Source organism: Pseudophryne corroboree, chromosome 8 (assembly GCF_028390025.1).
Source record: "Pseudophryne corroboree isolate aPseCor3 chromosome 8, aPseCor3.hap2, whole genome shotgun sequence".
NCBI lineage: Eukaryota > Metazoa > Chordata > Amphibia > Anura > Myobatrachidae > Pseudophryne > Pseudophryne corroboree.
The window spans coordinates 32328988-32401076 of NC_086451.1; the positions used below are offsets into that span (position 1 = coordinate 32328988).

The 72089-nt window shown below is 46.7% G+C and overlaps 2 protein-coding genes across 4 annotated transcripts; one reads left to right on the forward strand and one right to left on the reverse strand.

Moving 5' to 3' along the window:
* Positions 1 to 14823: 14823 nt before the first annotated feature.
* On the forward strand, positions 14824 to 17288 carry MRPL41 (mitochondrial ribosomal protein L41). Its single transcript, XM_063936183.1, has 2 exons — positions 14824 to 14989; positions 16782 to 17288. The coding sequence occupies exon 2, from the start codon at positions 16794 to 16796 to the stop codon at positions 17199 to 17201; it is 408 nt and encodes a 135-aa protein (XP_063792253.1). The 5' UTR covers positions 14824 to 14989; positions 16782 to 16793; the 3' UTR covers positions 17202 to 17288.
* An 11114-nt stretch (positions 17289 to 28402) lies between these two features.
* On the reverse strand, positions 28403 to 50928 carry DPH7 (diphthamide biosynthesis 7). 3 transcript variants are annotated; one of them, XM_063936184.1, is made up of 10 exons: positions 50822 to 50928; positions 36985 to 37146; positions 35531 to 35667; positions 33960 to 34047; positions 33430 to 33524; positions 33170 to 33336; positions 32965 to 33037; positions 32147 to 32212; positions 30224 to 30390; positions 28403 to 30088 (listed from the first exon to the last, which is right to left on the reverse strand). In XM_063936184.1, the coding sequence occupies exons 2-10, from the start codon at positions 37123 to 37125 to the stop codon at positions 29667 to 29669; spliced, it is 1356 nt and encodes a 451-aa protein (XP_063792254.1). In that variant the 5' UTR covers positions 37126 to 37146; positions 50822 to 50928; the 3' UTR covers positions 28403 to 29666. The 3 variants fall into 3 exon arrangements, with proteins under 3 accessions (XP_063792254.1, XP_063792256.1, XP_063792255.1); XM_063936186.1 differs by lacking the exon at positions 50822 to 50928 and adding an exon at positions 50760 to 50799; XM_063936185.1 differs by lacking the exon at positions 50822 to 50928 and adding an exon at positions 48659 to 48715.
* Positions 50929 to 72089: the final 21161 nt, after the last annotated feature.

Sequence of the window (72089 nt, forward strand, 5' to 3'; positions counted from 1 at the left end):
ACACACACTGCACACCTGGTGACCTACCTCCCTATATACACACACACTGCACCTCCGGTGACCTACCTACAGTACCTCCCTGTATACACACCACACACACTGCACCCCTGGGTGACTTACCTCCCTATATATACTGTACACACACGGTAACTCCGGTCTCCGCTGTTCTCCTTTCCCCACCTGACAGACCAGTCACGTGATTCTAACCCTGCTCCGGCTGCGGATTGCCTGTCCGCGTTACATCCCCAGCCAATCATAGCGCTCCTTCTATCCGCTCGCGCTTCCGCTACCGCCCCCTGCACTGACTGTATGATACACAGACAGATATACAGCGGCGCGCAGTACTGCATAGTGTATCCGCAGCTGTCAGTGTAATGGTGCTGGAGTGTGGGGCAGATAATGGTGACACTGGGGTGTGGGGCAGATAATAGTGACACTGGGGTGAAGGGCAGATAATGGTGACGCTGGGGTGTGGGGCAGATGATGGTGACACATGAGTGTGGGGAAAGATAATAGTGACACGGGTGAGGGGCAGATGATGGTGACGCTGGGGTGTGGGGCAGATGGTGATACTGGGGTGTGGGGCAGATAATAGTGACACTGGGGTGAGGGGCAGATAATAGTGACACTGGGATGTGGGGCAGATAATGGTGACACTGGGGTGTGGGGCAGATGATAGTGACACGGGTGAGGGGCAGATAATGGTGATGCTGGAGTGTGGGGCAGATGATGGTGATACTGGGGTGTGGGGCAGATAATAGTGACACGGGTGAAGGGCAGATAATGGTGACGCTGGAGTGTGGGGCAGATAATAGTGACACGAGTGTGGGGCAGATAATGGTGACGGGTGAGGGGCAGATAATAGTGACACTGGGATGTGGAGCAGATGATGGTGACACTGGGGTGTGGGGCAGATAATAGTGACACTGGGGTGAGGGGCAGATAATAGTGACACTGGGATGTGGGGCAGATAATGGTGACACTGGGGTGTGGGGCAGATGATGGTGACACTGGGTTGAGGGGCAGATAATGTTGACGCTGGAGTGTGGGGCAGATGATGGTGACGCTGGAGTGTGGGGCAGATAATAGTGACACTGGAGTGGGGCAGATAATGGTGACACGGGTGAGGGGCAGATAATAGTGACACTGGGATGTGGAGCAGATGATGGTGACGCTGGGGTGTGGGGCAGATGATGGTGATACTAGGGTGTGGGGCAGATAATAGTGACACTGGGATGTGGAGCAGATGATGGTGACGCTGGGGTGTGGAGCAGATGATGGTGACACTGGGGCAGGGGCGGATTGGGATTGAACACCAGCCCGGGAAAATTTATGAAAGCAGCCCTAATGGGGGCGGAGTCTGTTGAGTGGGAGGGGCGGGGTCACTCCTCAGAGGTCCTGATTCTGAGATTGATACAATTGGGGCCTCCTTTGCTTTACGTTATGCTAATGTTTACCTGCGACTTTATGCATATGCTGCTACAATGCCCTTCCCTGATGCACATCTGTACGTCTGAACATACAAGGACTGATATCCCACTTTCAGTATCTACTGACACTGCAGTCATGCCTTTACTCTACTTCTGATTTTATTGATTTCTCTAACGTCCTAAGTGGATGCTGGGGACTCCGTAAGGACCATGGGGATTAGCGGCTCCGCAGGAGACTGGGCACAACTATAAAGAAAGCTTTTAGACTACTGGTGTGCACTGGCTCCTCCCACTAAGACCCTCCTCCAGACTTCAGTTAGATTCTTGTGCCCGGCTGAGCTGGATGCACACTAGGGGCTCTCCTGAGCACCTAGAAAGAAAGTATATTTAGGTTTTTTATTTTCAGTGAGATCTGCTGGCAACAGACTCACTGCAGCGAGGGACTAAGGGGAGAAGAAGCGAACCTACCTAACAGGTGGTAGTTTGGGCTTCTTAGGCTACTGGACACCATTAGCTCCAGAGGGATCGACCGCAGGACCCGACCTTGGTGTTCGTTCCCGGAGCCGCGCCAGCGTCCCCCTTACAGAGCCAGAAGCACGAAGAGGTCCGGAAAATCGGCGGCAGAAGACTTCGGTCTTCACCAAGGTAGCGCACAGCACTGCAGCTGTGCGCCATTGCTCCTCATGTACACCTCACACTTCGGTCACTGATGGGTGCAGGGCGCTGGGGGGGGCGCCCCGAGGGCAATAAATAACACCTTGGCTGGCAAATATACATCATATATAGTCCTAGAGGCTATATAGATGTAAAATTACCCCTGCCAGTATTACAGAAAAAGCGGGACAAAGTCTGCCGAAAAGGGGCGGGGCTTCTCCCTCAGCACACTGGCGCCATTTTCCCTCACAGTTCCGCTGGAAGGAAGCTCCCTGGCTCTCCCCTGCAGTCTGAATACTACAGAAGGGTAAAAAAGAGAGGGGGGGCACTAAATTTAGGCGCAGTATAGATATTATATATATTTCTCTATCGTCCTAGTGGATGCTGGGGTTCCTGAAAGGACCATGGGGAATAGCGGCTCCGCAGGAGACAGGGCACAAAAAGTAAAGCTTTTCCGATCAGGTGGTGTGCACTGGCTCCTCCCCCTATGACCCTCCTCCAGACTCCAGTTAGATTTTTGTGCCCGGCCGAGAAGGGTGCAATCTAGGTGGCTCTCCTAAAGAGCTGCTTAGAGAAAGTTTAGCTAGGTTTTTTATGTTACAGTGATTCCTGCTGGCAACAGGATCACTGCAGCGAGGGACTGAGGGGAGAAGGAGTCAACTCACCTGCGTGCAGGATGGATTGGCTTCTTGGCTACTGGACATCAAGCTCCAGAGGGACGATCACAGGTACAGCCTGGATGGTCACCGGAGCCGCGCCGCCGGCCCCCTTGCAGATGCTGAAGACAGAAGAGGTCCAGAATCGGCGGCTGAAGACTCCTGCAGTCTTCTAAAGGTAGCGCACAGCACTGCAGCTGTGCGCCATTTTCCTCTCAGCACACTTCACACGGCAGTCACTGAGGGTGCAGGGCGCTGGGAGGGGGGCGCCCTGGGAGGCAAAATGAGTACCTATAAAGGCTAACAAATACCTCACATATAGCCCTAGAGGCTATATGGAGATATTTAACCCCTGCCTGATTTCTCAAAATAGCGGGAGACGAGCCCGCCGGAAAAGGGGCGGGGCCTATCTCCTCAGCACACGGCGCCATTTCCTCTCACAGCTCCGCTGGTCAGGACGGCTCCCAGGTCTCTCCCCTGCACTGCACTACAGAAACAGGGTAAAACAGAGAGGGGGGGCAAATTTATGGCGATATTTTTATATAACAAAGCAGCTATAGGGGAGCACTTATTATAAGGCTATCCCTGATATATATATAGCGCTTTTGGTGTGTGCTGGCAAACTCTCCCTCTGTCTCCCCAAAGGGCTAGTGGGTCCTGTCTTCATTAGGAGCATTCCCTGTGTGTCTGCTGTGTGTCGGTACGTGTGTGTCGACATGTATGAGGACGATATTGGTGTGGAGGCGGAGCAATTGCCAAATATGGGGATGTCACCTCCTAGGGGGTCGACACCAGAATGGATGCCTTTATTTATGGAACTACGGGATAGTGTCAACACGCTAAAGCAGTCGTTTGACGACATGAGACGGCCGGACAATCAATTAGTGCCTGTCCAGGCGACTCAAACACCGTCAAGGGCTGTGAAACGCCCTTTGCCTCAGTCGGTCGACACAGACCCAGACACAGGCGATGACTCCAGTGGTGACGGTGACGAATCAACCGTATTTTCCAGTAGGGCCACACGTTATATGATTTTGGCAATGAAGGAGGCGTTACATTTAGCTGATACTACAGGTACCACTAAACAGGGTATTATGTGGGGTATGAAAAAACTACCTATAGTTTTTCCTGAATCAGAAGAACTAAATGACGTGTGTAATGAAGCGTGGGTTGCCCCTGATAAAAAGCTGATAATTTCAAAGAAATTATTGGCATTATACCCTTTCCCGCCAGAGGTTAGGGAGCGCTGGGAAACACCTCCTAGGGTGGACAAGGCGCTAACACGCTTATCTAAACAAGTGGCGTTACCCTCTCCTGAGACGGCCGCACTTAAAGATCCATCAGATAGGAGGATGGAAAATATCCAAAAAAGTATATACACACATGCAGGTGTTATACTACGACCAGCTGTAGCAACTGCCTGGATGGGCAGTGCGGGGGTAGTTTGGTCAGAATCCCTGATTGAAAATATTGATACCCTGGACAGGGACAATATTCTACTGTCGTTAGAACAAATAAAGGATGCATTTCTTTATATGCGTGATGCACAGAGGGATATATGCACACTGGCATCACGGGTAAGTGCTATGTCCATTTCGGCCAGAAGAGCTTTATGGACGCGACAGTGGACAGGCGATGCGGATTCAAAACGGCATATGGAAGTTTTGCCGTATAAGGGGGAGGAGTTATTTGGAGTCGGTCTATCAGATTTGGTGGCCACGGCTACAGCCGGGAAATCCACCTTTCTACCTCAAGTCACTCCCCAACAGAAAAAGGCACCGACTTTTCAACCGCAGCCCTTTCGTTCCTTTAAAAATAAGAGAGCAAAGGGCTATTCATATTTGCCACGAGGCAAAGGTCGAGGGAAGAGACAGCAACACGCAGCTCCTTCCCAGGATCAGAAGCCCTCCCCGGCTTCTACAAAAGCCTCAGCATGACGCTGGGGCTTCTCAAGCGGACTCGGGGACGGTGGGCGGTCGTCTCAAAAATTACAGCGCGCAGTGGGCTCAATCGCAAGTAGATCCCTGGATCCTGCAGATAATATCTCAGGGATACAGGTTGGAATTAGAGACAGATCCACCTCGCCGTTTCCTGAGGTCTGCTTTACCAACGTCCCCCTCCGAAAGGGAGACGGTGTTGGAAGCCATTCACAAGCTGTACTCTCAGCAGGTGATAGTCAAGGTACCTCTTCTGCAACAAGGGAAGGGGTATTATTCCACTCTTTTTGTGGTACCGAAGCCGGATGGCTCGGTAAGGCCTATTCTAAATCTGAAGTCCTTGAACCTGTACATAAAGAAGTTCAAGTTCAAAATGGAGTCACTCAGAGCAGTGATAGCGAACCTGGAAGAGGGGAACTTTATGGTATCCTTGGACATCAAGGATGCGTATCTCCACGTTCCAATTTACCCCTCACACCAGGGGTACCTCAGGTTCGTTGTACAAAACTGTCACTATCAGTTTCAGACGCTGCCGTTCGGATTGTCCACGGCACCTCGGATCTTTACAAAGGTAATGGCCGAGATGATGATTCTTCTTCGAAGAAAAGGCGTATTAATTATCCCATACTTGGACGATCTCCTAATAAGGGCGAGGTCCAGAGAACAGCTAGAGATGGGATTAGCACTGTCTCAAGAAGTGCTAAAACAGCACGGGTGGATTCTGAATATTCCAAAATCCCAGTTAATGCCGACAACTCGTCTGCTGTTCCTAGGGATGATTCTGGACACGGTTCAGAAAAAGGTTTTTCTCCCGGAGGAAAAAGCCAAGGAGTTATCCGAGCTTGTCAGGAACCTCCTAAAACCAGGAAAGGTGTCTGTACATCAATGCACAAGAGTCCTGGGAAAAATGGTGGCTTCTTACGAAGCGATTCCATTCGGCAGATTCCACGCAAGAATTTTCCAAAGGGATCTGTTGGACAAATGGTCAGGGTCGCATCTTCAGATGCACCTACGGATAACCCTGTCTCCAAGGACAAGGGTGTCTCTTCTGTGGTGGTTGCAGAGTGCTCATCTATTGGAGGGCCGCAGATTCGGCATACAGGATTGGATCCTGGTGACCACGGACGCCAGCCTGAGAGGCTGGGGAGCAGTCACACAAGGAAGAAACTTCCAGGGAGTATGGACGAGCCTGGAAACGTCTCTTCACATAAACATTCTGGAACTAAGAGCAATATACAATGCTCTAAACCAGGCAGAACCTCTGCTTCAGGGAAAACCGGTATTGATCCAGTCGGACAACATCACGGCAGTCGCCCATGTGAACAGACAGGGCGGCACAAGAAGCAGGAGGGCAATGGCAGAAGCTGCAAGGATTCTTCGCTGGGCAGAGAATCATGTGATAGCACTGTCAGCAGTGTTCATCCCGGGAGTGGACAACTGGGAAGCAGACTTCCTCAGCAGACACGATCTTCACCCGGGAGAGTGGGGACTTCATCCAGAAGTCTTCCACATGCTGGTAACCCGTTGGGAAAGACCAATGGTGGACATGATGGCGTCTCGCCTCAACAAAAAACTGGACAGGTATTGCGCCAGGTCAAGAGATCCGCAGGCAATAGCTGTGGACGCGCTGGTAACGCCTTGGGTGTACCAGTCGGTGTATGTGTTTCCTCCTCTGCCTCTCATACCAAAAGTATTGAGAATTATACGGCAAAGAGGCGTAAGAACGATACTAGTGGTTCCGGATTGGCCAAGGAGGACTTGGTACCCGGAACTTCAAGAGATGATCACGGAAGATCCGTGGCCTCTACCTCTAAGGAGGGACTTGCTTCAGCAGGGTCCCTGTCTGTTTCAAGACTTACCGCGGCTGCGTTTGACGGCATGGCGGTTGAACGCCGGATCCTAAAGGAAAGAGGCATGCCGGAAGAAGTCATTCCTACTTTGATTAAAGCAAGGAAGGAAGTAACCGTGCAACATTATCACCGAATTTGGCGAAAATATGTTGCGTGGTGCGAAGATCGGAGTGCTCCGACGGAGGAATTTCAACTGGGTCGATTCCTACATTTCCTGCAATCAGGATTGTCAATGGGTCTCAAATTGGGATCTATTAAGGTTCAAATTTCGGCCCTGTCGATTTTCTTTCAAAAAGAATTGGCTTCAGTCCCTGAAGTCCAGACCTTTGTTAAGGGAGTGCTGCATATACAGCCTCCTGTGGTGCCTCCAGTGGCACCGTGGGATCTAAATGTGGTTTTGGACTTCCTAAAATCTCATTGGTTTGAACCACTAAAAAAGGTGGATTTGAAATATCTCACATGGAAAGTGACCATGCTTCTAGCCCTGGCTTCTGCCAGGAGAGTGTCAGAATTGGCAGCTTTATCTTACAAAAGCCCATATCTGATTTTCCATTCGGACAGGGCAGAACTGCGAACTCGTCCGCATTTTCTCCCTAAGGTGGTGTCAGCATTTCATCTGAACCAGCCTATTGTAGTGCCTGCGGCTACAAGTGACTTGGAGGACTCCAAGTTACTGGACGTTGTCAGAGCATTAAAAATATATATTGCAAGGACAGCTGGAGTCAGAAAATCTGACTCGTTGTTTATATTGTATGCACCCAACAAGATGGGTGCTCCTGCGTCTAAGCAGACGATTGCTCGTTGGATCTGTAGCACAATCCAACTTGCACATTCTGTGGCAGGCTTGCCACAGCCTAAATCTGTAAAGGCCCACTCCACAAGGAAGGTGGGCTCATCTTGGGCGGCTGCCCGAGGGGTCTCGGCATTACAACTTTGCCGAGCAGCTACGTGGTCAGGGGAGAACACGTTTGTAAAATTTTACAAATTTGATACTCTGGCTAAGGAGGACCTGGAGTTCTCTCATTCGGTGCTGCAGAGTCATCCGCACTCTCCCGCCCGTTTGGGAGCTTTGGTATAATCCCCATGGTCCTTTCAGGAACCCCAGCATCCACTAGGACGATAGAGAAAATAAGATTTTACTTACCGATAAATCTATTTCTCGGAGTCCGTAGTGGATGCTGGGCGCCCATCCCAAGTGCGGATTATCTGCATAAGTTGTACATAGTTATTGTTAACTAATTCGGGTTATTGTTAAAGGAAGCCATCTTTCAGAGGCTCCGCTGTTATCATACTGTTAACTGGGTTTAGATCACAAGTTGTACGGTGTGATTGGTGTGGCTGGTATGAGTCTTACCCGGGATTCAAAATCCTCCCTTATTGTGTACGCTCGTCCGGGCACAGTACCTAACTGGAGTCTGGAGGAGGGTCATAGGGGGAGGAGCCAGTGCACACCACCTGATCGGAAAAGCTTTACTTTTTGTGCCCTGTCTCCTGCGGAGCCGCTATTCCCCATGGTCCTTTCAGGAACCCCAGCATCCACTACGGACTCCGAGAAATAGATTTATCGGTAAGTAAAATCTTATTATATAATATATATAAAAAAGCAGCTATAAGGAAAACACTCATTGATAGTGGGATCCCAGTGTTATATAGCGCTCTGGTGTGTGCTGGCATACTCTCTCTCTGTCTCCCCAAAGGGCTTTGTGGGGTCCTGTCCTCTGTCAGAGCATTCCCTGTGTGTTTGCGGTGTGTCGGTACGGCTGTGTCGACATGTTTGATGAGGAGGCTTATGTGGAGGCGGAGCAGATGCCTGTAAATGTGGTGTCGCCCCCTGCGGGGTCGACACCTGAGTGGATGGTGCTGTGGAAGGAATTACGTGATAGTGTCGACTCCTTACATAAAAGGTTTGACGACATACCAAATGTGGGACAGCCGGCTTCTCAGCCTGTGCCTGCCCAGGCGTCTCAAAAACCATCAGGGGCTCTAAAACGCCTGCTACCTCAGATGGTTGACACAGATGTCGACACGGATACTGACTCCAGTGTCGACGACGAGGAGACTAATGTAACTTCCAGTAGGGCCACACGTTACATGATTGAGGCAATGAAAAATGTGTTGCACATTTCTGATGTTACCCCCGGTACCACAAAAAAGGGTATAATGTTTGGAGAGAAAAAACTCCATCTGAAGAGTTACCCCCGGTACCACAAAAAAGGGTATAATGTTTGGAGAGAAAAAACTCCATCTGAAGAGTTACCCCCGGTACCACAAAAAAGGGTATAATGTTTGGAGAGAAAAAACTCCATCTGAAGAGTTAAATGAAGTGTGTGAAGAAGCGTGGGCTTCCCCCGATAAAAAGATGGTAATTTCTAAGAGGTTACTAATGGCGTACCCTTTCCCGCCAGAGGATAGGTCACGCTGGGAAACATCCCCTAGGGTGGATAAAGCGCTCACACGCTTGTCAAAGAAGGTGGCACTACCGTCTCCGGATACGGCCGCCCTGAAGGAATCTGCTGATAGAAAGCAGGAGGCTATCCTGAAATCTATATATACACACACAGGTGTTATACTGAGACCGGCTATAGCTTCAGCCTGGATGTGCAGTGCTGCAGCTGCGTGGTCAGATTCCCTGTCAGAAAATATAGATACCCTAGACAGGGACACTATTTTGCTAAACGTAGAGCATATAAAAGACGCACTTTTATACATGAGGGATGCACAGAGGGATATTTGCCGGCTGGCATCCAAAATTAGTGCAATGTCCATTTCTGCCAGGAGAGGGTTATGGACTCGGCAGTGGACAGATGATGCAGATTCCAAACGACATATGGAAGTTCTGCCTTATAAGGGTGAGGAATTGTTCGGGGATGGTCTCTCGGACCTCGTTTCCACAGCAACAGCTGGGAAGTCTACATTTTTACCCCATGTTCCCTCACAACCAAAGAAAGCACCGTATTATCAGGTACAGTCCTTTCGGCCCAATAGGGGCAAGCGGGTTAAAGGCGCGTCCTTTCTGCCCAGAGGCAGAGGTAGAGGAAAAAAGCTGCAGCATACAGCCAGTTCCCAGGAGCAAAAGTCCTCCCCCGCTTCCTCTAAGGCCACAGCATGACGCTGGGGCTCCACAGGCGGAGCCAGGTACGGTGGGGGCCCGTCTCAAACATTTCAGCAATCAGTGGGCTCGCTCACGGGTGGATCCCTGGATCCTTCAAGTAGTATCTCAGGGGTACAAACTGGAATTCGAGACGTCTCCCCCCCCGCCGTTTCCTCAAATCTGCCTTGCCAACCACTCCCTCAGGCAGGGAGGCAGTGTTACAGGCAATTCAAAAGCTGTATTCACAACAAGTGATAGTAAAGGTGCCCCTACTTCAACAAGGAAGGGGTTACTATTCCACAATGTTTGTGGTACCGAAACCGGACGGTTCGGTGAGACCCATTTTAAATCTGAAATCCTTGAACACATATATAAAAAAATTCAAGTTCAAGATGGAATCGCTCAGGGCGGTTATTGCAAGCCTGGACGAGGGAGATTACATGGTATCGCTGGACATCAAGGATGCTTACCTACATGTCCCCATTTACCATCCTCACCAGGAGTACCTCAGGTTTGTGGTACAAGATTGTCATTACCAATTCCAGACGTTGCCGTTCGGTCTATCCACGGCTCCGAGGGTCTTTACCAAGGTAATGGCGGAAATGATGATACTCCTTCGAAGGAAGGGAGTTTTAATTATCCCGTACTTGGACGATCTCCTGATAAAGGCGAGGTCCAGAGAGCAGTTGTTGGTAGGGGTAGCACTATCTCGGGAAGTGCTACAACAGCACGGCTGGATTCTAAACATTCCAAAGTCACAGCTGGTCCCTACGACACGCCTGCTGTTCCTAGGGATGGTTCTGGACACAGAACAGAGAAAAGTGTTTCTCCCGGAGGAAAAGGCCAAGGAGCTGTCATCTCTAGTCAGAGACCTCCTAAAACCAAAACAGGTGTCGGTGCATCACTGCACGCGGATCCTGGGAAAAATGGTAGTTTCCTACGAAGCGATTCCATTCGGCAGGTTTCATGCAAGAACCTTTCAGTGGGACCTGTTGGACAAGTGGTCCGGATCGCATCTTCAGATGCATCGTCTGATAACCCTGTCTCCGAGGACAAGGGTGTCTCTGCTGTGGTGGCTGCAGAGTACTCATCTTCAAGAGGGCCGCAGATTCGGCATACAGGACTGGGTCCTGGTGACCACGGATGACAGCCTTCGAGGCTTGGGAGCAGTCACACAGGGAAGAAACTTCCAAGGACTATGGTCAAGTCAGGAGACTTCCCTGCACATAAATTCTGGAACTAAGGGCCATTTACAATGCCCTAAGTCAGGCAAAACCCCTGCTTCAAAACCAGCCGGTACTGATCCAGTCAGACAACATCACGGCGGTCGCCCATGTAAATCGACAGGGCGGCACGAGAAGCAGGACGGCGATGGCAGAAGCCACAAGGATTCTCCGATGGGCGGAAAATCACGTGTTAGCACTGTCAGCAGTGTTCATTCCGGGAGTGGACAACTGGGAAGCAGACTTCCTCAGCAGGCACGACCTCCACCCGGGAGAGTGGGGACTTCATCCAGAAGTCTTTCAAATGATTGTAAACCAGTGGAAAAAACCACAGGTGGACATGATGGCATCCCGCCTAAACAAAAAGCTAGAAAAATATTGCGCCAGGTCGAGAGACCCGCAGGCGATAGCTGTGGACGCTCTGGTAACACCGTGGGTGTACCGATCGGTTTATGTGTTTCCTCCTCTTCCTCTCATACCAAAGGTACTGAGGATAATAAGGAGAAGAGGAGTAAGAACTATACTCATTGTTCCGGATTGGCCAAGAAGAGCGTGGTATCCGGAACTTCAAGAAATGATGTCAGAGGACCCATGGCCTCTACCGCTCAGACAAGACCTGCTGCAGCAGGGGCCCTGTCTGTTCCAAGACTTACCGCGGCTGCGTTTGACGGCATGGTGGTTGAACACCGGATCCTGAAGGAAAAGGGCATTCCGGAGGAAGTCATTCCTACGCTGATAAAAGCTAGGAAAGAAGTAACCGCAAACCATTATCACCGCATATGGCGAAAATATGTTGCGTGGTGTGAGGCCAGGAAGGCTCCAACGGAAGAATTTCAGCTGGGCCGGTTCCTGCACTTTCTACAGTCAGGGGTGACTATGGGCCTTAAATTGGGTTCCATTAAGGTCCAGATTTCGGCTCTATCGATTTTCTTCCAGAGAGAATTGGCTTCACTACCTGAAGTTCAGACTTTTGTTAAGGGAGTGCTGCATATTCAGCCCCCTTTTGTGCCTCCAGTGGCACCTTGGGATCTCAACGTGGTGTTGGATTTCCTAAAGTCACATTGGTTTGAGCCACTGAAAACCGTGGATTTGAAATATCTCACGTGGAAAGTGGTCATGTTGTTGGCCTTGGCTTCGGCCAGGCGTGTTTCAGAATTGGCGGCTTTGCCATGTAAAAACCCTTATCTGATTTTCCATATGGATAGGGCAGAATTGAGGACTCGTCCCCAGTTTCTCCCCAAAGTGGTATCAGCTTTTCATCTGAACCAACCTATCGTGGTGCCTGCGGCTACAAATGACTTGGAGGCTTCCAAGTTGTTGGATGTAGTCAGGGCCCTAAAAATTTATGTTTCCAGGACAGCTGGAGTCAGGAAGACTGACTCGCTCTTTATCCTGTATGCGCCCAACAAGTTGGGTGCACCTGCTTCTAAGCAGACTATTGCTCGCTGGATCTGTAGTACGATTCAGCTTGCACATTCTGCGGCTGGACTGCCGCATCCTAAATCAGTGAAAGCCCATTCCACGAGGAAAGTGGGCTCTTCTTGGGCGGCTGCCCGAGGGGTCTCGGCTCTTCAACTTTGCCGAGCTGCAACTTGGTCAGGGGCAAACACGTTTGCAAAATTCTACAAATTTGATACCCTGGCTGAGGAGGACCTTGAGTTCTCTCATTCGGTGCTGCAGAGTCATCCGCACTCTCCAGCCCGTTTGGGAGCTTTGGTATAATCCCCATGGTCCTTACGGAGTCCCCAGCATCCACTTAGGACGTTAGAGAAAATAAGAATTTACTCACCGGTAATTCTATTTCTCATAGTCCGTAGTGGATGCTGGGCGCCCATCCCAAGTGCGGATTGTCTGCAATACTTATATATAGTTATTGCTTAACTAAAGGGTTATTGTTGAGCTATCTGTTGAGAGGCTCAGTTGTTATCATGCTGTTAACTGGGTATTGTATCACGAGTTATACGGTGTGATTGGTGTGGCTGGTATGAGTCTTACCCGGGATTCAAAATCCTTCCTAATTGTGTCAGCTCTTCCGGGCACAGTGTCCTAACTGAAGTCTAGAGGAGGGTCTTAGTGGGAGGAGCCAGTGCACACCAGTAGTCTAAAAGCTTTCTTTATAGTTGTGCCCAGTCTCCTGCAGAGCCGCTAATCCCCATGGTCCTTACGGAGTCCCCAGCATCCACTACGGACTATGAGAAATAGAATTACCGGTGAGTAAATTCTTATTTTTTCATTCTACAAACCCCATTTTTATTTTTTTTAACCTTATATGTTTCAAAGTACAGGAAGGGGGAGGGACCTTTGGCCGGGGATAGGGAGTTGATGCTGCTGTGCTGGTGAACTTTCTCCAGGTCCTCCGTTGCTAGAACAGCTTCAACACTCTTCGCAGCTAGCGGCACCTGGAAGTCTTTTCTAGCCTAACTTCCGGATTGCATTCCAATGAACCACAAGTACTGGAAGCAGTGTGAGCCAGCCCAGCCTGAGTGTGACTCAGCCTAGCTGGAGGGGGTATGAGACCGGCCCATCGGAATCTGTCATGGTGTCCTGGTGGGCCAATCCGCCCCTGCACTGGGGTGTGGGGCAGATGATGGTGACACTGGAATGTGGGGCAGATAATGGTGACACTGGGATGTGGGGCAGATAATGGTGACACTGGAGTGTGGAGCAGATAATGGTGACACTGGGGTGTGGGGCAGATGATGGTGACACTGGGGTGTGGAGCACATGATGGTGACACTGGGGTGTGGAGCAGATAGTGACACTGGGGTGTGGGGCAGATATTGGTGACACTGGGGTGTGGGGCAAATATTGGTGACACTGGGGTGTGGGGCAGATAATGTTGACACTGGGGTGTGGGGCAAATATTGGTGACACTGGGGTGTGGGGCAGATATTGGTGACACTGGGGTGTGGGGTAGATAATAGTGACACTGGGGTGCGGGGCAGATAATGGTGACACTGGGGTGCGGGGCAGATAATGGTGACACTGGGGTGCGGGACAGATATTGGTGACACTGGGGTGTGGGACAGATATTGGTGACACTGGGGTGTGGGGCAGATAATGGTGACACTGGGGTGTGGGGTAGATAATAGTGACACTGGGGTGTGGGGCAGATAATGGTGACACTGGGGTGCGGGACAGATATTGGTGACACTGGGGTGTGGGGCAGATAATGGTGACACTGGGGTGTGGGGCAGATAATAGTGACACTGGGGCTCCTCTGCATGCCTTCAGCCTGCGCGCACCGCTGTGTGTGTACAGGCGACCAGCTGGCTGCCCGTACACATGCTGCGGCAGACAGCGGTGCTTGACATCTGAACTGGGCGGGTGCGTGTACACGCCCGCCCAGTTCTTGACGTCAGTTCCCGACGGATCGGGCAGTGTGTATGCTCAACACACTGCCCGATCCGTCCATAGATATATCTGCAGATCAATTGATCGGCAGATATATCTATCAGTGTGTACCCACCTTAAGCGCGGTAGGTAGCTATGTGCATTAACTCACAGGGAGATTTTGCTTGCAGCCTGAGGAGATGCGAGCACAATCAGCCTACCATACTGGGCTGATAAATGCTCATTTTCTGAATCTTACAGAGGCACGGTGATGTCACAGCAGCTCAAATAACTGCATTCCCAGCTTTGTATTACAGATTATTAATGTGGCAGCAACTGTTGCTAGGGGTAGTGCCAGAGTAATAGAACACAATGTGCATCATCTCTGTGGTTCATTCTTAGTACTTTTACTTTGTGACTCTTAGTAATAGGGAAATGTTGTGTTACTGTAGTTACCACATGGGCTGTCAGAGCAGCAATTCATTCCTATAGACAAGAGACTACTAGGCCGAAGCCACGCCCCCTTGTCACTGGCGAGCTGACTGGGGCTGGCCACGTGACTAGACAGAGGCGGCAAAGTTCTGCCTGGGAGCTGGAGTCTGACGTCTCCCCTGTCAGGGGCGTTACAAATAAGATCAGCCAATCAGCGCAGGTATGAGACTGGCCAATCACCATCCAGGAGCAGCCCGGCGCTGTAATGTGATTGCACAGGGAGCAGAGCGAGGCTTGCAACGCAGAGCGAGGCGCCGTCTCATCACTTACGGCAGCTTTACGACACTGACTTTTTCTGCAAGCACGGACAGCGGGGTGTGAAGGTGAGAGAGTAATCCTCAGTCTCCCGGTCAGTGTGACCCGCCGGCCTGCCCTCCCTTCCGTGACCCTTTACTGTCACTGTGGGACCGGTGACAGCCCCCAGACAACCCCGCTCCCTCGGTGACAGCCCCCAGACACCCCGCTCCCTGTCCTGTCACTGTGTGCCGGTTGACAGCCCCCAGACACCCCGCTCCCTGTCCTGTCACTGTGTGACGGGTGACAGCCCCCAGACACCCCGCTCCCTGTCCTGTCACTGTGTGACGGGTGACAGCCCCCAGACACCCCGCTCCCTTTCCTGTCACTGTGTGACGGGTGACAGCCCCCAGACACCCCGCGCCCTCTCCTGTCACCGTGTGACGGGTGACAGCCACCAGACACCCCGCGCCCTCTCCTGTCACCAGCCCCCAGACACCCCGCTCCCTGTCCTGTCACCGTGTGACGGGTGATAGCCCCCAGACACCCCGCGCCCTGTCCTGTCACCGTGTGACGGGTGATAGCCCCCAGACACCCCGCGCCCTGTCCTGTCACCAGCCCCCAGACACCCCGCTCCCTGTCCTGTCACCGTGTGACGGGTGACAGTCCCCAGACACCCCGCGCCCTGTTCTGTCACCGTGTGACGGATGATAGCCCCCAGACACCCCGCGCCCTCTCCTGTCACCAGCCCCCAGACACCCCGCTCCCTGTCCTGTCACCGTGTGACGGGTGATAGCCCCCAGACACCCCGCGCCCTGTCCTGTCACCGTGTGACGGGTGATAGCCCCCAGACACCCCGCGCCCTCTCCTGTCACCGTGTGACCGGTGACAGCCCCCAGACACCCCGCGCCCTCTCCTGTCACCGTATGACGGGTGATAGCCCCCAGACACTCCGCGCCCTGTCCTGTCACCGTGTGACGGGTGATAGCCCCCAGACACCCCGCGCCCTGTCCTGTCACCGTGTGACGGGTGATAGCCCCCAGACACCCCGCGCCCTGTCCTGTCACCGTGTGACGGGTGATAGACCCCAGACACCCCACACCCTCTCCTGTCATTGTGCAATCGGTGACAGCCCCCAGACACCCCGGTCTCTGTCCTGTGACCAGTGATGGTGTATGATTGAAATTCTGCATAATGGTCCTTATTCAGAGTTGATCGTAGTAGCAAATTTTTAAGCAGTTGGGCAAAACCATGTGCACTGCAGGTGGGGCAGATGTAACATGTGCAGAGAGAGTTAGATTTGGGTGTGGTGTGTTCAAACTGAAATCTAAATTGCAGTGTAAAAATAAAGCAGCCAGTATTTACCCTGCACAGAAACAATATATACCACCCAAATCTAAAGGCCCATACACATTAGACGATGTCGCTCTGTGAGTGACATCGTCTAACGTTTCCCCCTCCCGGGCCGGCCGGTCGGCGGCCGCCTGTACGCACTGAGCGATATGACCGCTCATATTGCTCAGTGACGTCACGCCCCCGCCAGCCCTGCATGAAGGTCGTGGACGACAGTCCACATCCTTCATGCATGCCCTACCGACAGCGACGATCGTTGCCGACCCGCGGGGCCGCGCATCGGTCGTCGCTGGCAGCTTACACACTTAACGATATAATGAGCGACGTCGCTCAAGGAGGGGGAAAATGAGCGACGTCGCTCATGATATCGTTAAGTGTGTATGGACCTTAACTCTCTCTGCACATGTTATATCCGCCCCACCTGCAGTGCACATGGTTTTGCCCAGCTGCTAACAAATTTGCTGCTGCGATCAGGTCTGAATTACCCCCAATTTTTGCACAAATTACCACAAATCTTCTCTCTTCCAGCCACCCGCCGCTATGGGGCTTCTTCACAACCTTGTCCGTGGCCTTGTGCGTGGTTCAGACAGACTGGCCGAGATAACCAGCAAAATGGGCCCCAAATCCTTTAACCGAGGAAGAGGCGCCAAGAGAGTCGGTTACCTGACCTCAAACAAGAAGTTTGTCAGAGTGAAAGAGATGGTGCCGGAGTTTGTGGTCCCCGATCTGACTGGTTTCAAACTAAAGGCTTACGTCTCCTACCGGGCTCCGCCGGGCACAGAAGAGGAAATGACGGCTGAGAAACTGTTCATGGAAACGGCAGCTCCAGCCATACAGAAGGATATTGAGGAGGGGACCTTTGATCCAAACAACTTGGAAAAGTATGGATTGGAGTCAACCCAAGAGGGCAAACTGTTCAAGCTGTATCCAAAGAATTATGTGCAGTAGGGGGGGAGGGGTCCTCTGAATTGTTCACAAGAGACTACAAACTTCGTTATATAACTCTGTATTTTCTAATTAAATGCAAAATTTCAATCCTGCTTCTTTATTATTTAAGGGTGTAAAGGTTACAGGGTATGTAGCCAACAACACACATTGCATCTCATGTTCAAATGGCAATCAAAAGTATACACCTTTACTTGCCACTGGGATACGAGATGGTATCACTCCTTATGTTGGTGGTTGCATTTGGCAGATGACCTTCTACCAGCCTGAGGTCATCCCAGAAGTATATTGTCCCCTCGGACAGCTTCTATCCCATTTGGCCGCCTATGTGTCTGACCAAGCTGCACACTGATCCTGGTGTCTGCATATAAAGAGGAATCTGTAATAATGATTGTTAAAATTCCACATTAGATTATAAAGGATTGTCCCAACACTGGTTACTGCCTCTAGCAGCATCCTGCTATGGATGGTGGACCAATGTGTGAGAAGTGCAAGGGATCTAACCTTATGATTGATGTGACGGCCTTCAATGATTGGCATCCATATATGAATCGGGGAAATTCTGCATTTTTAAATATCCTGATAATTTTTTGGTCAGGATCCACAAAAAAGGGAAACTCAACATGTTGCCTTTCCCTGATCACCAAACCTAGGTGTCAGGGGGTTCAGGGACTTTGTCTAATCCATCGTTGATACATGGAGGCCTTTAGGCTAGTTGTACTAGTGTAGGGGGAATGCAGAAAGACACAAAAGTGGAGAATTAAAGCTAAAACTGAAGGTGTTGTGGCTAGAAGTACATAATATAGACCTGCAGGTATGTAACAACTTAACAGTAACAGCCTGGATTTGTAGAGGTTAAGCTTTATTTGCACAGACTAAACTGCAGCAGGAAAAAGGGGGCACTTTATCAATGTCTAAAAAGTAACTTAATAGGTATACGTTAAGTCACCTTTAAGAGAAAAATCCAGATATAGGAAAAGGGATGGCGGTCATTAGGTCGACATGGGTTCACAATTTTATTAATTTTTTGACCTTTTTCATACTTAACAATCCACGTGGACTACAGTTGGGAACGGTAACCTGTGTCGAGCGCAGAGAGGCATCTTGCCCGAAGCGAGCCATGCGAGGGGAGACGGTGCACTAATTGCTGTTCCCAGTCGCTTTACGAAGAAACAACACCAAAAAAAAGGAAAAATACTCCTGTCTAAATTTTTCCATGTCGACCTAATGAACCACACCCTAGGAGAAGCTATTGTGGTTATATATTTTCTCTGACGTCCTAGTGGATGCTGGGTACTCCGTAAGGACCATGGGGAATAGACGGGCTCCGCAGGAGACTGGGCACTCTAAAAGAAAGATTAGGTACTATCTGGTGTGCACTGGCTCCTCCCTCTATGCCCCTCCTCCAGAACTCAGTTAGAATCTGTGCCCGGCTCGAGCTGGTTGCACACTAGGGGCTCTCCTGAGCTCTTAGTAAAGAAAGTATTTGTTAGGTTTTTTATTTTCAGTGAGATCTGCTGGCAACAGACTCACTGCTACGAGGGACTTAGGGGAGAGAAGCGAACCTACCTGCTTGCAGCTAGCTTGGGCTTCTAGGCTACTGGACACCATTAGCTCCAGAGGGATCGAACACAGGCCCAGCCTCGGTCGTCCGGAGCCGCGCCGCCGTCCCCCTTGCAGAGCCAGAAGACGGAAGATTCCGAGGAGAAAATCGGCGGCTGAAGACTCCGGTCTTCATTAAGGTAGCGCACAGCACTGCAGCTGTGCGCCATTGCTCCCCATGCACACCACATACTCCGGTCACTGATGGGTGCAGGGCGCTGGGGGGGGGGGGGGCGCCCTGGGCTGCAATTAGATTACCTTAAAAATGGCAAAAAACACATAATATAGTCTAATAAACTATATATGTGTAAAAATCCCCAGCCATAATATTAATAAAAGAGCGGGAGAAGTCCGCCGTGAAAGGGGCGGGGCTATCTCCCTCAGCACACTGGCGCCATTTTCTCTTCACAGTTCCGCTGGAAGACAGCTCCCCAGGCTCTCCCCTGCAGTTTCCAGGCTCAAAGGGTTAAAAAGAGAGGGGGGGCACTAAATTTAGGCGCAAACTATACATGTTAAGCAGCTATAGGGAAAAATCACTTTCTGTAATAGTGTAAATCCCTAATTATATAGCGCTGTGGTGTGTGCTGGCATACTCTCTCTTTGTCTCCCCAAAGGACTTTGTGGGGTCCTGTCCTCAGTCAGAGCATTCCCTGTGTGTGTGCGGTGTGTCGGTACGGCTGTGTCGACATGTTTGATGAGGAGGCTTATGTGGAGGCGGAGCAGGTGCCGATAAATGTGATGTCACCCCCTGCGGGGTCGACACCAGAGTGGATGGATATGTGGAAGGTATTAACCGACAGTGTCAACTCCTTACATAAAAGGCTGGATGACGTAACAGCCGTGGGACAGCCGGCTTCTCAGCCCGTGCCTGCCCAGACGTCTCAAAGACCATCAGGGGCTCACAAACGCCCGCTACCTCAGATGGCAGATACAGATGTCGACACGGAGTCTGACTCCAGTGTCGACGAGGATGAGACATATACACAATCCACAAGGGGCATCCGTTGCATGATTACGGCAATGAAAAATGTGTTACACATTTCTGACATTAACCCAGGTACCACTAAAAAAGGGTATTCTGTTTGGGGAGAAAAAGCAGCCAGTGTTTTTTCCCCCATCAGATGAGTTGAATGAAGTGTGTGAAGAAGCGTGGGGTTCCCCCGATAAGAAACTGGTAATTTCTAAAAAAAATTACTGATGGCGTACCCTTTCCCGCCAGAGGATAGGTCACGTTGGGAGATATCTCCTAGGGTGGATAAGGCGCTCACACGCTTGTCAAAAAAGGTGGCACTGCCGTCTCAGGATACGGCCGCCTTGAAGGAGCCTGCTGATAGAAAGCAGGAGGCTATCCTGAAGTCTGTATATACACACTCAGGTACTATACTAAGACCTGCAATTGCTTCAGCATGGATGTGTAGTGCTGCTGCAGCGTGGTCTGATACCCTGTCAGATAATATTGATACCCTCGACAGGGATACTATTTTGCTAACCATAGAGCATATTAAAGACGTAGTCTTATATATGAGGGATGCACAGAGGGATATTTGCCGGCTGGCATCTAGAATTAATGCAATGTCCATTTCTGCCAGGAGGGTATTATGGACCCGGCAGTGGACAGGTGATGCTGATTCTAAAAGGCACATGGAGGTTTTGCCTTATAAGGGTGAGGAATTGTTTGGGGATGGTCTCTCGGACCTTGTATCCACAGCAACAGCTGGGAAATCGATATTTTTACCTCAGGCTCCCTCACAACCTAAGAAAGCACCGTACTATCAGGTACAGTCCTTTCGGCCTCAGAAAGGCAATCGGATCAAAGGTGCTTCCTTTCTGCCCAGAGGCAGGGGGAGAGGGAAAAGCTGCACCAGACAGCCAGTTCCCAGGAACAAAAATCCTCCCCTGCTTCCGCATGACGCTGGGGCTCCACAGACAGGTGCGGTGGGGGCGCGTCTCCGGAACTTCAGCGACCAGTGCGTTCGCTCAAAGGTGGATCTCTGGGTTCTACAAGTGGTATCGCAGGGATACAAGCTGGAATTCGAGGCGTCTCCCCCTCGCCGTTACCTCAGATCAGCCTTGCTAACTACTCCCCAGGACAGGGAGGTAGTACTGGCTGCAATTCACAAGCTGTACCTCCAGCAGGTGATAATAAAAGTTCCCCTCCTTCAACATGGACGGGGTTACTATTCCACAATGTTTGTGGTACCGAAACCAGACGGCTCGGTGAGACCCATTCTAAATTTGAAATCCTTGAACACTTATATAAGGAAGTTCGAGTTCAAAATGGAATCGCTCAGGGCGGTTATTGCAAGCCTGGAAGAGGGGGATATTATGGTATCACTGGACATCATGGATGCTTACCTACATGTCCCCATTTACCCACCTCACCAGGAGTACCTCAAGGTTGTGGTACAGAACTGCCATTACCAATTCCAGACGTTGCCGTTTGGTCTGTCCACGGCACCCAGGGTGTGTTCCAAGGTAATGGCCAAAATGATGATATTCCTTCGAAAGAAGGGAGTTATAATTATCCCGTACTTGGACGATCTCCTTATAAAGGCGAGGTCCAAGGAGCAGTCGTTGATCGGAGTAGCACTGTCTCAGGAAGTGCTACAACAGCACGGCTGGATTCTGAATATCCCAAAGTCGCAGCTGGTTCCTACGACGCGTCTGCTGATATTGGGCATGTTTCTGGACACAGAACAGAAGAAGGTGTTTCTCCCGGAGGAGAAGGCCAAGGAGTTGTCATCTCGGGTCAGAGACCTCCTAAAAACCAAAACAGGTGTCGGTGCATCATTGCACGCGAGTCCTGGAAATGGTGGTAGCTTCTTACGAAGCAATTCCCTTCGGCAGGTTCCATGCAAGGAACTTTCAGTGGGACCTGTTAGTCAAGTGAGGATCGCATCTTCAGATGCATCTGCTGATCACCCTGTCCCCGGGGCCAGGGTGTCTTTGCTGTGGTGGCTGCAGAGTGCTCATCTTCTCGACGGCCGCAGATTCGGCATTCAAGACTGGGTCCTGGTGACCACGGATGCAAGCCTCCGAGGTTGGGGAGCAGTCACTCAGGGAAGAAATTTCCAAGGACAATGGTCGAGTCAGGAGACTTCCCTACATAAATATTCTGGACCTAAGGGCCAGTTACAATGCCATAAGGCAAGCAGAACCCCTGCTTCAAAACCAGCCGGTGCTGATTCAGTCAGACAACACCACGGCTGTCGCCCATGTAAACCGACAAGGCGGCACAAGAAGCAGGATGGCGTTGGCAGAACCCACAAGGATTCTCCAATGGGCGGAGTATCACGTGCTAACACTGTCAGCAGTGTTCATTCCGGGTGTGGAAAACTAGGAAGCAGACTTCCTCAGCAGATACGACCTCCACACGGGAGAGTGGGGACTTCATCTAGAAGTTTTCACGCAGATTGTGAACCGTTGGGAACGGCCACAGGTGGACATGATGGCGTCCCGCCTCAACAAAAAGCTACAAAAGTATTGCGCCAGGTCAAGAGACCCTCAGGCGATAGCTGCGGACGCACTAGTGACACCGTGGGTGTACTAGTAGGTTTATGTGTTCCCTCCTCTTCCTCTCATACCCAAGGTACGGAGGATAGTAAGTAAGAGGAGTAAGAACTATACTCGTAGTTCCGGATTGGCCAGGTAGAACTTGGTACCCAGAACTACAAGAAATGATCTCGGAGGACCCATGGCCTCTGTGTCTCAGACGGACCTGTTACTGCAGGGGCCCTGTCTGTTCCAAGACTTACCGCGGCTCCGTTTGAAGGCTTGGTGGTTGAACGCAGGAAAATGGCGTTCCAGATTAAATCATTCCTACATTGTTAAAGGCTAGGAAAGACGCTGCCTGAAGTTCAGACGTTGTTAAGGGAGTGCTGCATATTCAGCCCCTTTTGTGCCTCCAGTGGCACCTTGGGATCTCAACGTAGTGTTGTAGTTTTCCTAAAATCACATTGTTTGAGCCACTTCAGAACGTGGAGTTGAAGTATCTCACGTGGAAAGTGGTCATATATATATATATATATATATTTGGCCTTGGCTGCGGCTAGGCGTGTGTCAGAATTGGCGGCTTTGTCATGTGAAAGCCCTTATCTGATCTTCCATATGGACAGGGCAGAATTGAGGACTCGTCCCCAATTTCTCCCTAAGGTGGTATCAGCGTTTCATTTGAACCAACCTTTTGTAGTGCCTGCGGCTACTCGGGACTTGGAGGCCTCCAAGTTGCTGGATGTAGTCCGGGCCCTGAACATTTATGTTTCCAGGACGGCTAGAGTCAGAAATACTGACTCGCTGTTATCCTGCATGCACCCAACAAACTGGGTGCTCCTGTTTCTAAGCAGACTATTGCTCGCTGGATCTGTAGCACGATTCAACTTGCACATTCTGCGGCTGGACTGCCGCATCCTAAATCAGTAAAAGCCCATTCCACGAGGAAGGGGGCTCTTCTTGGGCGGCTGCCCAAGGGGTCTCAGCATAACAACTTTGCCGAGCTGCTACCTGGTCGGGGTCAAACACGTTTGCAAAATTCTACAAGTTTGATACCCTGGCTGAGGAGGACCTTGAGTTTGCTCATGCGGTGCTGCAGAGTCATCCGCACTCTCCCGCCCGTTTGGGAGCTTTGGTATAATCCCCATGGTCCTTACGGAGTACCCAGCATCCACTAGGACATCAGAGAAAATAAGAATTTACTCACCGGTAATTCTATTTCTCGTAGTCCGTAGTGGATGCTGGGAGCCCGTCCCAAGTGCGGACTCTCTGCAATACGTGTATATAGTTATTGCTTAACTAAAGGGTTTTGTTATGAGCCATCTGTTCATGAGGCTCATTTGTTGTTCATACTGTTAACTGGGTATAGTTATCACAAGTTGTACGGTGTGATTGGTGTGGCTGGTATGAGTCTTACCCGGGATTCCAAAATCCTTTCCTTGTAGTGTCAGCTCTTCCGGGCACAGTTTCCCTAACTGAGGTCTGGAGGAGGGGCATAGAGGGAGGAGCCAGTGCACACCAGATAGTACCTAATCTTTCTTTTAGAGTGCCCAGTCTCCTGCGGAGCCCGTCTATTCCCCATGGTCCTTACGGAGTACCCAGCATCCACTACGGACTACGAGAAATAGAATTACCGGTGAGTAATTTCTTATTTTTGAAAGTTCTCCGTGAAAATATAAGGGATAAAACTTAGAGAGTACTATACCTCAGTTACCCACACACAGTCCTGTGGATTTGTTTGTACAAACCCAAAACCTGGCAATAAATCAGCCTGTAAAATTGTTGCCGACAGCAACCACACTAAATCCCAATAAGTACTCCGTGGTTAGAACAGTAATGTATCGATCTGTAACTTGGAGAAATTGCTCATGTATACTTGATATAACCAATTTCTTAGTGCAAGCATTTTATCACTGTCGTACATTATACTTTCTGACACAAAATACTATATACCTTACACTGTTTTCTGCATTTATATCTAATAGGACAGACACTTATATATGTGTATACAGTTGCAAGAAAAAGTTTGTGAACCCTTTGGAATTTCGTGGATTTGTGCATAAATTGGTCATAAAATGTGTTCTGATCTTCATCGTAAGGGCCCTACACATTTGGCGATCCGCCGCCGACCTGCCCGACAGCGGATACGGGCGACCCAGCGGCAAGGGGGCAGTGCAGGCAAATATGGACGATCTCGTCCATATTGGCCTGCATGCACAGGCGACGGGGCACCAGCGATGAACGAGCGTGGGGCCGCGCATCGTTCATCGCTGGTGCCTCCACACTTAAAGATATGAACTGTATCTCGTTCATTAATGAATGAGATCATTCATATCTTTGAGTATTACCTGCCAGTGTGTAGGGCCTATAAGTCACAATAGACAAACAGTCTGCTGAAACTAATACCACATAATTATATGTTCTCATGTTTTTATTGAACACACCATGTAAACATTCACAGTATAGGGTGGACAAAGTATGTGAACCCCTAGGGCCTAGGCTAATGACTTCTCCAAGAGCTAATTTGAGTGAAGAGTCAGCCAACCTGGAGTCCAATCAATGAGACGAGATTTGAGGTGTTGGTTAAAGCTACCCTGCCCTATAAAAAAAACACACACCAGTTTTGAGTTTGCAATTCTCAAGAAGCATTGCCTGATGTGAACCATGCCTCGCAGAAAAGAGCTCTGAGAAGACCTACAATTAAGAATTGTTGACTTGCATAAAGCTGGAAAGGGTTACAAAAGTATCCCTAAAAGTCTTGATGTTCATCAGACCACGGTAACACAAATTGTCTATAAATGGAGAAAGCTCAGCACTGTTGCTACTCTCCCTAGGAGTGGGCGTCCTGTAAAGATGACTGCAAGAGCACAGCGCAGAATGCTCAGTGAGGTGAAGAAGAATCCTAGAGTGTCCGCTAAAGACTTACAGAAATCTCTGGCACATGCTAACATCTCTGTTGACGAATCTACCATACGTAAAACACTGAACTAGAATGGAGTTCATGGGAGGATACCACGGAGGAAGCCACTGCTGTCCAAAAAAAAAAACATTGCGGCACGTTTGAAGTTTGCAAAAGAGCACCTGAATGTTCCACAGCACTACTGGCAAAATATTCTGTGGACAGATGAAACCAAAGTTAAGTTGTTTGGAAAGAACACACAACACTATGTGTTGAGAAAAAAAAGCCACAGCACACCAACATCAAAACATCATCCCAACTGTTTAGTATGGTGGAGGGGACATCATGGGTTGGGGCTGCTTTGCTGCCTCAGGGCCTGGACAGATTGCGATCATCGACGGAAAAATTAATTCCCAAGTTTATCAAGACATTTTGCAGGAGAACTTAAGGCCATCTGTCCACCAATTGAAGCTCAACAGAAGATGGGTGATGCAACAGGACAACGACCCAAAGCACAGAAGTAGATCAACAACAGAATGGCTTCAACAGAAAAAAATACGCCTTCTGGAGTGGCCCAGTCCGAGTCCTGACCTCAACGCGATTGAGATGCTGTGGCATGACCTCAAGAGAGCGATTCACACCAGACAACCCAAGAATATTGCTGAACTGAAACAGTTTTGTAAAGAGGAATGGTCCAAAATTCCCCGACCGTTGTGCAGGTCTGATATTCAACTATAGAAAATGTTTGGTTGAGGTTATTGCTGCCAAAGGAGGGTCAACCAGTTATTAAATCCAAGGGTTCACATACTTTGTCCACCCTGCACTGTGAATGTTTACATGGTGTGGTCAATAAAAACATGAGAATATATAATTGTTTGTGTGGTACAGGTTGAGTATCCCTTATCCAAAATGCTTGGGACCAGAGGTATTTTGGATATCGGATTTTTCCGTATTTTGGAATAATTTCAAACCATAATGAGATATTATGGTGATGGGACCTAAATCTAAGCACAGAATGCATTTATGTTACATATACACCTTATGCACACAGCCTGAAGGTCATTTAATACAATATTTTTAATAACTTTTAGTATTAAACAAAGTTTGTGTACATTGAGCCATCAAAAAACAAAGGTTTCACTATCTCAGTCTCACGCAAAAAAGTCCGTATTTCGGAATATTTGGATATGGGATACTCAACCTGTATTAGTTTCAGCAGACTGTCTATTGTTGTGACTTATAGGCCCTACACACATGCCGATTTTTGGAAAGATATGAACGATCTCGTTCATAAATGAACGAGAACTCGTTCATATCTTTCAGTATGGAGACTCCTGCGATGAACGATGCGCGTCCCCGCGCTCGTTCATCGCTGGTCTCCCGTCGGCTGTACATGCAGGCCAATATGGACGATCTCGTCCATATTAGCCTGCACTTCAATGCAGTCGCGTGACGGGGGGAGTGAAGAAACTTCACTCCCCCCGTCACTGCCCCCCCGCCGCCGGGTCGCTCGTCGGCCGTATCCGCCGTCGGGCAGCTCGGCGGCGGATCGGCTAGTGTATAGGGCCCCTTAGATGAAGATCAGAACACATTTTAGGACCAATTTATGAACAAATCCAGAAAATTCCAAAGGGTTCACTTACTTTTTCTTGCAACTGTATATATGCTTTGCAGCCCACATACTACCTGTGGGTGTGATGTCCTAATCAATCTGTCACACAGTCTGATGTGATTTTCTCAACAATTGACAATACACTGTGTTTTATCCATGACGAGAGGATCATTTGTGTCAGAAAGTATAATGTACGACAGTTATAAATGCTTGCACTTAGAAATTGGTTATATCAAGTATACATGAGCAATTTCTCCAAGTTACAGATCGATCCATTACTGTTGTAACCAAGGAGTACTTATTGGGATTTAGTGTGGTTTCCATCGGCAACAATATTACAGGCAGATTTATCGCCAGGTTTTGTGTTTGTAGAAACAACCCAATCCACAGGACTGCGTGTGGGTAATTGAGTCGTAGTACTCTAATTGGTATCCCTTATATCTTCACAGAGAACTTTCAGAATTATATAACCACAATATCTTTTCCTATGTGTGGATTTTTCTCGTAAAGATGATTTTTAACATATACCTATTAAAAGTTAAAATTTTAGACACTGACAAAGTGCCCCCCCCCCCAAAAAAAAAAAAAGTTTATTTGTTTATTTTTCCTGCTTCAGTACCATTTTACTCTCAGGGAGCTCCTCCAGCCATTATTATTGCAGACCACTCAAACCTAGAACGGTGGTCAGTATTTACCTTTGATGTGCAGAATTCTATGTCAGTCATGTTTTGTGTCAGTAAATCCTGTGCTCGTTGACTGTTCCCACCCCTTCTTTCCCCTCAGTGATCATGCACTAAACTGCTAAAAACTGTGTGGGAGGAAGTGTAGTCTCTGCATACCAAGGGGGCATGTGGACTGGCGACCATGTGCTCCCTTTAGCTCAGCCCTGTCAAATTCATCTAGCTCTCCTCTTAAAGCAGCAATCCCATAAAAAAAAAAAAAATTTGTTACAGAAATTAATGGCGTAGGCTTTAACACTGTCTTAAGTTAAGTCTTCAGACTGCATTTAAGGACTTATAATTCTTCCATCTGCACAGCCCTTGAGTAAGAGTCTATATGTACATCATGAGCCTGGCGACTGTGGTTGCCACGGTAGTCACATGACATTTTTTCCCTTAGCAGATTACGCATTGATCTATAAAGATAACTTGCACACTACACACAATGATGAACAATAAGAGTGTGGAGATGTAATCAAATGTTTAGTGCATAGGTTCTCAAACGCATTCCTCAAGGCAACCCGACAGTCCAGGTTTTAAGTTTATCCATGCTTGGCCACAGGTGACTTAATTAGAAAGTCTGTCAATCTGACTTAACCATTGTGCGGAGCCATGGGCATACCGAAAACCTGAACCGTTGGGGCCATGGATATATAGCGAAAACCTGGACCGTTGGGGTGCCTTGAGGAGCGCATTTGAGAACCTCTGGGCTAGTCTTCTGCATCTAGATACACATTGCCTTGTCTGCTGGTGGCTTGCCATATTTTGCAGAACAAGGGATGCAGGTTTTGCCTGGGACGGCATGCTGGGACTCATAGTACTACCACAGGTTAGGTTGAACACCGCTCCATAACTTCCATTCCAAGTACATAAAACATCTGCATTTAATGAAAAAGGTAATTTTTATTGATCAAATATATAAGTACAGTGTAAAAGCTGGGTATACTGTATGATGCTCATATAACATGAAATGCTGGTGTACGGAGGGAGGGGGGGGGGGGGTCTGCAAATGGCTAGAAGTTTGGCACAAGACTGAGGGGGAAGGGGGCTATATTTTTTACTTGTTATTGCTTAGAGTTTCTGCTATTATACATACAAGTAAAATATAGGAATCAGGCCACTGTCTCGATGATTGATCAGTCTCTGGCTGTGGGGTATTGATGTATACGGTACATACTGTATATTGATCACATATGTCAGCCACAGTGAATGCAGCCATTTTGTGAACTACATAGGCTGCTTTCATATGGGCGTGTCAAATCAGGTCATCTGACAGGCTTCTCATAATTATTGCTTAAGCCTACAAAATGGCTGCCTAATGTGTGATGGAAATGGAAATTAAGTGCACAGGCAATTAATAATAAAGTTTTTAGCATTTAAGCCATCCCCCCCCACTTAATAAAAATCTACGAAACATTACTCTTTGATAAAATGCCTTCAGAAAGGACAGATAAATTAATCTGATGAAAGTGCATAATCTTAGTGTAATAGTTTCCTGCAGCTTCTAGTTCTATATTTCAAGAGACGCATAAGAGTGCATCTGTCGCCTCCAAACCAACAGTTTCAAGGAGACACCCTACTAAATCCAACATGGAAGTCAGACATGGAAGTCAGACATTTTGTGAGCCAGACCAGTGAACCCGTCATAGGAGTTACTGACTAGATGGGAACATGAAGCCTACAAAATGGCTGCCTCAGTGTCTACCTCTGAGTGCATCAGAGCTATAACTAGTGATTTGATATTCTGCATTTTCAGCCATTCCATTTGTATGATCCATGTAACTAACCCAAAGTGTGTAAGTGTCAGGTTGCAATTACAAGTGCTGCTTTGTGGTGACAATCTGTTACACAATCACTATAAACGGTAATCCTGTGACATCGTTTCCGATTGTTTGCAGTTGTCCCATTTTGCGATTTCAGCTCCTTCACTTTATTTTAGTTTTACAAAAAATAAACCAAGACCCTGTAAACCTAACAAGTAATAAAAGTAAATGTTACGCTCTTGGTTATTGCAATACTTCTTCAGCTTCCTGCCACATTTACCCCAGGATCACCTGTGTCACAGACCTAGCTGTAAGTGTGTTTGAGCTGAGCAGGAGGTAGATCATTTAATGACCAACTAACTGCCCCAGGTGCAGCTGGCAAGGTCATTCCGCAGACTGAGGCCTCTGAGACTGCCACCTCCAGACATGCAGGACGTGGTCGTAGAAGGAGCACGTGGCCACCACGCTAGTCTTTGCTTGTCCGTATCTGGCCGAGCTGGTAACTTCAAGGACTGGCTGGTCGGCCAAATCGCTCTTCACATTATCAGATTCAGAGATGTACTCCCCCGACTCATCCTCTAGGAGCACGTCAAAGCTGGCGGTGGGCGACTCGTAGAAGATCTTCAGGTTCTGCATGGCTTGGCTCACCTTTGGTCCCACAGCATCACAGCCACTAGCTACAGACTCCTGTCCATTGAGAGAATCCGGATTGGTCAGTGAAGTATCTTGAGAAGACACTCTGGACCAATCTGCTCCATACGCCAGAGAGTTGTGTAGAACGTAAGAGGACACGAGGGGACAACCATCTAATGGGAGATAAAAGGCGTAATATTATAGTGAAGTGTACACAGATAATAAATAAACCATTAGCTCTGGTGATTTAATGAGAACCACTTCACGCTTCGGTTCAGTGTTCCAGGACCAGGAGTTTTAGATCTCACCAGATGCAGAGTCCAGAATGTGGAAGCCGCTGTGCATGCAGGCAGCCAGCAGGAGGGCGCTATCTGTTGGGTGCCACTTTAGCCTCCACACTCCACCATGTACGTGAGTATCAGATGTCGGTTGCTTCATCTGCCGCAAGTCCCATACGAGAACATGTTCATCATAACTAGGATCCAAAGACGGAACAGGCTTATAGTCAATAGAGGTCAAGGGCAGAAACCTGGTTGCAGAACCATCAAGTGCCTGGCTATGGAACCAGCTGGAGTGAAAACCTTTAGCCAAAGTCAGAGACCTTTCATTTCACCAAAATCATTACATCCTCATTCTAATAATTGTAATACCCAAGGCAGCCTTAGAGCATTGCATTGCCAACACAGTATGTTATGGAATCGCCACCTCCTGAGTCTATTAATACAGGTCTATGAACCCAATGGGAAGTATGTACATTTGCTAAAATGTTACTAGTACTCGTCTTAGTATTTTATTACACCACTGTTCTTAGTACCTCCTTGTGGGCCACATCCTATCCTATACATGTTATAGCAGGTTTAAAATTGCAAAATGTCCAGCCACTATCCTAACCCAGTATAGTGGTAAGGGGTGGTCTTAATGCTGACAAAGCATCCCTGATGGTCCAGCGGTGACTTACCTGGTACAGTGGCTAGGTGAGGACTTCCAACTCCTGCTAGTGCCTACCCCTAACCTCTCCTCGAGCAGCCCAATCCTCCCCCAGTGCCTAACTAACCACCCCCTCCTGCAGCCTATCCCTAACCTTCCCTCCTGCAGCCTAACCCTCCACTTACCTCCCCTCCTGCAGCCTAACCCTCCTGCAGCCTAACCCCTAACCCACCCCTCTTGCAGCCTAACCCTCCCCTCCTGCAGCCTAACCCTCCCCCCCTGCAGCCTAACCCTCCCCTTACCTCCCCTCCTGCAGCCTAACCCTCCCCTCCTGCAGCCTAACCCTCCCCTTACATCCCCTCCTGCAGCCTAACCCTCCCCTCCCCTCCTGCAGCCTAACCCTCCCCTCCTCTCCTGCAGCCTAACCCTCCCCTCCTCTCCTGCAGCCTAACCCTCCCCTCCTCTCCTGCAGCCTAACCCTCCCCTCCTCTCCTGCAGCCTAACCCTCCCCTCCTCTCCTGCAGCCTAACCCTCCCCTCCTCTCCTGCAGCCTAACCCTCCCCTCCCCTCCTGCAGCCTAACCCTCCCCTTACCTCCCCTCCTGCAGCCTAACCCCTAACCCAACCCTCCTGCAGCCTAACCCTCCCCTCCTGCAGCCATACCCTCCCCTTACCTCCCCTCCTGCAGCCTAACTCTCCTGCAGCCTAACCCCTAACCCACCCCTCCTGTAGCCTAACCCTCCCCTCCCCTCCTGCAGCCTAACCCTCCCCTTACTTCCCACACTGTAACCTAACCCTTCCCTTACCTCCCCCTAGTACCTAACTCTAACCACCCCTCCTCCAGAGTAACGTGACCCTCCATTACCGGTCCGTGCAGAATGTCAACGTTTCACATGTCAACTTTTTGCACGTCTGCATGTACGATGTTGACTTTCATAACTGTCGACATTTTGACTACATCCCGCTGTAAGATTTCCTAATCTCATCCTTTAGATGGTAGGTTCACAGTGCAGTAACCTTGTTATAAAATCCACCCCAAAAAATATAGATTGATGTAAAAACTGGGAATGGCCACTGAAGAATCGGAAAGATTGACAACATGTGACCCCAGGGAAGTTAGCGACAGCCACTCCCACCGGAACGATTTTGGTACCATGTGACTCCCCGAAATACAGCCACTCCCATTTATCGCCTTTCTAACAATCTGCAGCTAGCAGATATAAAACTAGTGCTCCCAACTAATGGTCAAACCCTCAAACAAAAAGTTACTCTCATTTACTATTTATATTAGTAGAGGAATCTTACCTGCCTGTGGCCAGCACATGCTCCCGATGTGGGTTACTCTGAATACTGCACACTCCCATCGAATGTCTGTTAAGGTTAGATTTACAGTCACATAAAGGAACAACACAATCACCCAGGCGGCTACCTATATAATAGTCTGGTAAGGTGTGTCCTGTCTCACAGTGGGAGCCAAGGTGCGCTACACCCCACCAACGGATCCTGCTGCTAGGGACAGACCCTTGCTGTATAAACCTTGCCCTGTAGGGGGTTCGTATAGCCACGGGAAGGGCGGCAGAGAGGGGGTGGCGGGCAGGTAATCCCGCAAATGCTGGGTCCCCTTACGAGTCATTAGAGACTATGACGGTGACACACATAGCACACATTAGAAATCTCTGCTTTGGTGCAGGTGACTCATCTGTGCTTAAGCAGAAGTATTCTACAAGCCAGGACTGTGTGGATCTGGTTACAGAATGACAGATTGCAAGCAATACAAGACCGTCACATAGGGGCTGATTCAGATTTGCAGGCAATTCAGCCGCATTGCGCGTTGGGAAATAAAAGCCGCTCTCCACTTGTATTCAGAGAGGTCCATATCTATGCAGCTGCACCGCCTGCAAAAGTAACCTTAAGCACCATCAATGCGCGATTGCACCAGCCCTAATCTTGGAGCAAAAGTCCTCTGCACAGCCTTCGATTGGTCTATACACCCACAGAACACTAGCGCTACATGCTCAAGAGTCACGTGCGCGGTCTCCAATGCAGGCGCAGCTGCTAATGACCTTCCGCCAAGCTACTCTACATCCTCCGAATGAGGAACAGACTCCGCACGCTGCTCTTACCGCTTGCTGGTAAACAGAGGGCTGTCCGGTCTAGATCTCGTGTCCCATCCTCTCAGTAGACAATCATCTCCACCTGCACTTGAGAACAAACAATACATCTTCACTGAATTCTTCTTGAGCAGCATTAAACGTAAATCAATTCTGATCACACGGTCGCGGGGATTACTCCTATTAATATTCCTGCAGCTGTGGAGCCTGTACACACCTGAGAAGACAGTGTCGCAGTTCGAGTAGTTAAAGGCAGCGATCCAGGCCTCATACCCGTGGGCTTCCCACTGACACACGACGTCCAGCGAGGGTGCAGATTCCTCCAGCTGCAGGACACTCAGCCGGCCTTTGGAGTCGCTGCAGACCAGCTTTACAGGAAAACCGCTGCACGGGAGAGAGACAGGAAAAGGTGAACATAAAGAATAGAGTTTAGCGGCGTATGAGGAACTGTTGAACGTGTCGCCCATTGGTTCTCACCTGTCAGCTCTCCCCGTGGACCAATCAAGAGATAGAGCCAGACATTCGCCATCAGCCACATTGGCGCTGCATGCAAGCTCCACCCTGCAGCTCTCCTACTGGAGGAAGACACAGTCAGTGCCCAGGCTCCTATGCCACGCGCAACTACCCCCACCACGACTGCATTTGAAGATGCCGTACAAATATTTATCGCCACTCTTATCGAATCCAGTATCCCCGGGCTCTATGAATTACAATAACATCTTCCATGGGTAAATGTAATAGGCTGTGACTTGCAGGCACCCGCGGTTTCTCGTCGACTTAGCTGCTAGATTTAAAAAGGCAATAAATTAAAAGGCAAAACCAACCAAGTTTTACCTTTGAAAATATTGGCCCTTTAAATCTAGCGGCTAAACTGCGGGTGCCTGCAACTCTCAGACTATGACATTTTCCATTCCATACCGTTCTCAGTGCCAACGTAGCACGGATTCACAAGTATTGTACTCTCACCAGGGAATGTAAGAAGATGAACTAGCAGACTTAACACTTACCCCGCTGCCTTGCAATCTGTATAGCTCCAGGGCACCCTTAGCATTGGCAATACCCAGCATAGGACATCCCGAGATTGGCACATGGCACCTAGGCAGAAGAAAACAAGATGGCTGCCGTGTTGCTCAGTGGTAATTTCCTGACATGTACAACTTTGGGTTTAAACTAGGCTAAACCAAACCATGGACCAAGGGGTTTATTTCCAATTGCTATATCATGCGGACTTATGTGGCAGCAGATATCGGTCTCCTTTGTGTAACAGGCCTCATTCCTTTCTCCCAGTCTGCCTATAGCAAATATCATGCGTCTGTAGACCTGCATGGAGGACCCACTACCCTACAATGAACACTAATGCATCCTCACTCCTACCCTACTCCCACCTATACTACCTACACTGGTACCCCCTCCCACCTATAATGCCCACAGTGTTACCCCCTCACTCCTACCCTCCCTCCCACCTATACTGCCCACAGTTACCCCCTTCCATCTATACTGCCCACACTGGTACCCCCTCACACCTACCCTCCTCTCACCTATACTGCCCACACTGTTACCCCCTCACACCTACCCTCCCTCCCACCTATACTGCCCACACTGTTACCCCCTCACTCCTACCCTCCCTACCACCTACACTGCCCACACTGTTACCCCCTCACTCCTACCCTCGCTACCACCTATACTGCCCACATTGGTACCCCCTCACTCCTACACTGCCCACACTGTTACCCCCTCACACATACACTTCTCCCACCTATACTGCCCACAGTTACCCCCTTCCGTCTATACTGCCCACACAGTTACCCCCTCACTCCTACCCTCCCTCCCACCTAAACTGCCCACACTGTTACCCCCTCACTCCTACCCTCCCTACCACCTATACTGCCCACACTGGTACCCCCTCACTCCTACCCTCCCTACCACCTATACTGCCCACACTGTTCCCCCCTCACACCTACCCTCCTCTCACCTATACTGCCCACACTGTTACCCCCTCACACCTACCCTCCCTCCCACCTACACTGCCCACACTGTTACCCCCTCACTCCTACCCTCCCTACCACCTATACTGCCCACACTGGTACCCCCTCACTCCTACCCTCCCTCCCACCTACACTGCCCACACTGTTACCCTCTCACTCCTACCCTCCCTCCCACCTATACAGCCCACACTGTTACCCCCTCACACATACACTTCTCCCACCTATACTGCCAACACTGTTACACCTACCCTACCCACAATAAATGCACCCTCATTCCTACCCTATACATAAATACACTAGTGTGCCCTCCCACCTATACTACCCACACTAGTGCAAGCTCACAGTAATCCTCTTCCACTTACACTGCATTCTCGTGAGCAGGGCCCTCCCTACCCTTTATTTCCACATCTGCATTTTTTTTCTGTCTACCGTAAAAACGTTTCTGTTTTATATACGTCCTGTCCAGCTCTGGAGAACATTGTGGCGCCTTCTAAACCAGCGATAATTATGTATGAAATAAATAAAATTACACAGTTCTATTCCACAAATAGTTAAACCGTATCACGTGACAACACACCAACGATAACAATTACCATTTCATGTCCAGTATGGCGGACGCTTCAATCCTCTGCAGCTCAGATACAGGAGAAAACAGCCGGTGGGGATCGTAGTTATAGAGATAGAGGCGACCGAGCCGCAAGTGCGGGGCGTCATTTGTCTCGTCGCTGAGCTGTGAGGTACAAGGTGCGTCAGTTGTGAACAACAGTTTGCGCACAGTCAACGTGAGGGTTATTTTACACTGTCCCAATAGGAGATCTATTAAAAGGAAACGCAGTAAATCTTAAATTGCACATAAAGTGCTGCAGATCTGTCTCATCTGGCTGCAATCCCCTCCTGGGATTTGACGACAGCCTCGGACGGACGTCAGCAGAAGAACTCGGACACTTGGGTAATATGGTGCAAAAGGGAGCAACTAAAAAAAGGTAATTATACACTTTTACACCTCGGCGTGTGGCTGTACCGGCAAAGCCCAGGACACGTATGGCCCTACGCTATGATATATCACGATATACTGTTCTGTGATACTATGGGGGGTATTCAATTAGTGCCGTTTTATCGACCAGTCGAAAAAAAAACAGCTCTTTGACAGTTTTTAGGTTAAATTTACATTCAACATGATCGATGCCCGTGCCATGTTTTCGACCGGTCGTAAAATCTGGCTCTGGCGAAAACCCCGTGTATTGGCAAATTTGCCGCCGATACACGTGTTTTGGCAAATCTGCGGGAGTTTTTCACCCGTTTTTTTTGGCACAATTTTCACCCATGCCAGTTCGACAAAAAAAAAAAAAGTGAAACGGCACGGGCAAAAATGGATTAAAAAACGGGCGAAAACGCGAGAACACAGACTGTGTCGAATCAGTGCCGTTTTTTCAACCAGTCGAAAAATCTGCACTTAATTGAATACCCCCCTATCATCCTCTCATTATACACTGTAACACAACATTCTATGCCACAGTGTACTCTTCTGTAAGCTCTACAAAATGACACACAATACCTCTCAAACTCTACGCCGCCGTTTCACTGTGGCCTAAGAAATTCTAGTTGCACCTGTCTCCCTCCCCAACATCTGATTCCATTTTGTCGGAGCCATTTTAAAAGTGGAACCCATGCGTTAGTGATGTCTCTCGTTACTAGCAAATCAGGTCACGGCTGACATAATGAAAAACTCCACTTCTAGGAAACAAGTTCAAGTGCTAACAGAGTCTTCTTAAAACAGATACCCTGGGCTAAATAGCCTGCAAGCAGCCGGAGGTGCGGTTCTGCCCGTATATTTAAAGCTGCAATATTTACAAGGCAAATCCAGGTTAGTTTTGCCTTGTAAACGATTGGCGCTTTAAATATACGAGCAGACTCGCGCAGAATCCGGCACCTCCAGCTCTCGCAGGCTATTACGTTCAGCCCCCAATATTACACTTTGGAATATATAAATGAGATGCCGTTACCACAGTTATTAGATGGCAATAAGAGAGGACAGTGCTGTACTTACATCACTCGCTGGTTTATTTAACTGATAGGTTCCGCATGCCAGGACTGTACGCCAGTCACTCAGTGGGCACCACTCCACGGCGTCTGCGCTGTATTCCGTGTCTAGAACCTGTAAGGTCTGGGTTTTGCAGCGTACAGACATCTCCGAGCCTGGGCATCACTTCTACCAAAACCAGAGCACACAGATTAATACACAGACCGCACATATACAGTAAGCTGGGTACACACCAGTGACTAGATGATATACTGGACAATTTGTCGTTTTGAGCCGAACTGGAATGACAAATCGGCCACAACATCTAGTGCGTACGCTCTATTGCGTGTTACCGTGTGTCGATCATTGCACCGTCTCATCTGCCTGCCGTGACGGTAGATGAGAAGATATCTCTAACCATATTGTGCACCTTGAGCAGTGTGTGTACGCCCTACCAGAGATATAGATAGACAATTATTCAATTCCAGATTCATAGATGAAACTTCTCTTGGATTCTTTTCCCCTTAGAGAATTCACAATTGGGGCCTATAGAGAAACCCTCTCACCTAAGAACTTAACGGTGCGAGCTCTAAGGAGGATATTCGAAGCAAAGGGAGAGTGTACAATTATTGATAAACCCTACGCGTTTCGTCCAAACTGACTTCTTCAGGGGTAAAACATGTCTAAAAGCGTATCGTGTTGAGTTCCACAACGGAGACTAATAATTTTAGAATTGGTTCATTGAAAACCGATGTGCCACATACAGAGATGAATCTAGAATATCCTCCTTAGAGCTCACACTGTTAAGTTCTTTGGTGAGAGGTTTCTCTATAGGCCCCCATTGTGAATTCTCTAAGGGCTGTATCACACGCGCCGGTTTCTCCCGGATGGCAAAAAGCCGGACAAACTTTGGCCGGCTCTTTGCCATCCGGGAGGGTCTTTCACACAGAACGGCTTTGAGCCGTGTGTAATGCTGTGCGCATGCGCAGCATTAGACATGGCTTGGGAAAAAAACGTTGTGTGTGAAAGCTCCCCTTCACACACACGGTCCACTGCCTGCAAAGACGGCACGGCTCCGGCCCGGCAGCCGAACCTTCCAGTAGATATTTCCGGCTGCAACCCAGCAGCCGGGCCGGGGCCGTGCAGTGTGAAAGGACCCTACCCTTCACACTGTTAATTACACTACCGGCACGGGAAAAATAAAATATATACACTGCACGGTGTGTACACACTACTGTATATGTTTTATATCAGTTGATCTGGTGATGACGGGAAATCGGGACGAGTGTTGCATTATTTTCACACCGTCTAATGTTACCCAGCGTTACAGGAAAACTGCTGGCATCTTTTCAGATATGTTGCAAGAAATATAAATCAACCTTTGTAAAACTTATTTTATAGGAGATCTTCGCCCTTGTAACACTACAATGCCAGAACCATTTCTTGCAATTAACAAATTAGCAGTTATAAAAATGGTGCAGAATAGTCATCGGAAAGGAATCCTGCCGAGTAATCATTTTCTAACCTGTTTCACCCAACATGGAGCACTGTAATATTATATTATATATAATGCATGTACAGTATATGGGACTCACCAGCATGGAGCACTGTAACACAATACTATATATGATGCATGTATATGGGACTCACCAGCCACCAGCATGGAGCAGTGTAATATCATACTATATATAATACATGTATATGGGATTTACCAGCATGGAGCAGTGTAATACTATACTATATATAATACATGTATATGGGAGTCACCAGCATGGAGCAGTGTAATATCATACTATATATAATGCATGTATATGGGATTTACCAGCATGGAGCAGTGAAATACTATACTATATATAATGCATGTATATGGGACTCACCAGTATGGAGTAGTGTAATATCATACTATATATAATGCATGTATATGGGATTTACCAGCATGGAGCAGTGTAATACTATACTATATATAATGCATGTATATGGGACTCACCAGTCACCAGCATGGAGCAGTGTAATATCATGCTATATATAATGCATGTATATGGGATTTACCAGCATGGAGCAGTGTAATACTATACTATATATAATGCATGTATATGGGACTCACCAGTCACCAGCAGGGAGCAGTGTAATATCATGCTATATATAATGCATGTATATGGGACTCACCAGTCACCAGCAGGGAGCAGTGTAATATCATGCTATATATAATGCATGTATATGGGACTCACCAGTCACCAGCAGGGAGCAGTGTAATATCATGCTATATATAATGCATGTATATGGGACTCGCCAGTCACCAGCATGGAGCAGTGTAATATCATACTATATATAATACATGTATATGGGACTCACCAGTCACCAGCAGGGAGCAGTGTAATATCATACTATATATAATGCATGTATATGGGACTCGCCAGTCACCAGCAGGGAGCAGTGTAACATCATACTATATATAATACATGTATATGGGACTCACCAGTCACCAGCAGGGAGCAGTGTAATATCATGCTATATATAATGCATGTATATGGGACTCACCAGTCCCAGCAGGGAGCAGTGTAATATCATGCTATATATAATGCATGTATATGGGACTCACCAGTCACCAGCAGGGAGCAGTGTAATATCATGCTATATATAATGCATGTATATGGGACTCGCCAGTCACCAGCAGGGAGCAGTGTAATATCATGCTATATATAATGCATGTATATGGGACTCACCAGTAGGGAGCAGTGTAATATCATGCTATATATAATGCATGTATATGGGACTCGCCAGTCACCAGCAGGGAGCAGTGTAATATCATGCTTTATATAATGCATGTATATGGGACTCGCCAGTCACCAGCAGGGAGCAGTGTAATATCATACTATATATAATGCATGTATATGGGACTCACCAGTCACCAGCATGGAGCAGTGTAATATCATGCTATATATAATGCATGTATATGGGACTCACCAGTCACCAGCAGGGAGCAGTGTAATATCATGCTATATATAATGCATGTATATGGGACTCACCAGTCCCAGCAGGGAGAAGTGTAATATCATGCTATATATAATGCATGTATATGGGACTCACCAGTCACCAGCAGGGAGCAGTGTAATATCATGCTATATATAATGCATGTATATGGGACTCGCCAGTCACCAGCAGGGAGCAGTGTAATATCATGCTATATATAATGCATGTATATGGGACTCGCCAGTCACCAGCAGGGAGCAGTGTAATATCATGCTATATATAATGCATGTATATGGGACTCGCCAGTCACCAGCAGGGAGCAGTGTAATATCATACTATATATAATACATGTATATGGGACTCACCAGTCACCAGCAGGGAGCAGTGTAACATCATACTATATATAATACATGTATATGGGATTTACCAGCATGGAGCAGTGTAATACTATACTATATATAATGCATGTATATGGGACTCACCAGTAGGGAGCAGTGCAATATCATGCTATATATAATACATGTATATGGGACTCACCAGTCACCAGCATGGAGCAGTGTAATATCATACTATATATAATGCATGTATATGGGACTCACCAGTCACCAGCAGGGAGCAGTGTAATATCATACTATATATAATACATGTATATGGGATTTACCAGCATGGAGCAGTGTAATACTATACTATATATAATGCATGTATATGGGACTCACCAGTCACCAGCAGGGAGCAGTGTAATATCATGCTATATATAATACATGTATATGGGACTCACCAGTCACCAGCATGGAGCAGTGTAATATCATGCTATATATAATGCATGTATATGGGACTCGCCAGTCACCAGCATGGAGCAGTGTAACATCATACTATATATAATACATGTATATGGGATTTACCAGCATGGAGCAGTGTAATACTATACTATATATAATGCATGTATATGGGACTCACCAGTCACCAGCAGGGAGCAGTGTAATATCATGCTATATATAATACATGTATATGGGACTCACCAGTCACCAGCATGGAGCAGTGTAATATCATACTATATATAATGCATGTATATGGGACTCACCAGTCACCAGCAGGGAGCAGTGTAATATCATGCTATATATAATACATGTATATGGGACTCACCCGTCACCAGCAGGGAGCAGTGTAATATCATGCTATATATAATGCATGTATATGGGACTCGCCAGTCACCAGCAGGGAGCAGTGTAATATCATACTATATATAATACATGTATATGGGACTCACCAGTCACCAGCAGGGAGCAGTGTAATATCATACTATATATAATACATGTATATGGGACTCACCAGTCACCAGCAGGGAGCAGTGTAATATCATACTATATATAATACATGTATATGGGACTCGCCAGTCACCAGCATGGAGCAGTGTAATATCATACTATATATAATACATGTATATGGGACTCGCCAGTCACCAGCAGGGAGCAGTGTAATATCATACTATATATAATACATGTATATGGGACTCACCAGTCACCAGCAGGGAGCAGTGTAATATCATACTATATATAATACATGTATAATAAGATTTTACTTACCGATAAATCTATTTCTCGTAGTCCGTAGTGGATGCTGGGACTCCGTAAGGACCATGGGGATATAGCGGCTCCGCAGGAGACAGGGCACAATAATAAAAGCTTTAGGATCAGGTGGTGTGCACTGGCTCCTCCCCCTATGACCCTCCTCCAAGCCTCAGTTAGGATACTGTGCCCGGACGAGCGTGCATAATAAGGAAGGATATTGAAACCCGGGTAAGACTCATACCAGCCACACCAATCACACCGTACAACCTGTGATCTGAACCCAGTTAACAGTATGATAACAACGAAGGAGCCTCTGAAAAGACGGCTCACAACAAGAATAACCCGATTTTTGTAACAATAACTATGTACAAGTATTGCAGACAATCCGCACTTGGGATGGGCGCCCAGCATCCACTACGGACTACGAGAAATAGATTTATCGGTAAGTAAAATCTTAATTTCTCCGACGTCCTAGTGGATGCTGGGACTCCGTAAGGACCATGGGGATTATACCAAAGCTCCCAAACGGGCGGGAGAGTGCGGATGACCCTGCAGCACCGAATGAGAGAACTCCATGTCCTCCTCAGCCAGGGTATCAAATTTGTAGAATTTAGCAAACGTGTTTGCCCCTGACCAAGTAACTGCTCGGCAAAGTTGTAAAGCCGAGACCCCTCGGGCAGTCGCCCAAGATGAGCCCCCTTCCTTTTGGAATGGGCTTTTACAGATTTTGGCTGTGGCAGGCCTGCCACAGAATGTGTAAACTGAATTGTATTACAAATCCAGCGAGCAATCGTCTGCTTAGAAGCAGGAGCACCCATCTTGTTGGGTGCATACAGGCTAAACAGCGAGTCAGATTTTCTGACTCCAGCCGTCCTGGAAACATATTTTTCAGGGCCCTTACAACGTCAAGTAACTTGGAGTCCTCCAAGTCCCTAGTACCCGCAGGTACCACAATAGGTTGGTTCATGTGAAAAACAGAAAACACCTTAAGGAGAAATTGAGGACGAGTCCTCAATTCTGCCCTGTCAGAATGAAAAATTAAGTAAGGGCTTTATATATGATAAAGCCGCCAATTCTGACACACGCCTGGCTGAAGCCAGGGCTAATAGCATCGTCACCTTCCATGTGAGATATTTTAAGTCCACAGTGGTGAGTGGTTCAAACCAATGTGACTTTAGGAAACTCAAAACAACATTGAGATCCCAAGGTGCCACTGGGGCACAAAAGGAGGCTGTATATGCAGTACCCCTTTTACAAACATCTGAACGTCAGGCACTAAAGCCAGTTCTTTCTGGAAGAAATTCGACAGGGCCGAAATTTGAACCTTAATGGACCCTAATTTTAGGCCCATAGACAGTCCTGTTTTCAGGAAATGTAGGAAACGACCCAGTTGGAATTCCTCTGTAGGGGCCTTCTTGGCCTCACACCACGCAACATATCTTCGCCAAATGCGGTGAAAATGTTTTGCGGTTACATCCTTCCTGTCTTCGACCAGGGTAGGGATGACTTCATCTGGAATGCCCTTTCAGGATCCGGCGTTCAACCGCCATGCCGTCAAACGCGGCCGCGGTAAGTCTTGGAACAGACAAGGCCCCTGCTGGAGCAGGTCCTTTCTTAAAGGTAGAGGCCACGGGTCTTCCGTGAACATCTCTTGAAGTTTCGGGTACCAAGTCCTTCTTGGCCAATCCGGAACCACGAGTATCGTTCTTACTCATCTCCCTCTTATGATTCTCAGTACTTTTGGTATGAGAGGCATAGGAGGGAACACATACTCTGACTGGTACACCCACAGTGTTACCAGAGCGTCCACCGCTATTGCCTGAGGGTCCCTTGACCTGGCGCAATATCTGTCTAGTTTTTTGTTCAGGCGGGACGCCATCATGTCCACCTTTGGTTTTTCCCAACGGTTTACAATCATGTGGAAGACTTCCCGATGAAGTCCCCACTCTCCCGGGTGGAGGTCATGCCTGCTGAGGAAGTCTGCTTCCCAGTTTTCCACTCCCGGAATGAACACTGCTGAGAGTGTTATCACATGATTTTTCGCCCAGCGAAGAATCCTTGCAATTTCTGCCATTTCCCTCCTGCTTCTTGTGCCGCCCTGTCTGTTTACGTGGGCGACTGCCGTGATGTTGTCCCACTGGATCAATACCGGCTGACCTTGAAGCAGAGGTCTTGCTAAGCTTAGAGCATTGTAAATTGCCCTTAGCTCCAGTATATTTATGTGGAGAGAAGTCTCCAGACTTGATCACACTCTCTGGAAATTTTTTCCTTGTGTGACTGCTCCCCAGCCACTCAGGCTGGCATCCGTGGTCACCAGGACCCAGTCCTGAATGCCGAATCTGCGGCCCTTTCATAGATGAGCACTCTGCAGCCACCGCAGAAGAAACACCCTTGTCCTTGGAGACAGGGTTATCCGCTGATGCATCTGAAGATGCGATCCGGACCATTTTTCCAGCAGATCCCACGGAAAGGTTCTTGCGTGAAATCTACCGAATGGGATCGCTTTGTAAGAAACCACCACTTTTCACAGGATCCTTGTGCAATGATGCACTGATACTTTTCCTGGTTTTAGGAGGTTCCTGACTAGCTCGGATAACTCCCTGGCTTTCTTCTCCGGGAGAAAACATCCTTTTCTGGACTGTGTCCAGAATCATCCCTAGGAACAGTAGACGTGTCGTCGGAAAAAACTGCGATTTTGGAATATTTAGAATCCACTCGTGCTGTCGTAGAACTACTTAAGATAGTGCTACTCCGACCTCCAACTGTTCTCTGGACCTTGCCCTTATCAGGAAAGCGTCCATATTTCTTTTAAGAAGAATCATCATTTCGGCCATTACCTTGGTAAAGACCCGGGGTGCCGTGGACAATCCAAACGGCAGCGTCTGAACTGATAGTGACAGTTCTGTACCACGAACCTGAGGTACCCTTGGTGAGAAGGGCAAATTTGGACATGTAGGTAAGCGTCCCTGATATCCAGTGACACCATATCGTCCCCTTCTTCCTGGTTCGCTATCACTGCTCTGAGTGACTCCATCTTGATTTGAACGCTTGTATGTAAGTGTTCAAATATTTCAGATCTCACCGAGCCGTCTGGCTTCAGTACCACAATATAGTGTGGAATAATACCCCTTCCCTTGTTGTAGAAGGGGTACTTTGATTATCACCTGCTGGGAATACAGCCTGTGAATTGTTCCCAATACTGCCTCCCTGTCGGAGGGAGACGTTGGTAAAGCAGACTTCAGGAACTTGTGAGGGGGAGACGTCTCGAATTTCCAATGTACACCTGGGATACTACGTGTAGGATCCAGGAGTCCACTTGTGAGTGAGCCCACTGCGTGCTGAAACTCTTGAGATGACCCCCTACCGCACCTGAGTCCGCTTGTACGGCCCCAGCGTCATGCTGCGGACTTGGCAGAAGCTGTGGAGGGCTTCTGTTCCTGGGAATGGGCTGCCTGCTGCAGTCTTCTTCCCTTTCCTCTACCCTGGGCAGATATGACTGGCCCTTTTGCCCGCCTGCCCTTATGGGAACGAAAGGACTGAGACTGAAAAGACTGTGTCCTTTTCTGCTGAGATGTGACTTGGGGTAACAAAAGGTGGAATTTTCAGCTGTTGCCATGGCCACCAGGTCCGATGGACCGCCCCTTTATACGGCAATACTTCCATGTGCCGTCTGGAATCTGCATCACCTGACCACTGTCGTGTCTTCGTCTGGCAGATATGGACACCACATTTACTCTTGATGCCAGAATGCAAATATCCCTCTGCGCATCTCGCATATATAGAAATGCATCCTTAAAATGCTCTATAGTAAATAAAATCTTGTCCCTGTCAAGGGTATCAATATTTTCAGTCAGGAAATCCGACCAAGCCCCCTCAGCGCTGCACATCCAGACTGAGGCGATTGCTTGTCGTAGTATAACACCAGTATGTGTGTATATACTTTTAGGATATTTTTCAGCTTCCTATCAGCTGGCTCCTTGAGGGCTGCCGTATCTGGAGACGGTAACGCCACTTGTTTTTTTTAAGCGTGTGAGCGCCTTATCCACCCTAAGGTGTGTTTCCCAACTCGCCCTAACTTCTGGCGGGAAAAGGTATACCGCCAATAATTTTCTATCGGAGGAAACCCACGTATCATCACACACTTCATTTAATTTATCTGATTCAGGAAAAACTACAAGTAGTTTATTCACACCCTACATAATACCCTTATTTGTGGTACTTGTAGTATCAGAAATATGTAACACCTCCTTCATTGCCCTTAACATGAAACGTGTGGCCCTAAAGGAAAATACGTTTGTTTATTCACCGTCGACACTGGAGTCAGTGTCCGTGTCTGTGTCAACCGACTGAGGTAAATGGGCGTCTTTACAAGCCCCTGACGGTGTCTGAGACGCCTGGACAGGTACTAATTTGTTTGCCGGCCGTCTCATGTCGTCAACCGACCTTGCAGCGTGTTGACATTATCACGTAATTCCTAAATAAGCCATCCATTCCAGTGTCGACTCCCTAGAGAGTGACATCACCAATACAGGCAATTTGCTCCGCCTCCTCACCAACATCGTCCTCCTACATGTCGACACACACGTACCGACACACAGCACACACACAGGGAATGCTCTGATAGAGGACAGGACCCCACTAGCCCTTTGGGGAGACAGAGGGAGAGTTTGCCAGCACACACCAAAAACGCTATAATTATACAGGGACAACCCCTTATACAAGTGTTTTCCCTTATAGCATTTTTATATATGTAATCATATCGCCAAATAAGTGCCCCCCCTCTCTGTTTTAGCCCTGTTTCTGTAGTGCAGTGCAGGGGAGAGCCTGGGAGCCTTCCTCACAGCAGAGCTGAGCAGGAAAATGGCGCCGTGTACTAAAGAGAATAGGCCCCGCCCCCTTTTTGGCGGGCTCTTCTCCCGGAGTTTGTGAGATCTGGCAGGGGTTAAATACATCCATATAGCCTCAAGGGCTATATGTGATGTATTTTAGCCATAAAAAGGTATTATACATTGCTGCCCAGGGCGCCCCCCCCAGCGCCCTGCACCCTCAGTGACAGTTGGTGACTGTTGGTGAAGTGTGCTGACAACAATGGCGCACAGCTGCAGTGCTGTGCGCTACCTTATGAAGACTGAAAGTCTTCTGCCGCCTGTTTCTGGACCTCTTCAACTTCGGCATCTGCAAGGGGGGTCGGCGGCACGGCTCCGGGACCGGACTCCATGGCTGGGCCTGTGTTCGATCCCTCTGGAGCTAATGGTGTCCAGTAGCCTAAGAAGCAAATCCATCCTGCACGCAGGTGAGTTTACTTCTCTCCCCTAAGTCCCTCGTAGCAGTGAGCCTGTTGCCAGCAGGACTCACTGAAAATAAAAAACCTAACTTAAACTTTTATTCTAAGCAGCTCAGGAGAGCCACCTAGATTGCACCCTTCTCGTCGGGCACAAAAATCTAACTGAGGCTTGGAGGAGGGTCATAGGGGGAGGAGCCAGTGCACACCACCTGATCCTAAAGCTTTTATTATTGTGCCCTGTCTCCTGCGGAGCCGCTATATCCCCATGGTCCTTACGGAGTCCCAGCATCCACTAGGACGTCAGAGAAATGGGATTTACCAGTCACCAGCATGGAGCAGTGTAATATCATACTATATATAATACATGTATATGGGACTCACCAGTCACCAGCATGGAGCAGTGTAATATCATACTATATATACTACATGTATATGGGACTCGCCAGTCACCAGCATGGAGCAGTGTAATACTATACTATATACAATACATGTATATGGGACTCACCAGTCACCAGCATGGAGCAGTGTAATATCATACTATATATAATACATGTATATGGGACTCACCAGTCACCAGCATGGAGCAGTGTAATATCATACTATATATAATACATGTATATGGGACTCGCCAGTCACCAGCATGGAGCAGTGTAATACTATACTATATATAATACATGTATATGGGACTCACCAGTCACCAGCATGGAGCAGTGTAATATCATACTATATATAATACATGTATATGGGACTCACCAGTCACCAGCAGGGAGCAGTGTAATATCATACTATATATAATACATGTATATGGGACTCGCCAGTCACCACCAGGGAGCAGTGTAATATCATACTATATATAATACATGTATATGGGACTCGCCAGTCACCAGCATGGAGCAGTGTAATACTATACTATATACAATACATGTATATGGGACTCACCAGTCACCAGCATGGAGCAGTGTAATATCATACTATATATAATACATGTATATGGGACTCACCAGTCACCAGCATGGAGCAGTGTAATATCATACTATATATAATACATGTATATGGGACTCGCCAGTCACCAGCATGGAGCAGTGTAATACTATACTATATATAATACATGTATATGGGACTCACCAGTCACCAGCAGGGAGCAGTGTAATATCATACTATATATAATACATGTATATGGGATTTACCAGTCACCAGCATGGAGCAGTGTAATATCATACTATATATAATACATGTATATGGGACTCACCAGTCACCAGCATGGAGCAGTGTAATATCATACTATATATAATACATGTATATGGGATTTACCAGTCACCAGCATGGAGCAGTGTAATATCATACTATATATAATACATGTATATGGGACTCACCAGTCACCAGCATGGAGCAGTGTAATATCATACTATATATAATACATGTATATGGGACTCACCAGTCACCAGCAGGGAGCAGCGTAATATCATACTATATATAATACATGTATATGGGACTCACCAGTCACCAGCATGGAGCAGTGTAATATCATACTATATATAATACATGTATATGGGACTCACCAGTCACCAGCAGGGAGCAGTGTAATATCATACTATATATAATACATGTATATGGGACTCGCCAGTCACCAGCATGGAGCAGTGTAATACTATAGTATAGTATTACACTGCTCCATGCTGGTGACTGGTGAGTCCCATATACATGTATTATATATAGTATAGTATACTATATATAATACATGTATATGGGACTCACCAGTCACCAGCATGGAGCAGTGTAATATCATACTATATATAATACATGTATATGGGACTCACCAGTCACCAGCAGGGAACAGTGTAATATCATACTATATATAATACATGTATATGGGACTCACCAGCCAACAGCAGGGAGCAGTGTAATATCATACTATATATAATACATGTATATGGGATTTACCAGTCACCAGCATGGAGCAGTGTAATATCATACTATATATAATACATGTATATGGGACTCACCAGTCACCAGCATGGAGCAGTGTAATATCATACTATATATAATACATGTATATGGGATTTACCAGTCACCAGCATGGAGCAGTGTAATATCATACTATATATAATACATGTATATGGGACTCACCAGTCACCAGCATGGAGCAGTGTAAATTCATACTATATATAATACATGTATATGGGACTCACCAGTCACCAGCAGGGAGCAGCGTAATATCATACTATATATAATACATGTATATGGGACTCACCAGTCACCAGCAGGGAGCAGTGTAATATCATACTATATATAATACATGTATATGGGACTCACCAGTCACCAGCAGGGAGCAGTGTAATATCATACTATATATAATACATGTATATGGGACTCGCCAGTCACCAGCATGGAGCAGTGTAATACTATACTATATATAATACATGTATATGGTACTCACCAGTCACCAGCAGGGAACAGTGTAATATCATACTATATATAATACATGTATATGGGACTCACCAGTCACCAGCAGGGAGCAGCGTAATATCATACTATATATAATACATGTATATGGGACTCACCAGTCACCAGCAGGGAGCAGTGTAATATCATACTATATATAATACATGTATATGGGACTCCCCAGTCACCAGCAGGGAGCAGTGTAATATCATACTATATATAATACATGTATATGGGACTCGCCAGTCACCAGCATGGAGCAGTGTAATACTATACTATATATAATACATGTATATGGGACTCACCAGTCACCAGCAGGGAGCAGTGTAATATCATACTATATATAATACATGTATATGGGACTCACCAGTATGGAGCAGTGTAATATCATACTATATATAATACATGTATATGGGACTCACCAGTCACCAGCATGGAGCAGTGTAATATCATACTATATATAATACATGTATATGGGATTTACCAGTCACCAGCATGGAGCAGTGTAATATCATACTATATATAATACATGTATATGGGACTCACCAGTCACCAGCATGGAGCAGTGTAATATCACACTATATATAATACATGTATATGGGATTTACCAGTCACCAGCATGGAGCAGTGTAATATCATACTATATATAATACATGTATATGGGACTCACCAGTCCCCAGCATGGAGCAGTGTAATATCATACTATATATAATACATGTATATGGGACTCACCAGTCCCCAGCATGGAGCAGTGTAATATCACACTATATATAATACATGTATATGGGACTCACCAGTCACCAGCAGGGAGCAGTGTAATATCATACTATATATAATACATGTATATGGGACTCGCCAGTCACCAGCATGGAGCAGTGTAATACTATACTATATATAATACATGTATATGGGATTTACCAGTCACCAGCATGGAGCAGTGTAATATCATACTATATATAATACATGTATATGGGACTCACCAGTCACCAGCATGGAGCAATGTAATATCATACTATATATAATACATGTATATGGGACTCACCAGTCACCAGCAGGGAACAGTGTAATACTATACTATATATAATACATGTATATGGGACTCACCAGTCACCAGCAGGGAGCAGTGTAATATCATACTATATATAATACATGTATATGGGACTCGCCAGTCACCAGCATGGAGCAGTGTAATACTATACTATATATAATACATGTATATGGGACTCACCAGTCACCAGCATGGAGCAGTGTAATACTATACTATATATAATACATGTATATGGGACTCACCAGTCACCAGCAGGGAGCAGTGTAATATCATGCTATATATAATACATGTATATGGGACTCACCAGCCAACAGCAGGGAGCAGTGTAATATCATACTATATATAATACATGTATATGGGACTCACCAGCCAACAGCAGGGAGCAGTGTAATATCATACTATATATAATACATGTATATGGGACTCACCAGCCAACAGCAGGGAGCAGTGTAATATCATACTATATATAATACATGTATATGGGACTCACCAGCCAACAGCAGGGAGCAGTGTAATATCATGCTATATATAATACATGTATATGGGACTCACCAGCCAACAGCAGGGAGCAGGAGAACATCACAAGCTGCAGCTGCTGCTTCCTAACTACTTCCGGGTCTTTAGCAAACATGGCCCCGCCTCCTACTCAGTGATCGACAGGAGCTTTGTCCAATAGAATAATCCATAGCTGGCTGTATGCCATGTGTGAGCACAGTGGTGCTTAGTGTGTGACATTATCACTGAGCACTGCACATATGTGTGTTATATAGTTATATATAATGTATGACAGATTCTACAGTATTGCTGCTGCTGCTGCTAAGGGGCCACTGCCCTAAACTCCCCTGATCCAGGGCTGTGGTGCTGGGGTCACTATACCACCACTGGGGGTCCATAGTCCTCAGCACAGCTCCAAGGGCCACAACTTAGAGGAAGATGTTATTACATTTCAAAAATTAAAAAGGAACAAAAACACAGGTGACAGTGTGCCATGATTATATAAAAAGCAATATGGGATACACAGGGTAAAGATTCAAACAGATAGGAGTGAGGCGTCTTCCATGTTACTGTCTGTGTAACATTGTATATCTATATATTTGTTTGAGACCTGTCAAAGTCAGAAAAATATCACGCTACACACTGCCATATTTGCACCTCATGCGTGTCCCCGCTGCGTGTGCATGTGCTCTCCCGTGCGTGCGCATACTCGCTGTTGCGTGCACCCGCAGGCGCACGGTATGCGCATTTACGGTAGAGTTTGTATGCGCCTAGCGTGCGACTCAATCGTTACATATTTTCACCATATAATGTATTTTGTAGATTATGGTCCCTTTGATAGAATCTGAAAGTTTAGTTAATGTAGCATGTTCATAGACAAAGAGATCCCTCTTTGTTTGATACGAAGGGTCAGACAAGGGTTATACAGTGGTGTTTAGTATCCATCGGAAGAGTATTTAATTAGCAATATTCCGGTGTTGGTTTGAAGCGGATTACTCGCTCGTGCGAAAAGTTATGGACATAAGAAGTTTATGGACTTTTACTATATTTGCACTTTATTATCCATGCGGCGGGAAACCTAGTTTCCCACCCACCTGAGCAGTTGGAAATAGTCACAGCCCACCTGTATGAATCAACCTATGACCTTTTGTTATAATGCGAAGACGAATTCCTGTGTCCAATGAACAATAAGAATATAGGGACCATTGTACAGTATTATGTGTAGGGTATAAAAGGACAAGCCGATCTGGGCCAGCTCTCTATTCTCTTCAACGGTTCTCATTGCTGATAATCGGGAGCTGGATATCCAGAGGCGCATGCGATTGTTTCCCTTGAGCGTAAGTTTTCTCCGCAATCATATTGTCTTTCTTGTTATTGTGAGCCATATATCTCTCTCTCTCTCTTCTCCTCTTTCTCTCTCCCTCTCTTAAGTGTTATTGTACTGCTATTGTATTTCATGTGTAGTTATCTGGTTAGGTAGTCTATGTTATATTGGTAGTGTATGACTTGTATTGTATTATTCTTTTTGAACGTTCATTCATTTCCTTAAAAGGCGTTAGACCCTTAGACCGGTATTGTGTGTGTGTTCATTATATTGCAGTGGGTAATAGGAGCGTCTCTATCGCTCAAACAGCTTTAGTGTAAACCATCTTACACTGTGTTGCATTTTCACCTTATCACTGCACAAGGGTTTACAGTAAAAGTACATTGTTTATGGTATAATTATAAAGGTTTAACATTGTGAGCGTCTGCGCCGCTGGTGATCTCTTCGTGGTCCCGAGCGTCCGCTACGCTAATAGCGTATCATTACGTTAGTCGGCAGCCTATAGCGTGCCTGCCTGTGATCTCTTGGCCGTAAGCGAACGTGACGCTCGAGCGTCTCGACTACGGCTAAGCGATTGTTACGCAACGTGCGTACCCTTACGGTATACCATACGCCAATAGCGTACAGTGTTCTTCAACCTTTTAAAGGGTTTTAAGTAAGATAAATATTCAGCTTTATCAATTGGCGGCTCGCCCGTCCTTCACATATCTGTACTAGGTAATTTCAGCAGACATTATCCATCAGCAAAGGGCGGGAGGTCATATTCCTCATAGTGCTGTCTGGATAAGCGTCTGCTTCGCCTAGTAAAGGGTGCTGAAGGAATCCGGAACCGGAGGTAAGAACAATACGCTAGTGTCTTTTAAAACTGTTTATTTCTGTCTTGCATACGCACGCACGCATATATCTGCATTTCTTTTCATTCGTGTATTTTCATATCACTCTCCTGTTTGCCATTTCACAATTGTTAACGGGCTAAGAAAGATTTGTTGCTATCAGTAGTTAAAGAGTAAAGGTAATACATTTAAGGGGTAATTTGTAAAGCACGCACACAGCTTTGCCTAAGATACAAGGAGAGACTTGTGTGGTGCTCGGTAGATGATCGAGGATCACCTACATTGATAAACGTGTTAATTGTGTTACGGTGGATATCTGCCTTGCGTACACGTGTCTCTAACAAAAGGCTGAGACTCGCGTACGTAACCCAAAGGCCGACGCACGCAGCGTATATTACGCAACGGAGCGTCCGGGTACGCCCACGTAACAAATCACACGATAAGTGTTATTTTAAACAGGCGAAAAGGTGGCAACGCGATAAATAGCGCAAGTCAATTTTAGTGTCTGAAATTTAAATTAATAGATCCTTCTCTAAATTTACGACTCATCTGGTCTAAAGGAAAGAAATTTCTGCGCAGAAATAGAAATAGAAACAAAAGTAAAGTGTACATGTGGTGAGTGAGTGTTTATATATATATAAGTTTCTACAATTTTTTTGGGATTGAACCACAGAAATCATCGAGTTCTCGTGAATTACATACGTGTAAGTGACATGCACGGTGGCTAGGGAGGCATCCCTTGTTAAATATACAAAGAGCATTAGAGTATAGTGAAGGGTTACCTCTTCTGTCTTTGTACATATTACTTTTTATATGATCAGTTTCCTTGTGGTGGTTACAGTGTAAAAGTGAATATTTCTATTTCCCTAGTGAAGGGTTAAAACATGCTTTATGAACTCTTATGTGTTTGCAATGGATGCGTGCTGCCCTGTGTTAGATGCCTTTGTCTCTCATACAGATACCAGGCTTGTGTGGGTCTGGCATCCAATGTCAGCTCTATACTAGATGAAACCTGCTTTTTCTACTTCTGTGTGTTACTAAAAGATCCTTTGTTAAGTTCCGTCTGATGCAACGTATATAACATCTGCCTAGCAACTGCTATATCCAATTATGTTATGTCAAGTATTAACCACCCCTACGTACCCCACCCAGGCACCTACCCCTAAGCCAATGAGCCCTTTTACACTTATCAGTTACACCCTTATGTGTTCTCTTTTTATACCAATGTTAAACATTCAATAAAACAGTGTGAATTCTTACTGCTTGTGTTGTGCATGTACCTTGTGGCTAAGAGTTTACACTCCAGACGTCTAAGAGGCCATCACATCGAGGGTTAAGGTATAAGGGCAAATCCTTTCAGCTGGGGGCTACGTCCGCGATTCAGTGATCGTCCCTGAATGGTAAAAATAGAGAATTTATTGTCTGTCTTTGCCATACAGGATTGCGGTCATACACTGAAGCTGAATCCGTGTCAGTGTTCCGGGAACACGTGACAAGGTAATATTTAAGTCCGGGACTTAATATTACGAAGTTTTATGTAAAAGCATAAAACAGGTATCAGGGATACCATAGAATCTTTAATGTCTGGGACTTAAAGAATACGTCTGAGAAAGGACCCGGGGTCCAAGCGCAATTCTCCAAAGACGTCAGTATCTGGGATACTTAAAAAACAACATAGACCTGGGGTCTATACGTAACGTAGAGAATACCCCGATTTGATCGCCTATATATTTTTGTATGTTGTAGTGAGATAAGTTCTTATATTTGGTCCAGACGGCTGGTAAGTTTTCGTCTGCCAGATATCTTCACTCAAACACTTTTCTTGCTTCCTGTTTAAAACGCTGTATTTTTCTGACATCTTGTACGAAGGTAAGCGTACCCGTCAAAAGATTTCATGTTCTCACTATACAGATAATATTGTGATATTGTCAATGACTAATTAACTGGTTAAGCTGATGCATGTATAGTAAGTAGAGTGTTGTATATTTTAGATAATTTTCTTTTAAAAGTTGTATTGTTGATTTATATTACTGTCTGACAATGGGCTCTAGTCAGAGTAAAAAACTGCATATCCCCCGCCCCTCCCTGGTGAGACATGCAGGATGTATGTTGCCCGTAACTCTACCTCAGAGTATTATTTAGTTAACCCATGGGTGGATAATTTAGCGGGATGGACAGAGAAAGCAGGACAGGACCCATTCCTACGGGAAGGCAGTAATTACCTTTTCTATATGGAGATTTAAGAAAAAATGTCAGTTCCCAACAGCACAGAAGCGAGGCTGCAAAAAAAAACCCTCTCCCTCCCCCCTTTGCATTCCAATGTATCCTGCGCTCAGAGACACAAATCTCTTGGCAGCAGTAACCCTTTCACACTAAATGGGATTGCCTCCAGCTCCACTGCTGGAGGGTGCGTCCACTAGCTCTATCCCTAGCACCAATAACCCAGAGTTTAGATAATAGTAAAACACTGCCACCATTACCCTCGATGGCTGTATATCTTATTTGCGCAAAGCTTGCAAAGGACGCAGCTATACACATATGAAGGAAGTCTTTAAAGCCTGTGCTTTTTGCCTGTCGCTGTAGCTTGTAAACAGAAACCTTCATAGTCTGTTACTGCGTTTTGGAAAAGGTTTAAGGACTGCTGGACAGATGACGCTCGCTTACCTTTGCTTAACTCAGAAAGCTTACTCACTTCCCCACTCACTCATAACTATCAGAACTCCAGACGCTTTGACAGACAGAACCAACCCCGCAGTCAGGGAAGATTCCAAAGACCCCGCGCACTGACGGGGCCCGGAGGAGGGTATCCCAGCCTTTATTCAACTCTCCCGTCATAGTAAAGATTCACCTCTGCTGCCACTTATTATAAATGGAAGTAAAATTCCCTTTTTAGTGGACAGCGGTGCAACAACCAGTGTTTTGTGTTCTGACTTATGCAGTATCCCCTCTCACCAGAAAAGATAGAAGGTCTCCGCCCCGTGATACAGCAATTCTTACAACAGGGTATTCTCAGACATATTGTATCACCATACTGTACTCCTGTGAACCCTGTTGCCAAAGCTGATGGTAGTATAAGATTTGTACAGAATCTCAGAGCGATCAATCAGCCAATTGTCCCGATTGCACCAATTGTTCCAGATGTAAACTCACTCATTTCTGCAATCCCTGCAGATGCTGCGTTCTCTGTAATTGATTTGAAGAATGCTTTTTTTTTCAGCATACCTGTAGATTCACAGACACAATTACTTTTGCCTTTTCTTTTGAGGGTAAACAACTTACCTGGTGCAGATTATTGACGCACCTGTTGTCTCCAGGCCACATTGGGGCCCTGGCAACCTCACCATGGTTCAGTCCTGCTACAGTATGCAGATGATCTGCTGCTCTGTAGTAAAACTGAGGAGGCCTGCCGAGAGGATGGTGTTTCATTACTAAACTGGCTTTGTGAATGTGGACACAAGGTGTCCAAAATAAAAATGCAATGGTGTAAAAAGCATGTTGATTACTTAGGTTTTGTGCTCACTCAGGGAGAGAGGAAAGTCAGTCCACAACGCATACAGTCTGTATTGGGCCTGGTCACCCCAACTACCCAGAGGGAACTACTGTCCTTCCTGGGTATGGTAAATTACTGCAGACAGTGGATATCTGATTGCTCTTATTGTGATAACATTTTGAGACAAGCCACACTGAAGGACAAACCTAAAACTGTACAATGGTCACAAGAAATGTTAACTGCATATGAAAGTTTAAAATGTATGTTGATGAAAAGTCCGGCACTTGGCCTCCCCAGTTATGTGCTACCTTTCCATCTATATGCAAGGGACAATTGTAAAACCATGGCGGGGGTGCTCACACAGTTTCATGGAGGGAAGTTGCGCCCCGTGGCATTTTTTTTCAAAGTCATGCCAGTGTCTGTGCAAGGTATGCCTGCCTGCCTCAGGGCTTTGGCAGCCTGTGCAATGGTTGCAGAAATGGCCACTACCCTCACTTTAGGCCACATCACAGTACTCCACACCACACATGATGTCCTGGCAATACTTAAAGGCTTACACACACAGTACATGTCAGCACAACGCCTTAGTGGATATGAAGTACTCCTTTTGAGTAACCCTACCCTTACCATTAAGTACACTGCTGGTTCTTCTGGCCCTGCACCCATTCTCAATGCCCTTTTAGGCTTGAAAGGTCCCGAGGATGAACCACCCGACCTACATGACTGTGCTGCTTCCATTGAAGCTGAAACTTCTCCCAGACTTGACATGTCTCCCGTTCCCATACCAGGCGCAGACATAGTTTTTGTTGACGGCTCATGTAGTAGGCCCAATGACAATACATACCAGGCTGGCTATGCCATTGTCACCCTCCCTGATACTGTGTTGGAAACCCTACCAATACCTTATCAGTCCGCGCAAGCTGCAGAACTCATTGCACTCACTAGAGCATGTCCCTCCCTTTACAGCGTCCATCTGCTCACTCAACTTCAAGCTGCTGCGACTAATACTGATCTCTCCGACTGGACTTACCCAATTCTGCAGAAAAAATCCTAAATCAGGATTAATCTGCAAAGAGGGGAAACCCTGTATGCCCCAGTCCAGTGCCCCTTTGCTCGTTGCCCAGTGCCGTGGTGTTGGTCACCGTGGTGAAGCCACAACACTCCTCCTACTAACCAATGATTTTTATGTTACTAATGCCAAATCACTTGTGGACCAGTATGTTAGCAGATGCATCACTTGCCTCAGGAACAACCCTAATAAAGCTAAACACCAGCATCTTGAATACCCCACAGAAAACTCTAGGTTACTCCCCATTTGAAATACTAATGGGCAGGCCTTTTCCTACACCCTGGGCTAAGAAACCACTAGTAATACAGGAAGGAGATCTAGAACTCATCAGAGAAGAGTATGTCAGGTCCCTGATAACAAAACTGAATGAAATTGAACATGAGGTTGTTTGTAAAAACCCTTTGAATCCACAGGAACCTACACACCCCTTTAAAGTCAGAGACAGAGTCGTGGTGAAGGTGCTCCCCAGGAACAAGAGCCCAGGAGACTTCACCTATGGTCCAGAGACAGAGGTCGTAGCAGTTACCCGGACAGCAGTCCTGACAGAGGAAAGTCCTGCCTGGATCCATGCATCCCGAGTAAAAAAGGTTCCTAGACCAGACCTAGAGAGGGAAGCAAGTGATTCCAGTGAGGTACGAACCGGGGCAGACAGCCCTGACCTCCCACCTAGCGAAGAAAGAAGAACAGAAGAAGATGAGGAACCTGTCCCCTATCTTTATCCTGGGGACTATCTCGATAGCCCTACTGGCCCTCATTCACCTCACACTATGTGAAGTCGACATCACACAAACAGATGGGGTCCCCACCTTGTGGTACAATTCCTCCAATACACACGTAGCCACATATATCCTTGACTATTTTATGTTCCCTAAACTTGCTGACAACAAACATTTCATACAGCAGAAAAGGAAATCAGGAATGTCTGAGACAGTATATATTTGTGTTACTGACGAATGGTACTATGACATTAGATATTATGGATCTAATTGTAATTCCTGGGAAGCTGTGGGGTGGAATACAGGAGCAGATTGGAAATATGGCCCATCATTTGCAAAAAATAGATATAGCAAATATCCCCAAAACAAACCTTTAAAGCCCCATATTGCCACTTCTAAAGATATGGTGGCTATTACTAACCCTACCTTTGAAGACACCCTAGCTATTGAAACTGGTTTCCCTGACATTAATTTTGGTTGGAATGGATGAAGTATAGTGCTAACAAACACAATAAAAGCAACTGTTATGTCTGTGGCAAATCTAGGCCCCACCTAGGTACAGTGCCCCTTAATATACCCCTAGAACAAGAAAATTGTTTTTTTTTCAGCCTTTTTAATGATCACCGATGACCCCACTCCTCCCTCTAATACTCCTGTTAATCGAAAGAAAAGAGCACTCCCAGGAGGTAGCTTTGACCCCCACGTATACATTGATGCTATAGGGGTCCCAAGAGGTGTTCCAAATGAGTTCAAAGCTAGAGATGAGGTGGCTGCGGGTTTTGAGTCATTGTTCCCTATAGTAACTGTAAATAAAAACGTAGCCTGGATTAATTATATATATTATAATCAACAAAGATTTGTTAATGATACCAAAGATGCTCTTAAAGGTATAGCTGAACAGCTAGAAGCCACTTCCCAAATGACATTCCAAAATAGAATGGCCCTTGACATGATCCTAGCAGAAAAAGGCGGTACATGTGTTTACATTAGTAAGGTGGAAGGCTGTTGTACATATATTCCTGACAACACTGGTCCCAATGGTAAGGTTACTTTAGCCATAAACAAGTTAGAAACCTTATCCATAGAACTTAAGAAAAATTCAGGTATTGATAACCCATGGAGCCAATATTTTGGGTGATTTGAAAATTGGAAACAGGCTCTTGTGCAAATAAGCATATTTATACTCATAACTTTAATTCTTTTAGGCATTATAGTTTATTGTATAATTCCCTGTGGAAAGAAACTTACCTCCAAAGGCATTGATAAGGCCCTGATGTATTATGACATAACCACCAGTCCTGTCACCTCCTCTGATAGTAAGGGACCCGACGATTATGTCCAATATCTCAAGAACTGGAGAAACAAGAAAGGAGCCTCACTCAAGAATCATGTCATATAATAATCATGATTCTAAGAGGGGATTGAAGGGTTACCTCTTCTGTCTTTGTACATATTACTTTTTATATGATCAGTTTCCTTGTGGTGGTTACAGTGTAAAAGTGAATATTTCTATTTCCCTAGTGAAGGGTTAAAACATGCTTTATGAACTCTTATGTGTTTGCAATGGATGCGTGCTGCCCTGTGTTAGATGCCTTTGTCTCTCATACAGATACCAGGCTTGTGTGGGTCTGGCATCCAAGGTCAGCTCTATACTAGATGAAACCTGCTTTTTCTACTTCTGTGTGTTACTAAAAGATCCTTTGTTAAGTTCCGTCTGATGCAACGTATATAACATCTGCCTAGCAACTGCTATATCCAATTATGTTATGTCAAGTATTAACCACCCCTACGTACCCCACCCAGGCACCTACCCCTAAGCCAATGAGCCCTTTTACACTTATCAGTTACACCCTTATGTGTTCTCTTTTTATACCAATGTTAAACATTCAATAAAACAGTGTGAATTCTTACTGCTTGTGTTGTGCATGTACCTTGTGGCTAAGAGTTTACACTCCAGACGTCTAAGAGGCCATCACATCGAGGGTTAAGGTATAAGGGCAAATCCTTTCATATAGCAGACCAGGAGGTCATACTGTAGCACAGACCAGGAGGTCCAGAACAGACCAGGAGGTCCAGGTACAGCAGACAAGGAAGTCCGCTATAAATAGAGACAAGTAGCCCAACACCAGAAAGGGTTGGTGCGGAACCCATATAGGCCATAAAGCTCAGGCTGAAGGAATTCGCAGCTGCTAAATTTCGATTCCACTGGTCGCTCCGTACATAAGATTAGTTGCTTATGTGCTGAACGATTGTACCGCACGTAATTGTGTGCATTAGTTAGTAATTTGACCCAGTACCATTTGCGTACGAAAGGGGTCATAAACGCTATTTGTACATTCTAACGTGATTTGTGTAATTTTTTATTTTTTTTAAGGGAAGTTCGCTGGTCACTCAGGAATTATCCAACAACCAACAGTTACTGGAAAGGGTTAATGCTCTGCGGATCACACTCGCATGTTCCAGTAAACAAAGGTTCATAGGGGCCCTAGGTCGAGTACGCCAGCGCTAAAGCAGTGTGTAGGCGTATTGGTCGGCGTGGGCGAGTGAGTGGGGTACTCGGTAAACTTCACCGTCGGCCTACCTTGAACATTTTGGTTTTTGTAAGGGTTCGCTGAAGACCCTGATTGAAGGTCAGAGGTAGTGAAAGCAACACCTGCAAGTTATGGGGGCCAGTTGTTCGGGTAGGGGGCGATCAACCTCGGTTCGGGTTGATTCAGTAAACCGACCAATCGGGTCGGCAAGGTATGTAATGTGTGAAAAATATGGTTCACACACAGAAGTTTTATGTGATGAATGGGAAAGAATGACTGTACATGACGGGGAGAAGTTCCCAAGAGTAGGCAGCTTTAGCCCAGATGTGTTACTAAATCTAAGGAGAAGGATATGTCTCATTAAATCAGCAAAGAGACGGATCAAACATTATGATTATTTACAGTTATGGCAACAGGAGGGTGAAATACAGAGAGGATTGGCTCAGGCGGCGGGATCTAACCCTATCAGGAAACTGATAGCCACGGCACCACCGCCACCTTACATAACGGGAGAGAAATTGGTTGCGGAGAATGACGCACTAGGGTGTAATAAACAAGCACTTAGTAACTGTATAAATGTTAAGGATAATGTTAATAAGTTAACTAATGCAAATATTAACCCGTGCAAGTTGTACCCTGTTCTAAACTTTCCCCAGGAGTGTGATCAAGAGGACGAATCGACAACAATAACGGCGCTCTCTCTAGCAGCCACCATATCAGAAACAGCAGTGGGCACGGCCCAACCCGTAAGATTAGTATCAAAGGCCCCTAGCGGAGGGACAGGTGAGGTCGTATCAACGGGTAAGTACGGCACCATACACTATGCTGAAACCATTTCACCACAAGCTGTAGAATCTATTCAGAAGGATGTTAGTAGACTTAATCCCGTTAGGGTAATAGCAGTGCCAAATGGGAAAACTGACACTACAGGAATCACTCCTGTCAGGAACATTGCCATGCACTGCCCGTTTTCCCGAATGGAATTAAGAACCATAGTGTCTGAATTCCCGGATCCTAGAAAAGATCTAGTTGCAAGTCAGAAATACATCAGAGACCTAGGGAACACTGTAGAGCCCAATAACAAAGACTGGCAGATATTGCTGAGGGCATGTTTACCCTCCAATGTCGACTCAGCTCAATTTTTAGCTGACTGTGGATTGGATCAGGATGTACCCCTTACGGATGTGTACAACCAAGACAATGTAAAAAGAATAAATTTACAATTGAAATAGTATTTTCCAGCTGTAGTTAAGTGGAACAAAATTTTCTCCATTAAACAAAAAGAGTCAGAGACAGCTTCAGAATATTTTCACAGGGCATTACTAGAAATGGCTAAATACACAGGCATAGAAGACATTAAAACAAACATAAATCATAGAGAAGTAGCAGTATCTGTGCTAATGGATGGTTTAAAAGAAGCATTAAAGACAAGGGTACAGACCACGCAACCATGTTGGCGAGGTCTGTCGGTGGCTACTCTGAGAGAGGCAGCTGTTGATCATGATTGGAATATCACCAGACACAGGGAATTACAAAGTGATCAGTTAATGTCCGTAAGTATACAGGCCCTGACCACAAGGCAACCTTTGTATAAATCACCAAACCCTGTGGGTAAGTCAAATGTGGTAACTTGTTATTTTTGTCATAGACAGGGACACATGGCACGAGACTGTAGAGCGAAAAATTCACAAAAATCATATCAACCCCCTAGACAACGACATGACACACGAAATTGGGATCAGGGTCCGCAGAAACGGAGTTATGAGCCACATGCAGGGGAAACAAAAAGATATCCCCCGAACAGAGACTGGCAAGCCTCTGGTAGTTCCCAGTTAACCCCCTCTCAAGTAGTTGCTGCCAGCGGGATTCAGGGAGGTCACCATACCCAATAGGGGTGTGGCCACACCTGTAATCTGCAGCCAGTAAAATTGATTGCAAGTCTTGGAAGTGAACCCGAAATTGCAATTGATGTAGCTGGTAAATCATTAAACTTTCTTGTAGATACGGGGGCGGCCAAATCAGTGATAAATTCGACAGTGGGCATGAGAACCACTGGTAAGACAATTCCAGCCATGGGAGTAACGGGAGTAGTCCAGCACTACCCTGTTAGCAAACCAGCCGAGGTTACAGTAGGGCCTTTGCACACCAAGCATTCCTTTTTGCTGGCGGCATCGGCACCGACTAATCTCCTGGGAAGAGATTTATTGTGTAAAATGGGGTGCGTCATTTATTGTACTCCTGAAGGTGTATTCTTAGACATACCTGAGAATAACGCTCAGGAAGTGCGAGACATATTAGACTCCCCATCAAAATTAATGTCCCACACTGTTATGTTAAACAGGAATCCATCCCAGGTAGAAGAAATGACATCCCAAATACCAGAGTCACTGTGGACTAAAGATGGACAAGACACTGGATTAATGGCAAACGTAGCTCCAGTAGTTGTGCAAGTAAAAGATGGTAGGATAGCTCCAAAAATCCCACAATACCCTCTGAAGCCAGAGGTGGAGTTAGGAGTATATCCCGTAATAGAGCGCTTGCTACAACAGGGCATTCTGGTAAGAACATCCAGCACTGCCAATAGTCCCATCTTCCCTGTGAAAAAGAGTGGGGGGAGGGGTTACCGGCTAGTGCAGGATCTAAGGGGGATTAACAAAATAGTTGAGAGTCAGTTCCCCGTAGTGCCAAATCCAGCTGTCATCCTTATGCAGATCCCTCCAACTGCGAAATTTTTCACTGTTATTGACCTCTGCTCCGCTTTCTTCTCGGTACCTCTGCACCCTGACAGCCAATATTTGTTTGCATTTACATACAGAGGAGTCCAATACACATGGACTCGATTACCACAAGGTTTCATAGACAGTCCAAGTATATTTTCCCAGGCTTTGCATGATTGTTTACCGTCTTTCCAACCAGAGAGTGGATCAATATTGATACAGTACGTGGATGATTTACTACTGTGTTCAGATTCATTGGAAGCGTCCCTGAAAGATACGAAACAGCTCCTGTTTCATCTATCAGACACAGGACACAAGGTTTCCAAAGACAAGTTGCAATTATGCCAAACGAAAGTAAAATATTTAGGACACTGTCTAACACAAGGACTGAGACACCTGACCGCTGATAGAATTCAAGCAATTAGAGACATGACTCTGCCACAAACCCAGCAACAGATCAGAACGTTTTTAGGAATGTGTGGGTATTGCCGTAACTGGATCCCAGGATTTTCCATTCTAGCATTACCTTTGCAGGAGATGGTCTCATCAAACAAACCTGATCGGATTTCGCATACAGACGAATCCGAGATGGCATTTGAGAGACTTAAACAGTGCCTAACGCAGGCGCCAGCATTAGGTATGCCAGACTATGGGAAACCCTTTGAGCTGTACGGAACAGAAAGTGCTGGTTGCGCGGCAGGCGTCCTAACCCAGAAGCACTGTGATGCCAGCAGGCCGGTAGCATACTACAGTGCTCAGCTAGACACGGTAGCGCGATCCCTCCCCACATGCTTGCGAAGTGTCGCTGCGATAGCATTGCTAGTCACAAAAAGCGAAGATGTAGTGTTAGGTCACAACCTCACAATTCATACACCACATGCAGTGTCAGCCTTGCTAAATTCTGCCCAAACCAGGCACGTCTCATCAGCGCGGTTTACAAGATGGGAATTGGCACTAATGGCCCCCGTAAACATCACCATAAGGAGATGCAGTGCATTAAATCCTGCAACATATCTCCCAGGTGTGCCTGGACAGGCACAAAGGGTGGAGGATGAGAGTGGTGGGGAAGGAGGATTTAATACAAAGGATGACACACATGATTGTATGGAATATTTGACCCAAAATTTTACCGCAAGGCCTGACATCAGTGACAACCCACTGGAAGATGTAGATTTTACTTTCTACACTGACGGTAGTTGTCACAGACAGTCAGACTCGGGAGACTTGTGTACTGGATACGCAGTCGTAGCTGACCAAGCACCATAGAAGCAGAACCGCTAGGCCCACCTCACTCAGCCCAGGTTGCTGAACTGGTCGCCCTAACCAGAGCATGTGAATTGGCTAAGGGAAAGTCAGCCAATATCTACACCGATTCTAGATACGCCTTCGGGGTAGTCCATGATTTCGGAGCCCTATGGCGCCTCAGAAATTTCATGACGGCAGCTGGTACACCGATAGCGCATGCAGCTCACATCAAAAGGCTTCTAACAGCGATACAGGAACCCGACAGAGTGGCTGTTATCAAGTGTAAAGCACACACATATAGCCAGGACCCAGTATCACTTGGTAACAGCCGAGCAGACGAAGCTGCTAAGTTAGCAGCTGGTACCCCCAGACAGACAGACATCACACAATTGATGGTATTTAATACCATCAACACACAGAAGTTGTGTGAAATGCAAAATTTGTGTTCCACACAGGAAAAGGCAGTCTGGAAGGCAAAAGGATATGGCCAGGAGTCCTCAGGACTCTGGACAGATGGACAGGGTAAACCAGTGGCCCCCAGAGCATATCTTCCATGTTTAGCTGAGGCAGCACACGGGCTGACTCATCTGGGCAAGGAGGGAATGTGTAAGTTGGTAAGAGCATATTGGTGCGCCCCAGGATTTTCATCTCATGCAGGTAAGAGAGCAATGTCATGCCTTACCTGTTTGAGGAAGAATATCGGAAAGGCAATACCAACAGAACCATCTCATATCCCACCTACAGGCGGCCCTTTTCAGGTAATACAGATTGACTTTATACAATTACCCCCTTGTCGAAATTTGAAATATGTACTTGTTTGTATAGATGTATTCTCAAATTGGGTCGAAGCATTTCCTGCGGCCACAAATACCGCTATGTTTACTGCTAAGAAAATTGTGCAGGAATTTGTGTGTAGATATGGTATCCCTAGAATAATTGAAAGTGATAGGGGTACCCATTTTACAGGTGATGTCTTTCAAGGAATGTGTAAGTTGATGGGAATTGATAGTAAGCTGCACACTCCATATCGCCCCCAGGCGAGTGCGAAGGTGGAAAGAGTGAACAGCACTATTAAAAATAAATTGAGCAAAGTTATGGCAGAAACAGGATTAACATGGCCAGAAGCTTTACCCATTGTACTATACAGCATCAGAACCACTCCCAGGTCCCCTCTTAATCTGTCCCCCTTTGAAATCTTGTTTGGTCGACAACCGCATGTTATGATTAACCCTCAGGATGATTTGAAGTGTAACAATGAAGTGACTGTAAAATACCTGGTTAACATGAGTAAACAGCTAAGGAATCAGAATGACAATCTGAAGTTAGTGATTCCTGATTTGCCAGATAGTAATTGTCATGACATTGAACCTGGGGATTATGTAATGATACGGAATTTTCTACGCTCAGGTTGCCTTATTGACAGATGGGAAGGACCATACCAAGTCTTATTGATTAGCACGACAGCGTTGAAGGTTGCCGAGAGAGAGACTTGGGTTCATTCGTCTCATTGTAAGAAGGTTGCTGATCCAGAGAGGTCCCGTGATAAAGAACAGACGGTAGAGGAAGTTGTATCACTGGAGTGTCTGTTTCAGGAGGACTGAGACGGCACCTGAGCATTGAAAATAATAAGATCGGAGGCAGTTGTCGATCCCCTGTTCCCTTTTATTGTTTTTCTCCACTTCTCATCCCATCTCCCTCAATTATTTCTTTCCCCCTTCTCATTCTTCTCCATTTCCTCCTATAAGATGGACTTGCCCCAAGAGACTGTGATCCGGATTTTCCTGTTGACCATGATGTTGACCAGAGCAGTCTGTTCCGGCGAGAGTACCATGGAGGTCGAGAGAGGTTCTGGAATGGGTTCTGATGACAGAGATGGAGGCGTAGATTTCCAAGAACAACATAATCACCGAGTAAAGGCGAGTATCAGAAAACGATCTGGTAGCATTGACAATAGAAGAAATTGTGAAGGATTGTTAGCTGAAGAGAACTGTATCTGTAGGCTCTGTGACAGTGTAGTTGAGGATGGGTGTATCAAGAAATGCCAATCCAGTTTTAATATCCACATGGACCGGCATCCATTGAGTGACTATCACTCCTTAGTGGGTAAAGTGTTAAATCAGACAGATTGTTGGGTATGCTCTCAAGTACCTCAAGGCTATAGCAAATCAGGATTAGTGCCATTCCCGTTAACTATAGGGGAGGTACTTGAGCTAAGTGGTGGGAGACCGGTGGACAGGAGGTTTAATATCTCCAGTCCTCCTAGTTTGAAGCTCCACCAATATCATGTGGATAGATCCCTAGTATGTTTTAACATTTCCAATCCCCGAAAGCCGGGAAATTGGGAAGTGTCATGGAATAACCAAACCATGACCTTTTCATACAGAGCCGATAGAATGCCAACAGATACAGAACTTATACGCCACATAGCCGGTAGTGAAAAATATTTCCAATATAGGTATACCCTAGGAAATAGGATCATGAGAGTTGGAGAGGTATCACCAGGATACTGTGCACATATCATACAAACTGATACGTGTAGCAAACAGATGGGAGAGTTAGGGTTAGGAAATTTCATATGGAAAATGTGTAATATGGTTATGTCCTACTCCGTCCCATATGTTCTCCCCGATGATGCATATTTCATATGCGGGAGGAAGGCGTATAAGTGGCTTGCCCCAAACTCAGAAGGGTTGTGTTATATTGGAAAAGCACTGCCTGAGGTAATGACTGTATCACATACTAAAATGAAAGATATTCACCGCAGTGCCCAAGCTCCTTATACTCACACTCATTACGAGCACATCGTTAAACGGCACCTGATAGAGAGAACAGAGCATCCGGCCTCTGACCTGATCAGTGAATCCACCGGGATTCAATTCCTAATCGCGTTAGATATCACTCGTACCGCCAGAGGAGTGATAAATTATAAATATATATCTGTGCTTGCAAATTTATTAGACAATATCACTGAAATGTATGATGACACATTCAGGTATACTGGAAGGGAGCTCCAAGCTTATAAAACAGAACTGGTTCAGCATAGGATGATTCTCAATTATCTCACAGCTGTGACGGGCGGATATTGTGTCACCCTGGCAACTCAGTATGGAATAAAGTGCTGCACGTATATCACAAACAGCACCGAGGACCCGGTCGAGGTCATAGACCAAAAGATGGACGACATTCTCCAATTAAAATGGGAGTTCCGAAGGAAACACAATCTCACCCTTGCCGCTGTGGGTAATGAGCTGACCAGTTGGGTGTCATGGTTGAACCCGCGAAATTGGTTCTCTGGTTTAGGAGAATGGGCTCAAGGAGTCATAATGGATGTAGGGAAGTTTCTTCTATGTATCCTGGGTGTTGTCATATCGATTGGCTTGATATTTAGATGCGTTCAGGCTTTAACAAAGTGTAAACGTAGCGCCCGAGTGATGAGTTTAAGGAGTGAAGATACTGTAATAACAACGACTGATGTGATTTATGACCCAACGATAGAGACAATGTTGTGATGAAAATATGATTCCACGGTCCGTTTCTTTCACCCGTTTCTCGTTTTTCTCCAAGGTAAAAAGACTCGCATGGAAGAGGAATTTGATGACCCGGCATACAGACAACAGATGGATTAAAGAAGAAGTTTTGACAACCTTGTACACAGATAATTGATGAACTATGCCATAGACCCCCCAGTTTCCCTAGAAATTTTTAATTTACGCTAGCCCAACACTTTTGTAAGTCTATGGACATTGACAAAGCTTTTTGCCCGCACTTTTTGGCAAAAGCCCAAAGAAGACTGCATTCAACAGACACCAGACAAGACTTCAATCAACAAATGCATATTTACCTCACATAGAATACCACTGCATTTACCATAATTGTTTCTTTATCTTCATTTCTACAACCTTCAGGTAATGACACACATAGTCGATAGGGAATACCGGCACAGATATCAGCATTCACATATTCCCCCATTCATGTATCATCAACTAAAATGTGCTCCCCCATTTTGTTGCAACCAAAAGCCGAAGAGAGCTCGGTAAAGTTTGACAGCCCATCCACAGACCCGTACCACGGGATAAGAAGGAATTCAAATGTATACTTCGCAATACCTCGAAGCTTGATTTAAAACACGTACGGCACGATGATACATGACCCCCCAAAACATGGATTCATACACACATGCTTCTGCTATCTCACTAGGTCATACCCTTTTCCTACCTTCTCCTCTCCTCCCCTACCCAATCATAGAAATGTATTTTCTCTATCGTCCTAGTGGATGCTGGGGTTCCTGAAAGGACCATGGTGAATAGCGGCTCCGCAGGAGACAGGGCACAAAAAGTAAAGCTTTAGGATCAGGTGGTGTGCACTGGCTCCTCCCCCTATGACCCTCCTCCAAGCCTCAGTTAGATTTTTGTGCCCGGCCGAGAAGGGTGCAATCTAGGTGGCTCTCCTAAAGAGCTGCTTAGAAAAGTTTAGCTTAGGTTTTTTATTTTACAGTGAGTCCTGCTGGCAACAGGATCACTGCAACGAGGGACTTAGGGGAGAAGAAGTGAACTCACCTGCGTGCAGGATGGATTGGCTTCTTGGCTACTGGACATTAGCTCCAGAGGGACGATCACAGGTACAGCCTGGATGGTCACCGGAGCCTCGCCGCCGGCCCCCTTGCAGATGCTGAAACGAGAAGAGGTCCAGAATCGGCGGCAGAAGACTCCTCAGTCTTCTTAAGGTAGCGCACAGCACTGCAGCTGTGCGCCATTTTCCTCTCAGCACACTTCACACGGCAGTCACTGAGGGTGCAGGGCGCTGGGAGGGGGGCGCCCTGGGAGGCAAATGAAAACCTTTTTTTGGCTAAAAATACCTCACATATAGCCTCCGGGGGCTATATGGAGATATTTAACCCCTGCCAGAATCCGTTAAGAGCGGGAGACGAGGCCGCCGAAAAAGGGGCGGGGCCTATCTCCTCAGCACACAGCGCCATTTTCCCTCACAGAAAGGCTGGAGGGAAGGCTCCCAGGCTCTCCCCTGCACTGCACTACAGAAACAGGGTTAAAACAGAGAGGGGGGGGCACTAATTTGGCGTTAGAAATATATAAAAAAGATGCTATAAGGGAAAACACTTACATAAGGTTGTCCCTATATAATTATAGCGTTTTTGGTGTGTGCTGGCAAACTCTCCCTCTGTCTCTCCAAAGGGCTAGTAGGTCCTGTCCTCTATCAGAGCATTCCCTGTGTGTGTGCTGTGTGTCGGTACGTGTGTGTCGACATGTATGAGGACGATGTTGGTGAGGAGGCGGAGCAATTGCCTGTAATGGTGATGTCACTCTCTAGGGAGTCGACACCGGAATGGATGGCTTATTTAGGGAATTACGTGATAATGTCAACACGCGCCAAGGTCGGTTGACGACATGAGACGGCCGACAAACAATTAGTACCGGTCCAGACGTCTCAAAAACACCGTCAGGGGTTTTAAAACGCCCGTTTACTTTAGTCGGTCGACACAGACACAGACAGGGACACTGAATCCAGTGTCGACGGTGAATAAACAAACGTATTCCTTATTAGGGCCACACGTTAAGGGCAATGAAGGAGGTGTTACATATTTCTGATACTACAAGTACCACAAAAGAGGGTATTATGTGGGATGTGAAAAAACTACCGTAGTTTTTCCTGAATCAGATAAATTAAATGAAGTGTGTGATGATGCGTGGGTTCCCCCCGATAGAAAATATGGGCGGTATACCCTTTCCCGCCAGAAGTTAGGGCGCGTTGGGAAACACCCCTTAGGGTGGATAAGGCGCTCACACGCTTATCAGAACAAGTGGCGGTACCGTCTATAGATAGGGCCGTCCTCAAGGAGCCAGCTGACAGGAGGCTGGAAAAATATCATAAAAAGTATATACACACATACTGGTGTTATACTGCGACCAGCGATCGCCTCAGCCTGGATGTGCAGAGCTGGGGTGGCTTGGTCGGATTCCCTGACTAAAAATATTGATACCCTTGACAGGGACAGTATTTTATTGACTATAGAGCATTTAAAGGATGTATTTCTATATATGCGAGATGCACAGAGGGATATTTGCACTCTGGCATCAAGAGTAAGTGCGATGTCCATATCTGCCAGAAGATGTTTATGGACACGACAGTGGTCAGGTGATGCAGATTCCAAACGGCACAAAGGTGTATTGCCGTATAAAGGAAGAGGAGTTATTTGGGGTCGGTCCATCGGACCTGGTGGCCACGGCAACTGCTGGAAAATCCACCGTTTTTACCCTAAGTCACATCTCTGCAGAAAAAGACACCGTCTTTTCAGCTTCAGTCCTTTCGTCCCTATAAGAGTCATATCTGCCCAGGGATAGAGGAAAGGGAAGAAGACTGCAGCAGGCAGCCCATTCCCAGGAACAGAAGCGTTCCACCGCTTCTGACAAGCTCTCAGCATGACGCTGAGACCGTACAGGACCCCTGGATCCTACAAGTAGTATCCCAGGGGTACAGTTTGGAATGTCGAGACGTTTCCCCTGCGCAGGCCCCTGAAGTCTGCTTTACCAAGGTCTCCCTCCGACAAGGAGGCAGTATGGGAAAAAATTCACGAGCTGTATTCCCAGCAGGTGATAATTAAATTACCCCTCCTACAACAAGAAAAGGGGGTATTATTCCACACTATATTGTGGTACTGAAGCCAGAAGGCTAGGTGAGACCTATTCTAAATCTAAAAAAAAAAAAAAAAAAATTTGAACACTTACAAAGGTTCAAATCAAGATGGAGTCATTCAGAGCAGTGATAACGAACCGGGAAGAAGGGGACTATCTGGTGTCCCGAGACATCAGGGATGCTTACCTCCATGTCCCAAATTTGCCCTTATCACTAAGGGTACCTCAGGTTCGTGGTACAGAACTGTCACTATCAGTTTCAGACGCTGCCGTTTGGATTGTCTACGGCACCCCGGGTCTTTACCAAGGTAATGGCCGAAATGATGGTTCTTCTTCGAAGAAAAGGCGTCTTAATTATCCCTTACTTGGACGATCTCTTGATAAGGGCAAAGTCCAGGGAACAGTTGGAGGTCGGAGTAGCACTATCTCGGATACTGTTACAACAGCAGGGGTGGATTCTAAATATTCCAAAATCGCAGCTGATCCCGACAACAAGTCTCCTGTGCTTAGGGATGATTCTGGACACAGTCCAGAAAAAGGTGTTTCTCCCGGAAGAGAAAGCCAGGGAGTTATCCGAGCTAGTCAGGAACCTCCTAAAATCAGTGCATCATTGCACAAGGGCCATGGTAAAAAAATGGTGACTTCCTTCGAAGCAATTCCAGTCGGCAGATTTCATGCAAGAACTTTTCAGTGGGATCTGCTGGACAAATGGTCCGGATCGCATCTTCAGATGCATCAGCGGATAACCCTATA

Coding starts and splice junctions, on each gene's coding strand:
- DPH7 (XM_063936184.1), bottom strand. CDS start 37,125: ATGTCTGTACGCTGCAAAACCCAGACCTTACAGGTTCTAGACACGGAA. Junction 35,668..36,984: donor TAAATAAACCAGCGAGTGAT/GTAAGTACAGCA, acceptor TGTACCTCACAG/CTCAGCGACGAGACAAATGA. Junction 30,391..32,146: donor CATGTGCTGGCCACAGGCAG/GTAAGATTCCTC, acceptor TTTGGATCCTAG/TTATGATGAACATGTTCTCG.
- MRPL41 (XM_063936183.1), top strand. CDS start 16,794: ATGGGGCTTCTTCACAACCTTGTCCGTGGCCTTGTGCGTGGTTCAGAC.